Raw genomic sequence first — 72,089 nt, 5'->3', positions numbered from 1 at the left:
TTGGCGAAGCCGTACTCTTCCTCGGCTTCAAGGAGAAGCTTCTTGAAAAGGGGGTGGTTCAGGTACGACGCGCGCACAACAAATCTTGTGTAGTTGCTGCCCACGCACACCGCCACGTGTCCGGCAGGCACATCGGACGGTGCACGATTGGCAGACATGCGGGCCTTGTTGCGCCACCGCCGTAGCATCTGGCGCAGGCGAACAATGTGACGGATTTTGCTACATTTGGCTGACATTTTCTTTTGCTTGGTTCTGTTGCTGACGAACAAGTTGCTGCAACTAATGTGTGATAATTGAAAAGAGAGCGAAATAAAAATGGAGCTTGCGGGGATTCCAAGAATGCGAGGGGTTTAGGATTTATAGTGTTGAGCTTTGGAAAGTGCCCTTGGGGTTTGGGGATAATTACCAACTACTGTCTGCGGTTTTTGTAGCATATTCAAAGGTAGCATTTTGCTGACTATAAAAATAAGAAGATCCATGTTGGATAACCTTTGTGTGTCATTGCGTAATATATTTTAGGATTATTTCTTTTTTTAAGAAAATCAAATATATATATCATCCTTTCTTTTGCAGTTAAGAAATTAATTTTGTTGATACATGGTTGGAAGATAAAGTGGAATTTATCCAATATCGCATTACTAGTTTATGCAAGTAACTTTCGTTTACATTTCTCGTTAATTTTGTTTAGTGCAACCGTTCTTTTTTATTATTATAATTGAACTACTGTTGTTTTGTTTGGGCACACTCTTTAATTTTTTTACGTTAGAAATAGTAAGTCTTGGAAAACTTATTGATGATTGGATTCATAATGTACTATTGTTGTGCGATAGGAAAATGTGAAAAGGCTTATTAAATACACTCAAAATAAATATTAGTTATTGTATTTTTATATTATTTTTATATTCATTTTCTCTTTTCTTTTCTTTTTTTATTATCACATATCAGATCATCTCTCTCTCTCTCTCTCTCTCTCACACACACACACATATATATTTGTTATTTTTCTTATTTCTCTTTTCCTTTACAAGTGTCAAACCATTGATTTTCAGTAAATCTTATAGAAACAATGAATCGAAAGTGGTATTTAAAAACGGGGCAAATTAAAAGAGAATGTAATAGAATACTGTCAACTTTTATTCTTTAAAATAACATGTATTTAATTTTAATTAATATTACACTTTCTATTTTTCTTGAGAAATATGCGATAAATTTATTTCTCACTTCATAAAACTGCATGTTTAAATATGAAATGATAACTTTATTCTATTTTACTTAATTATATTTTAATCTACTTCATTTATTATTAAATATTTAAATTGTAGGTATAACCATAATATTGAAATGTTATTGCCTCCGAAAGATACATAATTGGTCTAAAAAAATAATGAAATCTTATTGTTTTGCGTTTATAACGAAGAAATGTATATAAAATATTCGTATTTCCTTTATTTTTAAGAAAAATAAAACCTTAACACTTCGGTAAATTTATGAATCGGATTGAGCCAGTGTAGAGAAAAAAAAATCAAATAGATTAAAATTACTTGGATTGCGTTATGTCAGAATTCTAAAAAAGAAAAGAAAAAAGTAATTAATTTAATCCAAACAAATCTAATGAAACTCAAGTTAGATCAAATCAAGTAATCGGGTTGATACGTATTAATGATTTAACTTTAAAATTTTATATGATACATCCACATGTATAGAAATATAGACATATATTATATATATATTATAAAAATATTAATAAAAAATAAAATAAGATAAAAAGGGTGTAAAAAGAGAGAGAAAAAAGTGAGTTCTTCGTGTTAGTTTATAATCATTGAATTCAATAACATTAAAATATATTTTTCTAATTTGAAAATGATTAGTTTTATAATCTTATATTTTTTTAAAATATTACATATTACTTTAATTTAAAAATAAAAAATTAACCTTTTCTTTCTTTCTTTATTTTTTACACAATTCTACTTTCAAATATATCCAATGAACCCTTCCAAATGCTACCATTATCTTGCATGTATGTAATAAGATGGGGTTGCTGGTCCAGGCGCTTCTTGCTCCTTATGCAATAAAAGAGTCAGGAGTCAAAGACTTGACGGCAAGGGAAAATAGACAGAAACGATATCTTATGGGTCATTTGCTTGATTACATTTCACATGACGCACGCATAACACGTAGGATATCCAGATTGAGAGTTATGTATTATTTGGTATTTTTAACATATTTAATCTTATCATTAATTAAAACGCATGTAAAATTTATTAAATCATGTAAATTTAACTTTTATTTAATGAAATTTATATAATTTTATTAACAATGAAAAAAACATGACGCTAACGTTTCTAATAATTGGGAAACATAAACTGACAGTGGTCAATATCGATCGAAGAACAGATCTTAAAGCCTAAATATTATTCAAAATTGCCCGAATAAGTTGCAGCAAGAACAGGGTAGATGAATACCTTGCATCAATTTGAGGGCATTAAAACCGTGTGCGCGTCTTAAAATCTTTGTGCCCTAGTTTGAGTTTGGCTGCCAATTCTTTTTCTATAGTCTATACATCTCTCTGAAGCGATATATTGTTGAAGAAAATGCATTTAGATTTGAAGAAACCAACTTTTTAAATAATTTTATAAAAATAGATTGTATTAACTTATTTGTCAACTTATATAACATTATTTTAATTATAATATGTATCATCTTTTTACATATTTTAAATATTATTTCATATATTAATAATGTGATAAAATATTAATTAAAGCCTGAGATAATTGTAAGCTTCTATGTTTTATTTAAGATAGATTTTTTTACGTGAGTATAAGTTTAAAAATTTTTATATTTAAGTTTTTTATTTAATTTATATTTAATAAATTATAATTTATTATTTTATTAACTATTATAAGTTAAATAAAAAGTTCAGATTAAATATAAAAAATTTTAGATTTATTAGTGTAAAATTTTTTATTTTTTTTTTTAAAATATAAACACAATACATTTTTTAGTTACAATGTGATTGAATAAAAGAGGATTAAATTTATTTAATTTAAAAAAAATTGAATTATCTTTAACTCATTGCAATTTAATCTCAACCTTTATTTATAAGTCTTCGTGGTTGCCTTCTTAATCCCTCCTCATAGTACGACTTATTGTCATATTAATTATAGTTATTATCGTGGTCACCATAAAATCGCCATTTATGTACGCAGTGATAGACCTAAAACTTTAAATTGTGAGGATAATATCCACAAGTCCTTATAAATTTATAAAGATGAAAAAAAATTACTCCAAGGACAATTGAGTTAAAATTTGTTTTTAAAATAAAATTCAAAATTATTACACTATTTAACGATAATTCACATCGCAATAATTTTAAAATTTAGGACATGTATGAAAGTGTTTTTAGGAAAAATATTTGTATAAATTTATTAACAAGATTTAGATTAAATAATATATGTTTATTTTTAAAAGAGAAACTAAAACTTAAACAAAAAGAAAGTATTTTCGAAAACTTCTATTATGCTGTAAAAAGTTATAATAATTTTTTAAAAATGAGTTAAACAAAGCATATACTTGATTGCAAATACATAATAAAATCATCGATGTTTGCTTTATTAATTTTATAATAAGAAAACATGTGATAAAATAAGTATTTTAATTTGGTCTTTCAATATTTTTTTATCATTTTAGTCTTTTATTTTTATTTTTTATTTTAGTTTAATTTCTTAATTTTTAAACATCAACAAAATAATTTTTAAATAATTATATTTAGTTTCATTAATTATTTTGTATATAATTTTAAAAATTATTGTCGTTATTATTATCATTACTATTTTTTTCTTCTTCGCTTATTTAATTTTTGAAGACAAATATAACTAATAAAAAGAAATTATTTAATAAACGTTTAAAAATGCAGATATATTTGATGTCCCTACGTAGTCCGTGCGGTAGGCTTTGGCGCACGAAGTGGACGTCTGAAAGTTCAAAGTAGATAGCAGAAACGAAGGCCCCGCAGGCATGAACAGTTGGGAAAGGGACCTTTGTAGCTGAGGAGTGCTATGTTCGGAAAGTAAACACCTACGGATTTATTCTGAAGTTTTTTCACTATATTTTTATAACAATCATTATCTTTCAAAACCATGTTTGGTAGCATCACAATTAAAGGAAAGAAAATGAATTTAAAGGCCAAATTATTTAAATAATCGCTTTCTTGTTGACATCATTTAATACAAGTTGTTTTTCCTTTATTTAATTTTATATAAATATAAACTAATTTAATGACTTCGGAAAAAACTAATTACCCTTTTCTTTGTTTTCCTTTTGTATATGATATCAAATAATAATGAAGTTCACAATACTACTCTACCGAACAATGCATTTCACTCTCTCTCTCCTTCCTAATCAACACAACCAATCAGTGGCTGAGGATAGGCTGGCTAACAATTAAAAATGTTTTTGTTTTTGTTCATCTCTCAAAAAGGGAACCTTAAAATATTGGAAAAAACAACATATGTAAATTTAATATACAGCTCTTCTTCTAAAAAGGCAGCACTTCGCAAACCTCCAAATCTGACCATACCCCATGTGCAGGGTTACCCCATCGCTCCATTTCTTTATATTTTTCGAATACACTGCCAAAAACACCCTTCTTATCCCCCATATATAGCATCTTAAATTATATTTCAACTTAATTCACTTCTTATTTTATGATTATTAATTTATTTTATACACATAATTTTCGACATTTGTCATTTGGCTGACTATATTAAGAGTATGTTTATAAAATTGAATTTAATTTATATTTTATTTTATTTTTAAATTAGTTTATAGTATAATTTTATATTATTTTTTTAACTTAATACGATCATAGAAGAAAAATCATTTTTAGTTAAATCTGATCAATATAATGATACAATAATTATAGCATCTTTATATATATTCAATATAATTTAAATATGTAAATATATTTTAAACATTCGCTAAGACTAATGATATTCAACACTTTCAAATAAAATCTCTTAGAAACTGCGACGATGTAGTCCCTTAATATCACAAAACCATTGTAACATTATGAAAATATAGTTAAAATTTTGGCCGATTTGGATTTATGGGTCCACTTTGCTAGTGTTGGGAATAATTTGTTAAGCATGGTGCATGCCCCTAACTGTTACATTTGTATAATTTGATTTGAGCATAGAACCCCACTTGCTAGAACCTAAGGGTCATGGCATTTATTTGCCTTGTTCAATGTTTTTCAACAAAACATATATATCCCAGCAAATCTGCAAATCTCATTAAGAAACTTGAATGGACAAAAAGAAGTGAATAATGTCATTTGTAGCATGCGAATTATGTTCCATCCGTGTAGTTTGGTGTTTTTGTTTCGGGCTTTCATGAAAATTTATTTCATTTTTTTGTTTTTGTTGACACAGAAACTGTGAGGAAGATAGCAAGAATATATGCTAGATTTTAAAAATGGAATTCCGAATATACAGCCAGTGGCATTTGCAAATATTTTCTCGTAGTTTTCTTGAGAAAAATCTAAATTCTTGACTCTTTAGAAGATGCATCTCACCTATTTTTTATATTTTTTTTTCTAATTGATTAACTCGTCTAAACGAAATATAATAAAAATTCATTTTAATGTAAAAAATTAATTCTCACATTTTAATAAAAATATAAAACTTTGATATATATTTATAATTTAAATAATATTATAAGACTTTAATTTATTTAACTTTAAAATAAATTAATAAACTATAATTAACACTTGAGGACTGGCCATGATTCTGTTCTCAAGTGAGAGGAGTGAGTATCCGACATCTGTCAAAGGCTGACACATGTTACTGTCACACCACTGGTCTCTTAAATTGGCTATAATATTTAATGGAATAATATTTTTAAATTTTTAAAAATTGTTTTGCCTTTACATAAAAACCATTTTTTTATAGTAAAATAGTTTAGTTTGAATTTTGTTTTGAGATACTATCTTTATTATCATATAAAATCATTGCTCTATTGTGAAGCAACTGAGTGGCTGAATTAGGTTTTTCAGGGTATGTGAATGAATAGTGATTGCCTAGTACTAGAAGTGATGCTGAGACATTTATAGATGAAATCGCACACAGGTGCAGAAAAAATGGTAAAATTGGGAAAATTAGTTATTATGAAATATGTGATCGTATTTTTTTAATTAATTAGAGTATTAAAATTCTGCCAAATATTATGAGATATTTAGTAAGAACCACCGATATGTAGTGGTTTTACATCATTCCATAGTTTTGGAGGCTGTGGTCTAAAGATCGTATCAACAGTTCTCAGTGCTGGTTCAGTGATGGAGCTGATTTGCAATCCTACTATTAGTGCAAAACATTTATATTTTTATTTTTAAAATAGTAATTATTTCCAAATACTGTATAATGTTTATTTTTAAAAATATTAGATATTTATATTTATTTATTTATTTATTTTAGTTTTAAATTTTTACTCAATTTTAATAAACATTTATTCAAAACAGAATTTTTAGTAATAATAATAACAACTTTTAATAATGAAAAACATATGTAGTGTTTTCCAATCGCCACGTGTATTTTACTAAACTATTCGATCTGTGAGATAATTATTTTTATACTATGGATTAAGGTAATTACTTTTTATCGTGAGATAATTCATTTAACATATTCTTTTTCTTCATCTCACAGAAATGACTGATCATTTGATGAAAATTTCATTTTATTAAATATTTAACACTCTTACTTTATACTTGATTGCCTAGCCCTTCTCTTCATTTATTATAAACAAAATACGGTTATGCACTTCTCATATTAAGTTAATTTACTTGATTATTTTCCTAATAAATTTTATACTTATCGTACACACACGCATCAAATTTAATTAATTAATCATGATTTTATAAGTGTAAGACAATTTTCAAACTTTATATATTAAATTAAATTAATAATTTTACATTATAAAAATTTTAATACAAATTTTCCTTTTAAAGAGTCACATATTTTTATCTTGTAAATTTAAACTATTTTTTATAATTGTATATTTATGTATAATTTTGTACGCGTTTTTCCTTTAATTATGTCTTCTAATTTTCAATGAATTTTGAATATTCGTATAATGTAAGAACTATTAATCAATTGTTTAAATCATTTTTTAAAATATATACATTTTGAAAATTAATATAAAATAGCTTATTTGATGAAAGTTTATATATTAAATTGCAATAACATTTAAGATTTTTAAATTATGAGCATGAAAATGAATTTTTATTTTTATTTATTATTAATATTTGAAATAATGGAACACTGTAAAATTAAAATGCTTACAAACCCATCAAATTTAATTATAAAAATAGTGTTGCTCGTGTAAGTATTTTATTTCTTGTACTTTCCATTTTGAAAGGACGTCTAGCCGTCTAGGTTCGGTTCCGCTGAGTTGTACTCAAACAGTGTCACGGACCTCACGGAACCATGGCTCCGCTTCTACCTTTTAGTACGGCTACGACCACTAGTGGCAATGCAACTACAAATTTAATACCGTAAACGATCATGTTGTCATGTTACAGTTAAGTGATAATATTAATTTTTAATAATTATTTGTCACTATCATTTTTTTAATATTCAAAATATTATTATAAACTGGTTCATTGAAATTTAAATATCATTAATTCTTTTAACAGATCAGTTATTTTATATCATTATTTTTGGCTTTAGTGTAATTTACTATAAGTAATTTGATGAAACAAGTTAATGTGACAAATTTTAAAATATTATTTATAACTAAAACTTTTAAAAGACCGATATAACAATATGTTTAACTGAAATAGCTTGAGTATATTTACTCAATTTTTCAATTTAAAAAAAAAAGAAAAAAAGTGAATACATATTATTATAATCTTATGTATATCGCCTCCCATTTCGGGATCACACATTAATTAAATATTAACAATTTGGCACTGCAATTGCAGTAGCAAATTGCCAGTATATATATTCGCTCACGTACTCCTTGTTAGTTTATCGCCTCTATTCCTATTCTTTTTCGACTTCATCAACTAATCCAATTAATTACGAGGCTGAACAAATTATTACCTGGCATTTTCTTATTTATGTGGCCAAAGCAGATAATTTATTTTTATATCTTCAAGTAAATTGCATATGAGATTCAGACTTTTTGCGGAGGATGCATTAATGCGTTATCCAAACGAAGTTATACCCTAGTTTGTGCTACTTATATTGCTCAAACCATTTAAAAAATCAAAAGAAACTAAAAAATGCATCATTTTTACAAATATTTAAACAAATAACCCTGACATCCATGATCTTCTATTCAAAGTTTCAACAATATTTTCACATTTGGATTTCGACAATATGATCTAATTGTGTGTATACATATTAAAATAGTATCGTTTTTATGATTAAGCAGATGTTTCTAACGAAGATTATATAAGCGTATACGAATACATAATACTTCATGTTATATATAGAATCTGCTATTCACTGTATATCTTGCGGGGACTTCTTGCACTGTCTACTTTTTGTAAGTCACAGCAAAAGAGAAGAAAAGTCCGTTTCGATGACTTTATTTATATAATATACATTATTCCTCGCATTTCTTTAAATTTTAAGAAATATTTTAAATATTATACAGTCGTAACAACGTGGCAAATTTTTAATTGAAACCTTGATAAAGGCCGAGCCATGAGGCGCTGCAGCTAAACAAAACTATAGTGCCTCGCCTAGTTTGACGTAGGTGGCACATGCTAAGCCGCTGGCATTACAGCGCCTGCTATTCCTAGTTGCCTAAAAGAAAGTGACCATTTGGTTTAAAATTAAATAAAATTAACCTTAAATTATTAAATATTATTGAAATATGTGTATAAATTTATCTAATTTATATATTTTTGTTAATATATATATATATTAAAAAGTGCAAGTTTTTCAACTAATTTTGAATCAAACACAAAATTTGCTCAGCCAGATTTTATGATTATTTATGCTTTGGATTTATAAATCACAAACTTTCGGTGCGTACAACTAGAGAAACACCTTGAGATACTGCCACGTTTTGCGTTCCAGTTTTTGAATGCTGTCGCTAATATAATCTTCAAAATATATAATTCATTCTGCCATGCCCATAATTAAGATAAACAAAAATGAATTTGATTACTTTCCACATGCGCTGGCGCTGGTACTTCCTGAAATGGAGTCTCGATCCATAAAGTGAATGAACGGTTCTTTCGGTTGATACATGTATTCACTGTGTATGTGCGCTATATCCATGAATTTAATAAAAACTTAAGGATAAGCTTTTACATTATGAGGCACTGCACATAATCTTCTGTCAGAAATCTCAGCAAAATCGTTGCCACACATCCATGCACATAACTAAAGCGCGCATATATATATATATATATATATAAAGTTCTCTTATTTATAATAAATATGTTTTATATTTATGTTAGATACGGCTACAAGATTTTTTTAGGTGTGCATAGCCATTTTTGTGTTAGAAACGTTTTTTTGTCATTTTTGTGAAATGCATATAAATAGGTAGAAAATTATTTTTTTACTTTTCACAGGTGAATGCAACTTTAGTTTTTTTGTTTTCTTAGTCAATTTTTTGAGATTAATAGTTTCTTCATTTTCAAATATTTTGAGTTTTGACATTTTTATTTTTTAGCTTGAATATCAGTAGTGTACATATCTGTTCTTACATGAATAGACTTTTTGCTTGATTAGACTATCTGTTTGAGTGGATAATCTACTTGAATGAATTGTATGCTTAATTATATTATTTTACAAAATCTGTAATATGTTTTGATATTCTATTTGTGCATCATTTTTACATAATACAATCTTTTTGATCTACTTAGATGATCTGTTACTTAAATTGCCTTACAAATGATACTCAAATAGTTGAATAGATTTGTACACTAAACAATTCATCTTTATATATACATAAATAAAGACCAAATAAAAAGTTGCATGTTATAAGATGATGCGCAGCTACCCGTGGGTTAGGATGGTAAGTAAGAATTGACATGGGCACTTGGGGGTATGATTAATATATTGACCTTTATATTATGTTAGGATCGATTTATTTGAATGCGCCAAAACGACAATCGGTCGCGTTGTTTGGTAGTAGTTTCATAGATAATATATGCAAGCAACCAGAATGCCAACTCTACGAATAATAAGACTTTATCACGAATATTATGGCACCATACGACGCACCTTAATTTTTAGTACTGACGCTACTGCTGCTGCCATTTCCTAATCTCAGCTCTGTATCTCCTTGATCTTCCCCTATTCATTATTTTTTCCTTCTTTCTCGCTCAAATTTTTTAACCTTCAAAAACGATAAATGCTTTAACATTTTTTTTTAATTTTAAACTGATTTTGAAATCATAAATAACTTATAAGATGGCTATTTATTTTTTAAAATATAAATCAGTCTATTAAAACACATTAAAAATATATCATGCTAACATTTCTCATGAATTATACTAGTGTGGATTAGTAATCCATACAGCAGCGCAAAAATGATCACTTTTGTATGTCAATTTCTTTAAAATCTAATTTTGTCGACCTTGAAGACTATATAATTGCGTTTTCTGAAAGTATAATGAAAGGACCAAGACTTATTTCTTAACATGTAACTTCTCTCACTCTTATTTTTTACTCTCTTATTTTATTTATCTCTATATATTTTTTATTATATCATATATTACATTTTTTATTCTTTTTTTTCCTTCTTCTTATCTTTATTTTTTTCCCTCCCATTCTACATCCTAAAATTAAATGTCAAGATATCAATTTTGGGAAAGAACTGTATTGTCTCTTTGTCAAACGTCACCTTTGGTTTTAATCTTTAATCTAATACAAACTTACCACATATAAAACAGAGTAACAGACCAAGAGTTGTCTTCGTACTTGACATTTACTCTTAATTTGACTTTTTGTTCCTAGGCAAGTATGATTATTTTCAAAAGGAAAGAAAATACAAGCTATCACTTATTATAAGTATACAAATCTGAGCTCAGAAAAGAAAAAGCATGCTGATTTATTTATGAACGATCTGAAAATTCCAAACCTTAGTCAAAGGTCATAACAGTTTTAAAAGTATACAAAACTAATTTTCCAGCATGTTTTTTTCCTTCTTATTATGTAGGCAGCAACCATATATATATTGGCTGTACTGGAGTATTTGATCCGCACCTCTCGCGCCTGTCATGATCGAAACAGCCCTTTTGGGCTAGCTACCAGAAAATTTGCAATTGGAAAAGGAATTAAAATATGTGAATTGGGCAGAACAGTATTAATATATTGTTAGTATTACTTTCAGAGATTGCAAATGCGTGTTCATACTTGCATTCTATGACTCTTCCATTATAGCCTTTTATTAAATTCATGAACTTGTATAAAATATTGTAGTTAATGATTAGCAGAGCACATATACACACAAACAGTGAGAGAGAAGCTAGCTTTGCTTCCGACTAGCTCATCTTATTGGTCGTTGACGCATTTTTTGCAGCTGCTTCGTTTTCGCAGAAATGAGTTGCAGTGAAAGAATATACCCAGTAGCATGTAAATTAATGAATAGAAAGCGAGGTTTAACAAATTTCGTAACCTTTCTTATCTTGTTTTTAGCTTTAAGGTTTTAAAAAAATTACTTAATAATTCTTTTTCCTATACAAGCATCCTTTAATTTATGTAACAAATTAATATCACAAAGTCTTACATAAACCACTCCATGTTTCTTATACACTTATTAATATATATTTATATTAATATAAACTTAAAACATAATTACTCTTCAATTTTACACTTTTTAAAGTAGTTATGAAACCTTTGTTAAGAAACAAAATTCTTTTCCTTGAGTTACGTGGGAATGAAGATTTAATTTGGACGAAAAAGGAGCAAACACAAATTTTCTATTTTCAATAAATATATTTAAAATTAATATTTTTTAAAAATAAAATATATAAATTAATATATTAATATATATTTATCATCATAAATTATATATAATTATCTTAATTTAAAATTAAAAAATATATCTCCTTCCCAAACATACTCTCAGACAAAATATCTCATCAAAATAAGATCACTATATTTGTAAATATTCAGTTCATTTATATCTTAAATTAAGTTATCTAATGATGTCATCACAAAAATAACGTAAATATATCATTTCGCATACCCGCATAATTTAAGGTCGCAAACAACGTTAATTAAAAATTTAATAAATAAAATATTTTTATTAAAAATTACATTAAAATGTATTAAAAGTATGATTAAAAAGTTATTAATAACATTTTCACAATTTTTTTTTATTTTTAATTCTTTAAGCATTACCGTAAGAGTTTAAGTAATGGAATACAATTTCTGTTATGAAAATGTAGAAGGTATTAACGCTTTTTGTGTTTATTATTAAAAACAAGTTGTAAATTTAGAAATTATTTAACTCAGAAATCCCCCAATTATTAAGTAGAGTATTATTTAAATGGGAAAGAATAAGCAATAATGCAGAACGTTAGCAGCACTTCGAGAAGCTTTTGAGTTGTAAATAAAAAAAAAAGAATTTACCTTCTTCAAAATAAATAAAAAAAATGGTATAAATTTTAAGAAAAATATGCTTGTTGTTGATATAAATATAAATATTTCATTCATTAAATTGTTTTAAATAAGAATAAATACATATTTATTTTCTTACTATATATATTTTTTAATTTAAAAGAGACAAATAAAAAATTGTCAACTTAGTCTGTTCATATTGAGGGCCTATAAATTAATAAACTTGATTATTCTGTGTGACTGTTAACCGTTGAGCATAAAATATTTTAAGCAGGACTTAAATAAGTTATTAGTTTTTTAAAATATTATAATTTTTTATAAAAATATTATTTGATTTTAGTTTTTATATTTAATAAACTACACATGATTTTAGTCTCTGTTAAGAACTAAAATTATAATTTTTTTTAAGGATTAAAATTAAATAAAATTTTTGTAATGATTAAAATAAAAAAAACATAATATTTTTAGAGATTAATAATTTATTTAAAATTTTTATATGTTTATATAATTTAGTTTATTTTGGTTTTAATAGTAGAAAAATAAATTTAAGAAAATTGATAAAAAATAATAATAAGTGTTTAATAGTTAACCTATGTTTATTTATGATTTAAAAACATTAACTTGACACGTACACAGTTAAATTGAGAATGAAGTGATTATGATATTGATAGGTATTGTGACTACGGAGAAGGCAAAAAGAGTAGTCCTTCAGTGTACGTTCTTCGTGGCATATACGGGTAGGAAAGGGGTTATAGAAAACAAAAAAGTTGAACAATTTATCACTGTAGAAAAAATACTTGGAAGGCTCCTGCGTCGCAATCTTCACTTACTCCTTCCTATCTATTCGGTGGTTTTCTTTTCGTCTCAAATTGTTTTAAGATTCATTTTTATGTTGTCTTTTTTGTTACATGTATTTAGGAGCCGAAATAAATTACTTCCCCACAACACCAATAGTTTTATGAAGGACATAGTACGGATCAATGCTTCAATTTATTTTGATGATTAAGAACTTTGTTGTCTTTTTCCCCCAACTCTGTCTAGCCAGCCCCTACTTTCTTTTTTATTTGGTTGGTGGTGTGGTGTAACTTTGTATTCTACATTTTACTAATTTGTTAACGAACTATTCATTAGCACTAAATTAAACTTATAGCTTAACGGGTGGGAAAGTTCAATCTGTAGTTTTGCGGTGAGGGAATAAAATATGTCCTAAAAGAAACGCTATTACTATGAGAATCTCGGATCCCAGCCTTCGGAATTTTGGGTGTATATGTTATATGCATGTCAACACCAATGCATTTTGCATAAAAAGAGTGAAGAGGCTTTTGACGCGAGCAATAATATATAAATGAAAATACAGCCAGAGTAATCTGTTAAAACTAGGGGCTTCTAAATGTTTCTTTTCATTTTTTTTCCTTTCTGCTCAAAAGAAGAAACATGTAACAGGTCCTAGCAACAAAGAATCCACCCTTTATGTAACATCTAGCGACAGATACTGAGTCATCATATTCTTAAGTAATGCTGTACTGTTAAATTTTTAACAAAAATTAATTGTCTAATATTTAAGTGTGATTGTTACGTAAGTTAAAGTGTCACCATACTGTATATTTATTTATTTAAAGTTAACAAAATTATAAAGCCTTTCATGCAAAAATATTAGGAAAAATTATAAATATATTATACTTTTCGGTGCATCATATTAAACATTTAATCTCTTATTTTACCTAGCATCAACTTGAGAAAATATTTTAAAAATAACAATATTTTTCTCATACCGCTAGTTTTTTATATTATTCTCACACATTTCCTTTTCTAGTAGAAAAAGAAAAATTATCTCAAATTTCTCTTTTTTTTCATTTAATCAAAGAGTGGGTATATGGATTATGTAAAGTTAGTGATATTGTAATGTAATCCATCTCACAAAATGCTTTTTCTCATGGTGGTGTCAATGCATGCCAGGCCTAACCCAATCAAAGCCTCCGCTGTAAATGAAGCTCTTTAATTTGATTTAAGTATTCCACCATGACTCCAAAACAAAAGCTTCCACGGTCTCTTGCATTGTCAGAGGCATAATTTGGACGGTGATCAAATCATTTTGATAGATTACATGTAAACTACGAAGGCCCGAGATTCTTCTTAACTTAGAGTGGTAGATAATATAGAAATATATACTCTAGGGAAGTTCACTAACCAATCTGATTGGCTGGCAATAGAGCTCATACACACAATATATTAATATGATTCTTGATTATTCATTTTTTTTAATCTAGCCACAACCTTTTGAGGTGACTACAGCACCCACCAAACAATCCAAAACGAAATTTCCGTACCCAAAAGGAGTGCCTTTTAGTTATCACTTACTTAACAATACTCATTACCTGATCCCCCCTTAACAATTCAAAATCCCATTTAAATTAAATGCCAGCCCAATTTTGTCCTCCACTCTCTCATCATCACACTCTGTTAGTCACTATCTTTAAGTTAGCTGCAGATATGGGTTGTATGCTAAATTTTATCACTCTAAACACGCCAACATTGTCATGAACATTAACCATCAACAATTTATGCATGCACTTGTTGGGTGTGGGAGTTAGATATATATACCTTTCATCTCACAATTCCAGTTCCAAATAATTTTGATGAAGAATACATATTTTCTTCTGCTTAGGCCCCATATAGTACTCACAACGTTGGAAGCAGAGTAGAGCAACGGGTCATATCACATTGTATATTTGACCTACATTCTAGTTGGGAACCATTTTTATGTAGTTCCCTTTTCATATGATATTTTCTATTTCCGTTGCTAGCTGTCCAATCACATCCACTTTTTAAAATGCTTTTGATTTATACGTAGACCCCTAATGTTGAATTATAAGTATAGAATGATCATTAAGGAATATTAATCGTTCTATTTTGACGTGAATAAGTTATGGTTGACCATGTTAACCAACATCATGATGCCAAGAGGAGACTTCACTAGGGCAACAGTTATGAATTATGATAGAGAGATTGATGTGCCGGACAAATTTTGGTGGGTGGGGGCATTGCCCCTAATTACTCAATTCCCTAATCATATCCATTAACTCTTTAATTTTTTTAGTACCTCAAATGATTGAAAATGATTGACATGCACTAACTACTACATCAATGAGCCATTCAATTTGAAATTGCCCACATTACGTACAGACACAGATTACCTCCTTCCTTCTTTTTTTCTTGTTTACTTAACACTTCTGCTAATAACTATCATAATAAATTCAAGCTTGTAAGCTACATCGTGCCTTAGAAAAGTTTAAAATTACATTTCTATTTAAAATTAAATATTCATACACGAACATAGGGAGTCTTTCTATGTATATAGATTATGGTCGCAAATGTTTGCGAAGGATATAGGGAGCCACCGAAGGCAAATAAACATTTCGACAATAACAATTTTTAAGAAAAAATCATGAATTCATATCTGACCATTTATAATTTGATTTTTCTTAAATAACCATGAGATCGCATATTAAGTATCAGAATCATTTTATATGTATGCTTAATAATAATTTAAGCTCAGAATTGGTTAGTCTAATGCCTACTCAATGCACTGAAAAACAAGCAATGATACATTTGTTTTGGTCATCTTTCACGATCTGATATTTTTGATAAACCTTTTTTTGCTATAAACATGTTGACTACTTGTTAGTAAACATTTTGTCACAGGGAAAAATATGAATAAGCAGAATATGATTTTTCAGAACAACGGATATATGATCATAATCCAAACTCTCATTATCACCTGCCCCAATTACTACTACTACTATTATTATTATTATTATTATTATTATTATTTTCTTCATATCTACGTGATAGGATCCGATCGTCTCCATTATTTTCATTTGTCAAATGCAAAATGATATCAACTTGACATGGTATTTGTCATAACACATGTCGAAAAGGTGAAAATAAATTAACCTAGAGAGTAGCAAAAAGAGTAGATGAAAGACAATGAGCGGAAATTAATGGTTAATACTAATGATGCTCTTTGTAGTACATACATAAGTATATATGTGTAGGGAGTACAAGTCATGTTCCAATGCCGGATTCTACGGAAGACTTTTGTCATTCTTGTGGTTCTGTTTATTAAACAAGAAGGCCTCACATGGGGGTTGGATATATGCAACTGAGAATAATTCAACAACCCCAAACACCCCATCTTCTTTCTAACTCTTATGAATAAATTAACACATATATAAATATAACAACTTATTTATGTTATGTAACTTAACTTAAAATATGAATACATTTTAGCTTTCTAAAAATGGGGGCACAATGTGTCATTGGCAAAATGCTTCATACTAGAAGATGACGATAAAAGGGATACACATGAATTGCACAAAGAAAAGATAACCGGAAGGGCAATCATAGGCATTGATGCTGATGAAATTTGCAGGATCCCAAATCTTTCCATAAAATGATTGACAAACAAATTGGATTTTATTCAAATCTGGACCCATTGGATGCTTTTATCGAAATCTTTCCACCGTGGCTGTCGCATACAAAATTGCAAATCCAACTTACAAGAGTCAGAGAAGCAAATGATTTTATCTTTTGTATAATGTATGTACATTTGGAGAAATGAATCCAGTCCAAAGATGGTCATGTCATGTAACTTTATCTTGAGTTTACTTCTTTTATGGGCTTATCCTTGCAAATTTAGATAAACTAAAAAGTGGCTGGGCTTTATTTTCAGTCAGATACATTGTAATATTATATTCCATGCATGATTTGTTTACTTTATTTCGAAAAATTATATATTTTTTTTAATTTTATGAAATTCTTTACGTGATTATTTATTTTATAAATTTATACCACATTATAATTCTCACATTTCGCTTCAATTTAATATTACAAATATTTGAAGTAATTTTAATTTGAAATTTCTTTTTTGGATGTATAAAAAGGAAAAAATCAATTTTAAAAAGTCCCTTTAATCCACGGAGAGAAAAGTAGAAATTGGCAAATTGTAAATATCAAATTAAAATGTTAAAAATTGAAAATTCAAAATAAAAAATTTTTTTATTAGATTAAATCAAATCTTGAATCCCAAGTGTAAAATTTAATCTAATCGAATTCGAATCCAAACTAACTTATATAAACTTTTTTACAACATTATCACACTACTAACTAAAATTACTTTACAAATGGTAGATTTTTCCATAAAATTTCAAGTTGGTTTAGGTACGAGCGGAGAGATTACCTAAAAAATTTTATAGGTGAGGATGATATGTAGCCAACCAACCATGCACACTTGTTATAAATAAGATTTGAAAGATGTTTAATTTTTAATTAATTGAATTGTATTTTTCAATTATAAAATTCATGCTTTTTATTTTATAATTTTTTATAAATAATAATTTTGTTTTACCATTTCTTTAAAAGAAATATATATATATATATATATATATTCAGATATTTTATTTAATTAAAGTGAATGTAATGGGTCCGTATATGAATCTTTAAGTATTAATTAGGTATGACATAGATACCAGAGTTATCTGCGTCAGTATGAATAGCAATTTTGATTTTTAACATGTGTACATATTCATTAGGTACGACATATATTTTTAAAATATTTAGAACTTTTATATATATTTCGATAGTGTTTTATATATTTAAAAAAAACAGTAATAAAAGTTCATTACTTTTAATGAATGAGAAAAATACATGCTTTATTTCACATCTTATTCTTAAATAAAGAGAAGTTAAATTTTACATTAGTAAAGTTTTTTTTAGAGACCAACTTTTCATTTATTTTCTTTCAATCTTACTTTTACAAATTATAATAAAATCAGCTTAAAACATATTTAATTAAATTTATATTTGTATCAATAATATTGAATCTTGTACATCAATTTAATTGTATTTTTAAAATATAGTGTCAAATATAAAATGGAATCAATTGCTATAATTATATACATAAAAGTACCTTTTACATATTCACATCTTCAATCTCGCCCCGTAAAAAACTGGAATGGATCGTAGCGGAAGGGAACGGTTTTACCTTCTTTAAAGGCCCGTAACTAAAAGAAGAGCTGAGAGGACCCCAAAAAAAATGTCTATTGTTTTAAGTGTTTTTGTCAAGAAAAATAAAAGGTCTTTAAAATCTTAAAAGGGACCAAAAAGGGAAAGGCCCATATAGAACAAGGGCCTCAGAAAAAATTAGAAATACTGTTTAATGTGGACTTTGTTCAACCATCATCGAGTTAGCCTGCTAAGAATCCGTTGACCAAAAAAAGCCCAGTAAGAATCCCTCCCTCCGTCTGGACTTCAAAATGAAAAAATAGGGTTGACAAAAAAAAAAAAAAAGAAGCAATGCATTTTAATGATGAATTTTAAGTATTGAGAGTCAATAAAAGCAATTAAGGGAAGAAAAAAAAACTAAATTGATCGAATAATTTAGTAATCGAAGAAAACATGTTGATCTAATTTGATATTACATGAGAGTGAATAGGAATAAATATGAAGACTGTTCGTTTTCAAAATTAAGGACTCAAGTTTATAACATATATAGGAGTATATTGTGGAAAATAATTAACAAAAGTAAGGGCATTTAGTTAAGGATAAGACTCTTTTAAAGTTAATTTGTCTTCACAATACACAACAGGTTAGGATAAAGTTCCTCTAAAGTGAGTTTATTTGTAAATGAGAAAGTAAAGAATTTTCTATCATCAATTTTATTTAAAGAACATAATGATACTACCTTACAAAAATTTCAGACCGAATAACTCCTTACTTTTTTACTTTACAAACTCATTTTAGAGAAAAATTTTCCCTACAAATTAATGTATTATATTCTTGACCTTTAATAGCTTAAAATTGCAATTTGCTTTAAGTAAAATAAAAAGATTTTTTTTATCATACTTTAAAGACAAACAAATGAAGTTTTTCATTAGGTTAAAGTATTTTCATTCCAATTTGAATTATAAGACTTTATAGTAAATGTTCATTTTAATTTATCCGATTATACTTTAGTCTTCAACAGTGTTGTTTGGAATTTTCTAAGTTATAAAGTCTCTTACTAGACTTTCGTGATAAGAAATAGACTACATTTTTTTAAGAAAAAATACACTTCAAAGTTAAGTGGCATAAACATAGCTTTTGACTAAAAAATCAAAGAAATCATAAGTCTTTTCACCATGACGAGTCAAAATGTTATAAAAATCTAAGTCCAAAATTTGTTAAAGAAACTACCTTTCAACTCATTTATGTGAAGACTAGTAGAAGAGCCTTATTCTTTGTTGAAGGCTGCATTTCGAGACGTTTTAGAGGATTATAAAAGTTTTATTCTTTGTGGAACAAAAGACTACATTCCAAGAAGATCTGGAGAATCACAAAGAGAGTCTCATCAATAATACCATATTTTGAGTAGTTTTGACAGGACATAAAGAGGCCCATTTTTTGTTGAAAAATAGGTGGTCTTTCAAGGAGTATACGAGGATTTTTAAGTTCCTAGATTAAAAATAACCAAAACTGGTAGAAAAATAAAGACTGACAGAAAAAATATTCTAAGTCCATAAAACTAAAACAAGCTTACAAATTTCTCTAAAACTGGTCAAAAAATAGGAATTAACAGGGAAATCATTCTAAATCCACGAGACTAAATGAACTTATAGAATCTTCCTCAAAATTGCTCAAAAAATATAATCAACAGAGAAATTATTCTAAGTTAACAAGACTGAATGAGATCTTATATTCCTCTCAAAATTTGTCAACAATAAAGGATGACAAGGAATTTATTCTAAGTCCACGAGAGTTCAACAAGTTTCTTCACAATTACAAGAAATTTATTCTAAGGTCAAGATGCAAGGGGAAGTCCAAGAAGAGAGAAAACATGACGAAAACCATAAGGTCTGAAGCCACTATCAAAGAAGCGGTTACCAGTTAACACCAATTGAAGGTCAGAGATCGTGGGTACAAAGAAACGATCATGGGCAACATGCAATCATGGAGAAAACACGATTATGAACGGTTATGGGCGACAACGGTTGAGAAGAAGCACATACAAAAGGTGGTTATCAAGAAATATCCACGAAAGAAGGAGAGCAGCTGAGATTTACCGCCTATAAATATTACAAAACTTCATATTTTAGCCGACAATTTTTTGCACATTACACTCGCGCTCAAATACTCTGCATACTGAAATTCTGGATTGAAACAAACACCAGTTACCAGAGAATTTACAGTCCTTGTTATTCTTTGCTTAGAGTCGTACGTTACTTTTTCTGCAATTTAATTCTAATTTGTTTGTTTTAGTTCATTTACGTTGTTGTAATTTAGTTCACGTACAATTTGTTTATGTAATCTTTTACATTCAGTTCTATACTCGTTTTACTATTCCACTACTTCACTATTATTCCTAGTTAATTTTATGCCTTACGACGTTGATTTCATCATTCTAATTATAACACACTTAAAAGAATACAAGAGAACCTAAATTCTAGTCTCCATATTATTCTTGGATTTATTTATTTACATTTTGTAAATTTTCATCGTAAACAAGTGTTAAACTTTCACTTTACTGCATACTTTGTATAATACTACAAAATATATATATCACTTACTTTGGCTTTTAATGCAAATGAAAAACAGTCAAAAAAGAAAACAGGACAAATGACATTTTCTTAAATTGTATAAAGTCGAAGATCAAACCAAAAAATTTATAAAAAAGTATAATATAAACAAATAACTTGTAATTATTGTAAGTTTACTGTATTAAAATTCAGAAGCATCATGCCTACTAACATTATTTACATACTACGTTAATAATTATTCTATGACGATGGAGTACTATGCTGTGTTGCGTACATGTTCAATTGCCTTTTTGACTCTTGTCACTAAAGCAATTTTTCGCAAATTCAATTTTCAACTCACCTTTCGGCTTTAGCAATTTCTTTTTGTTTTTCTTTCCACACCGAATAGAAAGGGAGCAAAAAGAGATGTCAAGGGTTTGAAACCAAAACCTTTGAATTTATATCGATAATAAGTAAAGGGTGTGATTGGTGGAGCCAATGAGATTGGTGATAAGTGAGTGGCTATGTGTTTGCATGCACGCTTATTTCCAACTTTGTTGCACTTTTTATAAAAGTTGGCGATTGAGTAGATTTTCAATTATCACTTCCATATATACAATAATCACACTAATTAATAGATAGGGCAATGACTTTGCTTCCCTGCTTAAAGCCGTAAACCCTTAACTACCGCATCAGCATTTGCTATTACCGTTTATCCATCATAATAGATCATTTTTAAAGGGACGTGATTGCTCTTTCTAATACTTTTTTTATTTAAGATTAAGAAAGAGTAAAACACATGATTTTTTAAAGTTTTAGCTAATGATAAGAAGTGTATTAAAAAAATATTTTGTTAAAAAAAATTATTTTTAAAACTTTTACTGTTAAGTGATTATTATAGTATTTCAGTTGTTTGCGTCAATTTTCACTTATTCGAAGAATTAAAGTAAATATTTTAAAAAAATGCAAAAGTTAAAAATACTTAAATGAAATCAAATTTTCACCAAATATGAATGATTTTAAATTTAAAAAATTAAAGATATTTTAGAAAAATACTAATAAAATAAATGACCCAATTTTATTCTCTCAAATTATAACAATTCATCAATTTAATCTTTTAAATTATTAAAAAATAGTCCACGAAATTATTAAAAATAATTTATTTTTTAAAATTATAAAACTATTCATTTTAATTTATAAAATTATATATATATATATATATAAGTTTATCATCTAAAATTATTAAAAAAAATTGAAGTATAAAAAACATTCATTTTAATTCATAAAACTACAGATATCATTCCATTTAATTATTAACATTTAAAATATGATTTAATTTAGTCATTGAAATGTAGAACATCTGTTTCCGTGACGAGACATTACAAAGAGAAACATGAATAATGATGATAAAAATTCGGATCCCATTTATTAGGTGTAACAACCACGATTGAAAAGTGGGCTAAAAGCGTTTGAATGTACACCTAAGATCTGAAAGCAGAACTTTCTCAAGTTTAAGTTTCTTGTGAGATTATATTCTACTTGTGTGTTTTGCGGCCGCGAGTGCAACAATAATAGATATTAGATGTTATTTCAATATTTTATATTTTTTGAAAGAAAATTATTTTATTAGTCAAACTAATTATTTTCTTAAAATATGACATGAAAGTGTTAAATAGGAACTAATATGAGATGGAAGAGGATTTGAATTGAAAGACTTTTTAATACCTTGAAATATAATTATATGAGAAAAGTAATGCATGGTTGACACAAGGGAGGGGGTATGGATGGGGGAGAAAAGGAAAATGAAGAAGGGGAAAGGTGACTTCATGTTGTGTTTGATATTCATAAACTTGAAAATGGCAATGAATGTGTTAGTGGGAGAAAGGAGAGAGAGAGAGATGGTATTGATTGGTTGGTCCTATTGAGGGTAAAAGAAAGAATATAATAAGAGAATAATGAATAATGAATAGAGATAATGTGTAAGGAATAGGGGGAGACTGGAAGACAAAATGAAGATAGGAGTAATGAAAAGGTAGAGAAGGCATTGTCCCCTTAAATCCCAACACTCCCCCATCACGCCCCCTTATGCTTCTGTTTCTGCTTCTGCCACTGCCTCTGCCTCTGCCTCTGCTTAGGTTCTATCACACTCACACTCACTTTTTGTTTGAACTGCGTGCACTCTGTAAAGAAGGATAAAACAGTGCCCCCCCCCCCTCTCTCTCGCCTATTTCACACCCCACACCGCACCATCTACTTGCATTTCCTATTCACCCTTCTTTCCATACCCTTTATTTTATCATTTTATCAATTAAGTCTTTTTATATTTTTATTTTGATGTTCTTCAAAATTAATCAAAATTTAAGTTCTGTTTATTTTCGCGTTATCGTCTCTGCTCAGCGTAAACAATTTTTCCTTTTTCCTTTTTTAAAACTTGTGTTATACATTTCCGTAGATTTTGGAACATCCAACTCAAACAGGCTCGTATTTTGTAAAAGAGAAAAATTATTGTATAAATGAGAAGAAATTCGAAAAGAAATTTTTTAATAATATAAAAATCCTCTAAAATACAATAAATTATTTTGTAGAATAAATTACACGTAAGAAGTAGTAGAAAATTGCAGAAGATGTATCTAGTGGATCTAGTGAAAAAGAAAATTCTACAGAAAATTGGATTAAACGAAATTAAAAAGTCTGCTATGGAAGTATCGGTGGTGAATTGTTGAGAATGCAAAATAATATCATCGCATAAGTCTGTGAATATTGCTTGGTAGGGAAAAGCAGCGATATTATGATTGATTACAACTGAGTTCTTCGCTATGAAGTTTTCGGTTTTTTTTTTTTTTTTTCCAGCCGATCATTGTGAAGTCAGACATCCCTTTTGCTGCTCTAACATTATTAGTCATGATCATGATTGGGACGCATGACATCTTCCCAATCATCACAAACTGAAACTAGAAATATATAAACACCCAATATATGTATATATGAAATAAGATGAAATCATATAGTATAAATTATATTTATTTTTTAAATAATTTAATTATAAACTTAAATATTATATTAAAAGTTTTAATCACATAAATTATGTTTATAAATCTTAAAATTAATAAAAAATTATTTGATCTTTCATCTGTGTATAATAAAATTACTATAATATGTTAAAAAATTTGACAAAAATAATTGAAATAGTGTATAAATATAATTTAATGGTTAGGTAAAAAAAAATCATAATTAATATAAAATTATTGATGGTATAAAAATTGATAAAATTTAGTAAATTTTCATAATTTCACCAATTTTATAATTTTACATAAAATATATATAATTTAATGAAATTTTATAAAATGAAAGATTAATCAATATAATTATTAAACTGTCTTACGATTATGTATCAAATTTTACATAACTTAAATATTTATATATAAATATTTGGAGCAACATTCTAATAATTACTCCAAATCAATATTATGATTTGACCCAAAAATAAAGTAACCATTGCATGCATTTATCTCATAGGAACATTGAAAAAACTGAGTTAATAAAATAAAATTACACAAGTTTCTTCACAAATAAGTAAAACACAATGCAAATATCTAAAGCATTGTAGACAAAACTGTATATTTCTAAAGAGTATAATGTAATCAAAATTATTCATCACAAAAGTGTATAAATAAGGACTTCCAAACCTAGGAGAGCTTACAGCCTTACGTAAAATAAGCAAATTGTATGTCTTAGCTACCAAAGAACAACGTCCAATATTCTCTCAAAATACCATGTTGTAGTTAAAGTTTAAAAAATATCAGCTTTTATATATGATAAAGAACATTCTTTTTTATACTTATGCAATAAATATAAATTTTTGTTTGTATTCACATTTTTAATTATAAATAAAATTACCATGTAACAGAGACATTAAACCTACAAACATTCTTCGATCAATAATATTCTTTATTTTCTTTATACATTTTAAGCTTATGAATCCCTCCCACTAAATCTTATCCAATAAATTATCTAAAATTTGATATCTACTTATATTTTAAAAAAATATATTATATGTTATTTAAAATTTAATATCTACTAATATTTTAAAAAATATGTTATATATAAAAATAAAATAATACGATGAAATATCTATTAGTTTAATTTTTATATAAAATTTTATAAAATAAATTTACTTGATAAAAACCTTCAAACCAACTTTTAGATTATTTAATTTTATATTTTATATTTTATATTTTATGAAAAGTTATTAAATTATGTAAACATTTAAGTTGTCAATGTAATATCAACAAATTTGACTTTTATATTATATATATATATATATATATAAATGATATTATATATTAAATTATTCATAATACAAGATAATTTTGTTAATCCCTTTTTAATTCATACGCATCAAATAAAAAATGTGAACATTTTTCTAAAAACAATTATACAAATCAAATTATATCATATGTGCGCAAATGAAATAATATACATAAATAATATAAATTTTAATAATTAAAAAAATTTTAAAAATAATTTCAGAGTTAAAAGTTCATTTTTTATAAATAATCATCAATTATTGATACTAATAAACGATTCAAAGAAATTTAATTTATGATAATTATAAGTTGAACGTTGATATTCTTTTGTCATTTTCATAAATCATTTACTGGACAATACATAACACAGTTATCACATAATATATACATTCTTTAACTTTTAATACTATGTAAAAAAAACACATAAACTTAATTTTCAAAAATATCATTATGTATTAATTTATTTCTAAATAGTTAACATTAAGAAAAGTAAAAAAAAAATTTGCCATTAAAAATATCATAACTTCTGTAACTATTAATAAATTTAATCCTTAATATTAATATGCATCATTTAATTAAGTTTTTTTTTTCTAATATGGGCATATTAATCAATTTGACTTTTGTCCGTGTCAAATATTTCCTGTCAAATATTAAATTAACTGATAGTCGTCGAAAGTGAAAAATTAAAATTAATTTTTTATAATATTATATAATCTAATTAACTACATCAGTAAAAAAAAGTTTGATTATATGTATTTTTTCTCTAGTTTTTACTAATTCAATTTTATATTTTTCAAAATAGTTACTTTTTAAAAAAAAATACGTAAATTTAATATTTTGTCATTTTTTTCGACTAAAACTCTTGAGTTCTAATTTTTTTAGTTAAACTTTAAAAAATAAAGTAATCAAATTGTTTTCTATTCAAAATTAATTAATTAAATACTAAAATTTAATAAAAAATCTAAAAAAATTATTAAGTCTTAATATTAAATTTTATAAAATATTTTTAGATTTTATAATTATTCATTAATCTTTTAATTTTTTACATAATATCAAGAATTAAATTTATTGATACAGTCAATTTCAAAAATATTAATATTTAGTCATGTATTAATTACCTTGTTGGGATTGCTTGATAAAGTGTTTTGATTTGACGTGTTGTATCTTTATTAGAGAAACAATATTCAATTGGATTATTGACTAACTTAATGTATTATCGTTGAAAAAAAAAAACATGACAGTGATATATTGTTATAATAAATTATAAAAAATATATTTAATGAATCTTATATAAATAATGATGACTTTTTATAGTTTATTATTATAAAAGTATAATAAATATTTGTTTCATATTAAAACTTTATTATTATTAATGATTTATTTTTAATCTTGAAAAGTTGAGATTAATTTTTTTATATACTATCTCAGGATATAATGTTATCATATTAATATTAATATATAAAATTATTCAAATCGTTGACTAAGAAATAAAGACCTCAACAAAGTTTTCATTGGCCATTACATACTCCTGGAAAATGTCACGGCTAATGCAAATTAATAAAATGTTTTCCCGTATAATATATTTTGAAATTGATAAAATTTAGAGTGAATTGCTTAAGTTGTTCTTCTAAATTTATACGCATCACCATTAATTTTTAAGAAATTTAAAATATTATCACATTAGTCTTTCCAGTAATTTATATCTAAAACTGTCTTTAAAAATATAATTCATCATCAAAATAATACTTAGCCCCTAAAATATTATTTTGTATTACTACTCTAGTCTTTTGTATAAACAAATATGATAGCATCTTAAATTTTAGAGCAACAAGTTTAGTGATAAAATTTTAAATAATTATATGAAATATGATAATATTTTAAATCTTTACATAATTATTTTAAATATTAAAATTTCTAAATGATTAATTATCATATGTAACTTAGTGAATGTTCATTTTAAAATTTAATCTATTGACTAATTATTATTCTATTAATAATACTTTTTCTTCTAAAATATATATATCTTTTAAAATAGCAATTCTTAAGAAAATTAGAAAATATTTATTCACTTCATGCCTAAATCCGTCTTTCTTTCTACTTTCTAATCTAACGTTGTATATTAAAAAAAAATCAGTTTAAATGTGTTAATTATCAATTTTTTTATACTTTGATTTATTTTAAATTCCATTAAAATTTTTTATCATTTTATGACAAGTGTATTATGCAGTATTGTTTATCGTCTTTCTCCTTGTATCTGTGACTTATCTCTTGCGTCTTTTCTTGTTTCTTTTCTTTTAATCTTTATCTTCTTGACACTAACACCAATCATTCACCACAAATCTCAAATTATAAATAAATTAACTTTTTAAATACCTATTTAAACTATATTTTTAGACTTTGCTTTAAGATTCTAAAACACGTTATTCTTCTCAGTGAAAGCTTCAAAAGTCATAGTACATGAAAAATCAATAAAATAAAAATTAGGAAATATGAATGTTTTCGATTCAGATATGTTGAAAATTGAAAATGAACATTTAAAAAGTTAGGTTGCTTATAGTTTAGGATTTGGGGTAGTTATTTGGTATTGGTGAGTTTTGAATATAAGAAGACAAAGATAATAAAAAAAAGAAGAAGAAATAAGATCATAAATCTGATCAAGAAGACAATGAACAGCATTACACAAAACACATGCACAAAACGAAAAAATAAAGTTAGGATTTTTAACAGAAAAGAACCTATTTAAAACTTTTGTAAAAGTTAGATGACTAAAGTAAAAGTTAGAGGATAAAATAAATTTTACCTTAAAGTTAAGGAGAAAAAAACTAATTTAGCCTAAAAACTTTTAATTAAAATTAGAGTTTTCTTTTATCAACCTATAAAATAAAAATTAATGTTAAAATTTTAATGCTAATTGTTATAATAAAAAGTAATTTAAGTGAAAAATTACATTAAAGAGTAAAAATATATTCAATATTTTTTAAAAATAATTTACAACTATTAAATACTTAAATACAAATCTAAAAATTGAGATTAACTACTTTTTAAAACTTAATTGAAACAAAACTACAAAAACACATGTATTACATCTAATTAATTCTGTCCAAATTAAAATACCTGATATCTCTTACTTTTTATTCGATTAACATTAATAATTGTGTACGGTGATCTTCAGAAAGAAAAATTATTTTTAGTACCCACCCACGAGAGTCTCACTGAATAACTTTTTATTTAAGTCAATAAATTTTAATGTAATAAATTCAAGTTTATTGAGGGAGAGACAAAAAGAGTGATGATTACATCCTTGCATTTTGTAGAGATACCAATTGCCCTCCTAATTAAACATGGATAATTTTTTTTATATTTATAAATTTTCTTAATTTTCATCAAAAATATCAAATACTTCTTATTTACTTAAAATAATAAATTAGCATTTTTTATTTGATAATTATTTTATAAAATAATAAAAGAATTACCTAAACAAATATATATTATAGTTAAAAAAAAACAATTAAACAACAATACTTAATATTGGTTAAAAAAATATTAAGTTACTTTTAAGTAATAATTTAATATGTTTTATTAAAAATATTTATTATATTGAGAATATAAAAATATAACACGGTATAAAAGAAAAATTAAAATTTAATTCTTCACAAATATTATAACAGGATTAAGTGTTAGAATTACTTAGAACAATAAAAATTGATAAGTCAATAAATGGTTTAGAGCAAAATTTTTCTAATTAATAACAAAATGAGTCAAACTTACCCACTATGACTCGGCTCAATAATAATAATTATAAAATTTTATTCACTAATAATTGTAAAGTTATTACAAATAAATCTAATAATAATAATTATTTATAATATAAGACTAAATAACATAATTCACTATTTTAATATCTAATTAAATTAAATTTATAATAAAAATTTATTTATATCAATTTATATATAAAATATTTAATACAGTAAATGTTTTTTAATAAAAAAAATCATTCTTTGATGTTGAACTATTTTGCCTAACTTAATACGTGTCACATAATGGTGGTAATGCAAGTCCAATTTAAAATTTTAAAATAATTTACATTTTTAAAATAATAGTATGCATTCAACCATTTGTAAGTGACCTACTTTGTAATATTTTTTAAAAAATATTTTAAAATATATTAAAGATAAAATATTATATTAAAAATTTAAAAAATATATATTAAAATTTAAAACATTCATTACCTATTCACAAGTTTAAGATAAAAATATCATTAAATTACTTCATTTGATAAAATTAACAAAAAAATTACTCCAAATATTTAAATTTTTTTTTTTTAAATTGTACCTTCCATTACAATTATCTCACTTTTTATTATAATCTAAAATCAAATATTAACTATATTAACAATTTTTAATATAAAATAATAATTTTAATTGCTTAAATAATATTTTTAATTTAAAATAAATATTACCTAAAAAAATACATTTCCTTTAAAAAAAAAATGTTTATTGTGGATGACCTATGGACCAGCTTATCTTGACCCCGCATAAGTTCAAACTTGAAGGACCAAACTAAAGTTGGAGATGTATTTAGACCTTCAATTGTAATGTTTAATTCCTGTTTTTGTTTTTTGCACGTATATTTGGGTAAACTCGTTGAATAAACTCATTTTATTGGTCCATTAAAAATTGAAATTAACAAGATTAATACTACATTGAATCTTATTTATAAAAAATAAATACATAATTTTAAAGATTCAAAAAATTATATATCATAAATTTATATAATTTTTCAAAAGTACTCATAATATTATTCAGTGTCTAATGTATTCATTTATGTATAAAAAATAAGTATCTTATTAAAAAGTTAGAAGATTAAAGTGAAAAAAATGAGAAGAAAAAATTAAATTTTATTTTAAAGTTAAGAGATGAAAAGATTAATTTTATTAAAAATTTTAGAATTAATATTCTTAAGATATTATTTAAGAGAATAATAATATATATATATAATATAATATAATATAATATTATATTATATTATAATGTATTCCAAAGTATAAAATATTAATTTTTTTAATACAAAAAATTACTTTTAACTCTTTAACAAATGTGTTAAGGATATTAAAAAATACTAAATATCTAAGATATTAATTGTACTCAAGTTATACAATATGTTCCATTATAATTAAAGGATATGTTCGAATATACCATTTAATTAAGCGTTTATTTAATATATCTTTTAATGATGACTTATGTTGTAATTTTAATTTTAAAAATTATTAAAATAACTTGACAATAAATTATTTTGATAATTTATACTAAATATTTTATTAAAAAAATTAAAAATATTATAAAATTCATAAACTCTTTAAAAGAGTTAAGAGACCCAAAAAATCTTCATAACCTATTAGATAAATGATTTATGGTCTGTTACATCTAATTATAAGTGAAAAATGCGGATTAAAAGTTGTAAAAACATGTTTTAAAAAATATTTTTAAAAGAAAAACACACGTATTAGAGTTGTCAAAATAATTATAATGTTTGAAAAAGTATTATAAGACAAAAAAGCATTAGTAAATGACGTAGAAGCTTTCAAAAAGAAAATTAAATATTTCATTGTAAAAAAAACTCAAAAGAAAAAGACGATGAAAAAAATTACCAATGCTATGTTTTCTTTTTTTCTTTTATGTTACAGACAAGAATGCTTTACTTTTGTCATAAAAGAATGTACAATCATGATTCAGATTTGGGTAATGGGTAATAATAATTTTTTAGAGGATAAATGCTCAAATTGGTTATCTAATGATGCAAGCGATATCATGTTGACCTCCAAAGATTTTTTTATCAAATGAGATCATTTTTAACGTAAACTATTCATTATTAACAAAAAGCACCGATTAACGTGCAAACATAAATTAGAGGTTTGAGATGAAATTCTCCTTTAAACACTTTAAAAGAACATATTTAGATAATTAACTTGATATTATATATATATATATATATATATATATATATATATATATAAACACTTTAAAGGAACATATTTAGATAATTAACTTGATATATATCTGAATTTCATGTTTAGAGAGAAAAGAATTTTGAAGTTAATTAAATATGAGTAAGAAAATTTTTTAAACCCTCTAAAACTTTATTAATATTATTTTTTTAATTATTCCATTTTGAGAGTTTTAATGACTAATATATTTTAATTTATTATTTTTAGTTTTATTTTTAAATTAAATATTTAATATGGTTTAGAGTTAGAATAGTAAAAAAAAATTTGTTTTTAAAAATATTAATTTTTTTAGAGAAAATTTTTTTATATTCTTTAAAAAAGACAAAAAAATATATGAATAAAAAATATAATAATGATATTTACATGTTAAAATCTTTCTTATTTTTTTCTGTTATTATTAAATATTTAAATAAGTGAAAAAATTTATTTTCTTTTTTCTTTTTTTCTGTTTTTTTTCTTCAAATCCTTTTTTTTCTTTTTTTCTAAACTTTTAAACAAAGCGTAGAGTATCAATTTGAATTATTATTCAAAATTTGAATCCTACCATTTTTTTTTAAATTAAGACTTTTTTGGGATTTTGTGTTGAAGAGAAAATATGAGTTAATGATTACTATTTGAAGTTAATTAAATACGGAACAAACAGTTAGAAGTTTTTTAAAATCCCTTAAACCCTCTTAACCTTGTATTTTTTAGTTCTTCACTTGGGGTATTATTTTTTTTTGAAAAATTATAAAAGTAAAAATAGAAATTTAGAAATATTTATTTTGAGAAAAAATATTTAATATTTAATTTTTTTGAAAAAATTAAAAAGACAAAAAAATGTATAAATAAAAAGAGTAATTATGTCATCTACATGTTAAATTCCTCACTCTTCTTTCTCAATATTAAACATCTAAATAAGAAAAAGGTTTAACTCTCTTTCTCTTTCTTTCTCCAATCTTCTTAAGCTTTTTAAATCATTTTTTTATATCCTCTGAACTTCCAAACAAAGTTTAACTAAAAACATGGATATAATAATTATATATTAGCAAAAGAAATTGCATGAAGATAAATCATTAACAGAACCAGTATAAGAAATGTGTCATTTAGCGTTTATTTATTAACGGCAGTTAGCAATAATTGCTAGTAAAATATATAAAAAATAACATTTAATGACAGTTTTAATAACTGCTACAAAAAATATGAGATTTAGTGATAGTTTTCTGCAACTACCGTAAAAATTGTGGGATGTAGTGGCGATTTTCTATAACCACTGCAAAAAATATAGGATTTAATGTCAATAACAAAATATAAGAAACACCACCCTACTCCACCCATTCTCTTTCATCTACTCAAAGCTACCCTTTCACCTTCACTTTGACCTCATTAAATTCTACTACCACCCTACTCTTTGCCACTGCCGCCATTGGTACTACCATCAAAGTGTCTTCTTCAACTATGACAACTCGTAATCTTCTATTATCTTTTTCACTTCTTTCAAAACTCTACACTATAAATTATATAACATATATATTATAATGTTAAAAAATAAATGAAATGTGAACTCAAAGAGTAAAAAAAAATAGAGAGTAGAAAATAAGGACAGGAGAAAAGTGTGAAACCAAACTTTAAAACAGAGCACTATTACTTGTTGTGTTGTTTAATTTTTGAATTTCAAATTTCAATGGCAGTTCAAAACCTCCACTAAATAACTACTGCAAATTTAAAAATATAACAACAGTTCAAAATTGTCACAAATTTAACTTTGTGTCGTCAATTTTAATGTCAGTTTCATAACCGCTGAAATAAAATTTAGAGGCGATTAAAATTGCTGTTAATCTTAAAATTTAACCGCTACAAATTAGTGATTTTTTTATAGTGAACAGTGATAAATTGATTTTAATTTAAATAAAAGGATAAGTAATAGAAAATATTAACATTAATATATACAGTTGAGATTTTTTTATTATTAAAATACATATTTATTAAAAATTTATAATTGAATATATTAAATGTGTTTTTTAATAAATTTTTCTATTTTTAAATATTTAAATTTAATAACAAAATCTTAAATAATATAATATATTTAATTTTGATGAAGTGTCAATATAAAAAGTTTTATATTTGTATTTAATGATACATGCACAATTTTATTTAAGGAGTTTGACATTTGATATATTTTTAAATTAGTTAAAGTCATTAAATAATATTACACGGTTGAATGTAGTGTAATCTTTTTTTTTTCCTCTGAATTTTGTGGTTGAGTCCCATTAAGGCACATATTAATTTTTTAAATATATCATATTAAATATTTTTATTATTTTAAAAAATTGAATAATTTTTACATTATAAATATTTTATTTGATCAAATATTTAATTTTTATTTTCATTTAACTTGTAATTTTTTAATACATGAAAATCATACTCATTATCCTTAATTGTAAAATACATATTTTGTTTAGGTAATTGTCCATGATAAAAAAAAAGTCACAAACATAATATTTCCAGAACCTCAAAAAAAAAAAAAAAAACAGTAACTAGACATTAAAGCGCTTGCTTATTTAATTTTGAAAAAGAAAAGAGTACCAAGACTTAATAATCTTGCAAAATACTTTGCCTAAGCCTTTTCATTCTTTTTTACTTTTTCTTTTCTTTGTTTGAAAGTAGAGTGATGAAAGGGGTATTTTAATTGCCCTTACTGAATGGACAATATCGGTAGCATGGGTTTGTGTAATAAGGATCAGATCAATTGAAAAAAAAAAGTTTTGTCTAACAGTTATTGAGCTTGTAAAGTTATCGAAAGTGTTAAATGAGAAATAGGGCTATTTGAGTTTCTAATGTATTAAAAATATATTTTTTATTTTCTTAAATAACATATTAAAAACATCTGTTGATAAAATATTAACACATTTTGAGGGTGAAATAACTTTGTATGTATTCTCACTCTTGCCGAGGAATAAATAGGAAAGGTATATATGGTGAGAGAAAATATGATTTGTAATTATTATCAATAGGGCGTGCGATATCCACTTGCAGAAAAAATGGAAGCCTCTTCCAGGTGTGTATTTTCTTTTAAACAAAAGCATAGTGGGAGCAAACAAGGTAGGGAATATTGCTAACATAATAGATATAGCTAGGTGATTCCCAATGGAAGAAGATAACTAAGCAGTGGCTTTGATGTAGGATACTTAAAAAAGTAAAGATAAACATTCATGCATTTAGACAAATTCTTCTATCACTCAAGAGTTTAATTTGGTATACAAGACCAAAAGCTGAGCTAGATACGTAGATTATTATTTGGGATAACTCCTAGTGGTCAAGATTGCCGTAAACGATTGGCATACTCTCAAATCTCAATTAAACAAGTTGAATTACAAGATAATCAACATAATTCTTCATGCACAAGTCACTCACAGCTTAAAATAGACTAGTAAGTATAAGGTCATTGTCAAGAAACCTACAAAAGTACATACTTATTTGCTTTGTATTTTCTCTTTCTCTACTAAATTTATGGCATTAATTTGAATTTGACTTCCAATCTGTCCATAAAAAAAGGAAGGACAATTTTGTTCTCTATATTTTTCTCAATAGAGACAGAAGAAAATAATGTCTTTGGTGTGTGTATTCACCCTAAAAAAATTGTCTCCTCATTAAAAAGAGTGAGACCCAAAGAAAAAATCTCATTTTTTTTTATTTTGATTTTTCACTCTTCATTTCATAAAAATGAAATTTATATTCTTGTTACTTTAATCTGAGTAAACTCAGGAAGTTAGATGCACGTGTTCTCGAGGGTTCTGGATTTTTTACTTTTGAGAAGGAGATTTACTTGAAGATGCCCTTTATATATAGTAAGAATCTTTTTATCTCTTAATCAAGTTGAGATCACATTATTTTGTAAGTTATCTTTTTAAGTGATAAAATATTAATAAATTAGATAACAACCATTGATTGATAGTGTAATCCGTTTTTTTTTAATTAAAGATAAATAACACATTCTTATTTTCTTAGTCATCCAAACATTGTCTAAGGGCGAGTATAGAAAAAAAAATTGAGCGTACGTCGGAATACTATGAAAATTAAGATAATCTTAAAAACAAAAACTACTTTTTAGAAAACGCTGTTGTCTTTATCTGATAAAAAAAAAGATATTATATATAATATTTGCGAAAAAAGAAAAAGAAGGTCAAAAAGTGTAGGAACGTGGAATATCAAATATGGAAAACGGCGTCGTGAGTAAATAGACAGCACAGTGACACGTGTCATTCATTTTTTCAATTTGTTTCACACTTTCATCTCATTGGTTTGTCGTGAACTGCACGCGTGACGAACGGTCAAACATCAGGTGCTAAACCACTGCTCAGAAGCCGGAGAAAAAGCCTTTTCTATTTTTCTTTTCTATATTCTTTCGAACAAATAATATTTTTTATTAATCAAGTTGAATACAAACTGCAGATTTTTTTTCTTTTTACAATATCACATAATTTCTATTTTAGGAAAAATACTTGATAGTTTCAAAATTGCCTGTTATTGACTGTAACATCATTGAATAATTCACCGCTTCCACATTTTTACCAATTTCTGATTGTGTATTATTATTACACTGTGGTTTTTGCAGTCACTGTCGCATGATTCAATTTTTTTAATGTATTTAAAAATAAAATGAACGTGAGAAATTTTGCATACATTTCAAAATAGTATCATGAATGAAAATGCCTTAAGAAGAAAATAAGATATCAGGGAAAAATTAATCATGAGGATGATGTAATGTTAATGGGACAGGTGAAAATGGTAGAAGCAGCAAGGCAAATTAGCAATGGCACACACCCCATGCAAGCGAAAAGCACCCCACCTTATTGGGGAGATATTGGCCATCCATGTGACAATTGGAGATACACTAATAATCATCTAAATTTTATTTTTATTTTCTCCTCGTACTTTTTCAAAAAGAAAATGAAAATGTTTTGTATATATTAAAAGTTATAGAACTTTTATTGTCTTATTTAACTTTTAAAAAAATGTTTTTAATATGTGCACATGTGTGTGATCAATATTTAATTTGAAGTTCTACATTAGAACTCCATCATGTGGAAAATTTATTTGGGCTAATAATAATTATAAAGTGGAAGTAAAAATAGTTTTGAGTTTTAGGATAAGTTCTAACCTAAAAAAGATATCTTCAGACAAAAAAATATATACAAAATAACCCTTATTGCATATTATGAAAGTACATATATCCCTCATAATTAATTGGTGGCAAAGTAAAATGGGATTAATGAAAAATGAGGTAGAATTTCACTTAATGAGACATTTAAAACTGAATAGATGCAAAAGCTAGTATGTGTAGCACTGCTGGTGATTATATTCGATAATGTATAGTGTACTGTTTTCGTGTTCTAATAGACTAGTGTAGCTCCACACTTTTCTGAATTTCATTTAATACAAGTATTTCTTTTGGTCTTAAATAATTTTATGATATATATAGCTTAAAGCTGCAAAGAGTAGGACTTGGTAGCATGCACACACTAGTTGCTGTTTGAAGCAAAGAGAAGGAAGAGAGAGAAGAGACAGAGGGGGTTTAGTTTTTGGCATTGGTGCTTGTGCTATATACAAGTGGAAAAGAAAGAAAGAAAGAAGCAGTATGAGGGTCAGTGTGATGAGTGGTTTCACTGAAAGGTTGGTTTCTTTTGAAGATGGAGAAAAAAAGAGAAGACAAGGACTCTAATACAAGCCACTCACTCATGCTTAGGTCCGCGTGCTTTGATGCTAACTTATGGCCTTTAATTTGATTGCTTTGTGGCCTTTGAAACAAAGATCTGCTACGTGCCCTTTTTCGCAGGTTTTGTTCTACTTTTCACTTTGGTTGGATTCCTTGTCAACCCATATGAGATTCTCATATTCTCAACATAACATGGACCCTTGTACTCATTTTGACAAAATGGGGTGGTGAAGGTGAATCAAAAGGAGGTTTTTTGGTTTGGTGGGATGCAACTTGTGAATTGAATTTGAAGACGTAGAAACACAGGTTCCTCTTAAGTTGAAGCGTAGAGAGTGGTGCAGCATAGGAATAGGATAGCATGGCTTCCGTAGAAGAAAAGATTAAAACTGTTGGAGTTGGAGGAGGACTTCTTGTTGGGGGTCAGACTCTAGTTGCTGAGATGAAACTGCTGAAAGAAATGCAGGAACATTCTGGTTTGTTTCAATCTTTTTATCTTTCTGAATATATAAATATTTGTAGTTATGAAACGCAAAAATCATTTTTTTTTTCTTTTTGGGTTGCATCTTAATGACAGGCTTGCTTGATTATGCTAATTTTTCAGGCGTCCGAAAGACTTTGAATTCAGAGTTATGGCATGCTTGTGCAGGCCCTCTTGTATCCTTGCCTCAGGTTGGAAGTCTTGTGTTTTACTTCCCTCAGGGACATAGTGAGCAGGTAAATGATTATGAATCTCTTGTTTTCAGAATTTCCAAGTTCTATAACTCCACCCCTGCTTTATTATCTCTTACTGAACAGAACAATTTGTTATTTGTATTGTAAGTTTCTTTTGTTTTGTATATTCAACTTGACAAGATAGATTCTGGGGTGAGCATTTGGTTCTTTTGATTGGCTGAAGCATGTGTGTATGTATTTGTGTGTGACCCTTTTCTCTAAATCTGAACAGGTGGCAGCTTCTACTAGAAGAACAGCAACCTCGCAGATTCCAAATTATCCCAATCTTCCATCTCAGTTGCTGTGTCAAGTACAAAATGTCACACTTCATGTGAGTGTGCTCAGCTGGTTCACCACTTGTGCTCATTTCAGCTTTAAATTATCTCAACTCTAAACAAAATTTTACCATTTTTTTATGTATGTTTTGATAGGCAGACAAGGAGACTGATGAAATCTATGCTCAAATGACTCTACAACCACTGAATTCTGTAAGCTTGGAAGTCTCAGTTTTGAAATTGTTGTTATTGAACATCTTGATGGCCAGATTAGCTGTGATGTATTGAACATTCTTCTCAGTTGTTAAGAATTTGTGTGTCAGGAAAAAGAAGTATTTCCTATATCTGATTTTGGGCTAAAGCATAGTAAACATCCCAGTGAGTTCTTCTGCAAAACATTGACGGCTAGTGACACAAGCACGCATGGTGGCTTTTCGGTTCCACGTAGGGCTGCAGAGAAGCTCTTTCCTCCATTGGTAAGGCTATAACACCAGCTGGTTGCAAATCATCTTTTGCCTGTGCTTGGGAAATGTTGTGCCTGATTTTGCATTTGATTAATATGTTTCCATTTCAGGATTACACAATTCAACCTCCAACACAAGAACTTGTTGTCCGAGATTTGCATGATAATACTTGGACATTTCGGCATATATACCGGGGTGAGGATGCTTTTGGCATTCAACTCATCAATTGATTTGGTAGAAGATAGGAACGAATGTTTTGTTGTTGATTCAATTTCATTTTAACCAACTGCATGCTTATTTTTGCTTCAAGTTATTGTTTGGCCTAAAAGCTTTCTGTTGAAAGCATTTTTTGCTTTTATCATTTAACCTTAAAGTGCTTTGCATTTTGTTATTCTAAAAGCTAAAAGGGATAGAGATTGGGTTAGAGTCCTTACATGCATTTTCTTTTACGTTTCTTATCAGGTCAACCAAAGCGACACCTTCTCACAACAGGATGGAGTTTGTTTGTAGGCTCAAAAAGGCTTAGAGCTGGTGATTCTGTTCTTTTTATCAGGTAATAATTGCTCAAGTATTTACTATGTTATCATATAGAGGACAGTATTTTCTAAACAAAGCAGCAAAACATTCTCTATTTGCATGTTATCTCTATGTAGGTAGCATGATTTTTGTGCAAAACGAAGGCTGCAAAATTCTTGTAACATTGTCTATTCTCCATGGTGACTTTGCAATAAAATGGATGCTACCAAAATGTATCTTTCAGTTATGACTAATGAGTGTCCTTGCATAACTTTCTTCATACTAAAAGTGACTTGTTTATTGCTACAAGGGATGAGAAATCACAATTACGAGTTGGTGTGAGGCGTGTTAATCGGCAACAGACAACACTTCCATCGTCAGTACTTTCTGCAGATAGCATGCACATTGGTGTTCTTGCTGCTGCAGCTCATGCTGCTGCTAATCGAAGTCCATTCACTATTTTCTACAATCCTAGGTATATTGAATATGTTCATATACATAACACATGTTTAAGATTTAATTTTGTTGCAAATATAGCTTGTGGTGTAATACCTATTTCTACTTGTAGGGCATGTCCTTCAGAATTTGTTATTCCGCTGGCTAAATACAGAAAAGCTGTATTTGGGACTCACGTCTCAGTTGGCATGAGATTTGGGATGATGTTTGAGACAGAAGAATCGGGTAAGCGCAGGTAATTTCCTGAATGCTTGGACTATGTTATAGCCACACATGCCAGCTGAACTATGTTTTTGTCTTGTCTGTAAAGACATGAACAAGCATGGAAATTGATGCATTCCTCATCTTTGTGCAGATATATGGGTACAATTGTTGGCATCAGTGATGTGGATCCTTTGAGGTGGCCAGGTTCTAAGTGGCGAAACATTCAGGTAGCTTAAGTTCTTGTCATCCGATCAAAAGCTTGCTTTTTTAACATTGGTTTGATATAAAGTTCTATCATTTATGATATATGGTCCAATCTAATGTTTCTAGCTCAGCACCAGAACAACTAAAAATTTCTATGGAAACAGGTGGAGTGGGATGAACCAGGGTGTGGTGATAAGCAGAATAGAGTTAGTGTATGGGAGATTGAGACTCCTGAAAGCCTTTTTATCTTTCCTTCTTTGACTTCAAGTCTAAAACGGCCATTACAATCTGGACTTTTGGGTAAGTTTGTTTGTTATATCTTTTTTTCCTACTTTGTAGATGAGTCTTCTATTTGATGACAAGTTGTGTTGGTTGGTAACTTGGTGCAGAAAATGAGTGGGGAACTTTGTTAAGAAGACCTTTTATAAGAGTTCCTGAAAATGGGACAATGGAGCTCTCAAACTCAATACCAAATCTCTACTCCGAACACCTGATGAAAATGCTTTTAAAACCTCAGCTTATTAACAATAATGGAGCATTTTTATCTGTCATGCAACAAGAATCTGCTGCTATGAGAGCTCCCTTGCAAGAGATGATGAAGACCACACTAGCAACACACACCCAAAAAGTTCATCTTGCATGCACAGAGAACACGTCACTGAAAAATCTACATTCTCAGTCTATTCCTGACCAACCTAATGCCTTAAACATGCAATCACTGTTGAAAAGTGATCAACCTGAAAAGTTGCAGCCTCTGCCTATAGGAACAGTTACTGATAAGTCAAAAATAGAATCTGAAGTGTTACCTGATCATATGATTGACTACCCTTCCGTGGAAGGCTGCAACATTGAAAAAGTGGCAGCAAATCCTGTTAACCAACAAGGCCTAGCAAGTCAATTGACATTCCATAATCAAAACCAGAATCCATTACTCACTCAATCTAATCCATGGCCTATGCAACCTCAGTTAGAGTCATCCATACCACATCCTCAACTGATTGATGTGGGCCAAGCTGATTCTGCTATTGTAAATGGCCTACTTCCTCAGCTAGAAATTGATGAATGGATGGTGTATGCTTCTTCCCAACCTTTTGCTGGGCAAAACAGATCAACTTTGCCTTTGTCAGACTTGCAAGAACATAGCTCACTTCAACCTCAAGCAGTGAATCCCTCTTTAACTTCAGTGAACCAAGAAGTGTGGGATCATTATGTCAAGAATTTGAAGTTTTTATCTCAATCAGATCAGCTAACATCAGTCTGTCAGCCGGGGTTGTATGGCCTCAATGGCATGTCTAGTTCAAACAATTTGAGGGATCTCTCAGCTGAGAGCAACAACCAAAGTGAGATTTGTGTCAATGTTGATGTTAGCAACAGTGTAAGTACTACCATGGTTGATCCTTCTACTTCAAGCACCATTTTGGATGAGTTGTGCACAATGAAAGACAGAGAATTTCAGAATCCACAAGATTGCATGGTGGGCAACTTGAGCTCAAGTCAGGATGTCCAGTCTCAGATAACCTCAGCAAGTCTAGCAGAGTCACATGCCTTTCCGCTGAGAGACATCGCTGACAACTCAGGTGGTACTTCTTCAAGCCATGTTGATTTTGATGAAAGCAGCTTTCTACAGAATAACTCATGGCAGCAAGTACCTGCACCAATTCGAACCTACACAAAGGTTTGTAGTAGAAAAAAATTCCACATTTGCACATAATTCATGTAATGTTTATTCTTGCAATATTATTTGGCTCAACATCTTTAATTATGTATATTATCATGGTTTTGATTGTTTTTTTGGGATGACAGGTGCAAAAGGCAGGTTCTGTAGGAAGATCAATTGATGTCACCACTTTCAAGAACTATGAGGAGTTGATCCGTGCAATTGAATGCATGTTTGGACTTGATGGTTTGCTGAATGACACTAAAGGTTCAGGATGGAAATTGGTATATGTAGATTATGAGAATGATGTTCTACTTGTCGGGGATGATCCTTGGGAGTAAGTTTCTTACTTACCTCCTCATGTAATGTGTGATGATATTTCATGCACCAGTTTAATAGCAGGCTTAGATATGCTTAGAATACTTTTTGAACCAAGATAATAGGCTTAATATTCTTTGTCCAAATGCTGTGTGTAGGGAATTTGTGGGCTGTGTTCGCTGCATCAGAATTCTATCACCTTCAGAAGTTCAGCAGATGAGTGAAGAGGGGATGAAGCTTCTAAACAGTGGAGCTTTGCAAGGGATCAATGTTTGAATGTCACTAAGTCATGCTTTACAACTGGTTTTATTGGCCATTCTATCTTTTTGAAAAACAAAGGCATTGGCTATGGGAGAAGTCATATATTGCCTTATCCTTGGTGTCAGTCATGTGATGTATGAACTAATGGGCACACTCGTTTGACAAGATTGGAGCCTTTGTAGGTAATGGAACAAACCCTGAAGATGGAAGTGTTTGTTTATTATGACAGATCAAAGGTTGTAAGATGTTCCAATGAGTCAAGGGTTACATACCTAATGTTGTAAGGCATTCTTGCTGGGAAGTGGAAATATTATGCTTTATTATCATTAATACGCATTAAAACCTTTCCAAATATTTAACCATCCAATGCTACCTTATTTCCATCCCAGTTTGGTTATAAGCCTGAATTAAGTAAATAAAACAGCAAAACAATAAAATTAAAATTAAAGGAAATGAACACTAAAAATGAATAACAATTCAACTCGGACACGGTCGTATAACGATATTTAAAAACTATAAAATAAGGCTAAATTCTAACATATAAAACTAGTGTAATTATTATGATACTATTATTCCATGTTGACATTAAAGATTAAAAATAAATGAATAAAAATTATTAAATATGCGTTTTAAAGTGTTCTTGCTTGTGGACCATTCATTTATTTTCCTATGTTTGCAAGCAAAATAACAAACAACAGACGAGGCAATCCAGTACGGCCGGTAGCATGTAAAGCCACTTCAGTCCCATAATGAATGGGCTAAAGAGAACGTATAATCAGTGATTGTGACAATGTTTTTGTCAATTTCGAGATTTATATGCTTTGTAAAGGTCAGATATTACCTGTTTTTAAACTTAATAGTTTAAGACTTTCACTCCTGTTTGGATCACAAGATCAACTTACGGAAAAATTATTATAAAAAAATAATATAAAAATAAATAAATTTTTCTATGAATTAAAAATAATTTATCTCTTTTTAAGGAAGTTAAATAAAACTAACATCTAAAAAATAGAAAAATAATTTTTTTATATTATCTTTATTTTCTTACAAAAATTTATTTACAAGCTCACCTAAATAGAGCCTGAGTTCAGTTTTGATAAATTTCTATAAAAAATTTGTAAAAGAAAAAGTTATTATAATTTTTTTCATGTTAAAAATAACTTGTCTCTTCAAATTTTAGAAAAGTTAAATGAATTTTTTAATAAAATAAAGAAATATAAATTATTTATATTACAAGAGAAATTTGTTAATTTTATACTAATTTTTTATGATTTTTTTTTTTTAGAAATTTACTCAAATTACAAATCCAAAAAAAATTACAGAGAAATTGAGCATTTCTGTTTTTACATGTTGCAGGTATAGTCGTATGCAGAAATAAAATACGAATTTTTAAATGTAAGTCGAAAAGCTAAAACTAGAACTTGCATATAATTTTTTCATTAAAAATTCCAAAATTCAAAGTATTTATCATATTAAATATAATAATTTTAAATAAAAACATATTATTTATGAATTTTTATTGTATATCAAGAACATATATTACAAAGCCAAATAAAATACAGGGAGCGAGCAAAGGTAATAAGGAACACTTAATTCCGGAAGCACAGACTGACATAATTAATCTCAACTGCCATGTTCACGAGAACACAAATAAACCAGTGATATATGATCAAGCATACCACAATAACGGTGCTCGTGACATTATTATATGAATTAAATGCAATGCTTCAACTACAAGATATCATAATTAGCTACAAAGCTTCAGCTTCAAGTCCTCACCGATACGTATATGGTTTAAGATAATGAAATTAATCAATGGCTTTATTATTAACCTGCAGAAGATGACCAAATACATACACCAAAAAAAGTTGTAATCAGAATTGAAAATCAAATCAGATTGGGCTGCCATATTTTTTTGTTTTTGAAGTAATTAAGCATCCAAATTCCATGGTCATTTTCGCTTCTTTGCGACAAATTGGGCTTGGTGGAGAATTAATTAGGTAACAATGAATGTGAAGTGGATGCTGCAAACAAAATTGTTTATTGACACACCTTATATCTATAATTACTCTTTTAAGGTGAATTTTGTTTAAAACACCCCTTTTCATTCTTATAACATATCAATAATAAGAGTATGTTATATAAAAAATAAATAAATTAGAGTGGCAATAAACATTCCCTTGAAGTTCCTATCTCATTTTCTTTTGTACCCCCCCATCCTCAACTCTTCCTTATAGGTTTGAAGCTGTTAAAATCTCGTATCGGCTATAAATATGGCCAAAATAAAATTTATGAAGACTATCATATCATCAAATTGGGCACTAGCTTTTAAGATTGAATTAAGCCAACTTCAAATTCAATAGAAGTCCAAAATGCAATCTCCACATTCAAGAAGAATTTAAAGAAAGTTTTGTCAAGTCAGTGTAAAAAATGAAATGATTGAATTCAGAACTATGAAATGAAGAGAGGCACACAGCGAAGACAATTTCATAGAATATCAAAATCCTTGAGCAACTATGCAAGTCATAATATTAAATAATCATTAGCCATATAGGCCTCAGCACTTGATATCTTCATGACTTCTGCACAACTTAATAAATGTATCTTCCATTACAAGACAGGTAACATTCTTGTGAGTAGACTTATTAGAATCTTTGGTTAGAGCAGTGAGTGGGATCAATAAGAAGGTGGATATAGAAGCAATATGAGGTATAGGAATTAAAAAGGGCATGCATATAGACGAAAGCAATTGCTCTAAGAATAAAGACTAAATTAGACTTCATAAGTTTCAAAAATGTAATTCATTTTTCATCTAATAATTCATCAATAATACAGAAATACAGAATGAGATATAAAACGTGAAATACAAAAATATATGTTACCTCAAAAAGTTGGTTTACAATTGGTAAGAAAACAATTATTGTACTTATTCCACATCCAATGGGACTTGATGATGATGCTGGCAGCAATTCATTCACACAAATTACGTGTGAAAGAGATTTAGGAGAATCAAGATTATTCTTTCTTGCTGTTTGTAGTATAATCTCCTAAACTCTAACAGGTTTCTGAAGGACAGCAGATAACACAACTTCAGGTTTGCCTGACCCAACACTATCGACCTTCTCTCCCACAGCCCATTTCAACTTTTTATATCCAAATCTTTCTATCAACCGAGTCAAAGCTTGTTTCTTCTCTTCATTGCCACAGAAGAAGTTATCAAGCCAAAACAAACCACCAGCCCGCAAAACTCGATCGATGTCAAACATCAAAAACTCCAACTTCTCTAGCTTACCTCCAACATCCAAGCCGCTAGAAGCATGAATCAAATCAAATACATTGTCATAGAATGGGAACTTATGATCTAAGCTTAAGTAAAGAGGCAAAAGCCCTCTTGCAGCAATGAACTCACTGAATGGAGCATCAACATTGAGAGTGCTAGTAATCACTGTAACATTCCTATCAGCCATTCTAGCAGCAAAGGATCCAGACCCACCACCAATGTCAAACCCTATCCTAATTCCTCCACCTCCCAAGTCCAAAACATCATCAACTAGAAAATCATTCTTACTTTTAGCCTTGATAAACCTCTGATTCTCATTGCCATTAACCAAATCAAAGCAACCAATGCACTCTCTACTCAACTTCTTAGCATTCAAACATTCAAAATTCTTACAATTAAGACCACTCCAATTAACTGTCTTATTACCAACAGGTTTCCAAAGAGAATCTGGAAAGGGATAAAGGCCTACCTTAGAAACAGTCTTTGCAAAACACCTCCTTCTAGGCAAAGGTTCACATCCTTTCAAGATCAGTTTCTGTGCCACACTCCAATCATCAGGGCAAGGTCCAAAAACCTTGTAACTCATGAACTGAGACAACAAGTCTGCAGATTTCTCACATGAATGGCCAACAGATGGCACCATTTCAGTGATCCCAGTTCTTGAATCTTTGCCCAGAGGGAGCTGGTGGCGCTGGAGGAATAGTTTGAGTTCACTAGCAATGTTGGGTCTTGAAAGATCAATGCTTTCATATCCTAGAAGCTCTTTCTCCATCTGGGCCAGTTTCTTCTGAGACAAATCGATCTCTCTCAGTATGAGTGAGACCTGTTCCGAGATGACAGTGATGTTCTTGTGACCATGGTGAAGAAGGTGTTGTTGATGGTGTTTTGGGGAAGCAGTGAAGGCATAGAGAGCAAAAAGATTGGTTGTGATGACAGAGAATATCATGAGAATGTTAACAGCTGAAGAACACAGAGTTGCTCTTTGGAATCTGGCTGTTCCATCGCCTATTTTCAGAGAAACAGAACCCATTTTGGTTCTTTCCTCGTGCAGAGAGAGAGTGAAAGATGAGAATCACTGAATCAGAGTGTGAGATGTGCAGTGTAGCTAAGTGCAAGTTAATTAGATTTCGGAGTAAGTAAGAAAGCTTTGTTTAAAAGATAACCAAATCCAACAAATGAAACCCTGTCGGTTAATGTATGGTTTTCATGTTACTTTACTGAGGGTAATGTCTCAGTTGATACCTTGCTAAAATTAAATCTATGGCAATTTAGTTTTTTTATGTCATGATTTATTAAACTACTTTTCCGCACAAAGATTAAGAGATCTAACTATCGTCGTGCAATTTTTTATGGTAAAAAAATAACACCTATCGTTTAATACAACGTTTTGGGTTAATTCTAATTAAGCCACATATATTTTTATTATAATTTTTTTGGAAAACAACTTTGTATATATTAGAAGGAATTGGTTTTACGAACGATTTTACTATAGTTTTCTTTTTTACAAAAGTGATGTTGGTTTTTATTAACCATCGATTAATAATTTTGACATACTTTTTATATCGAACATAAAATGAAATAACGTATTATATTTGCACCTTAGTTTTTTATTAATTTAATGAACGAATTTTAATATATATTTTAAGATATATAATAAAAAAATTATATTAAAAATTATTATATATTTTTATTATGTATCATAAATTGCTTTGGGCAGTGTTTTGCGATAGTGCACCAGAACGGCACGTTAAAAAATAAATGCATATAATGGAACCGAAAGGTCAAAGCTGAATGTCAAATACACCAATAATTGACGCCTCGGTAATGAGAATCACTTATTTATATATAAATTAAAATTAGAAAGTATTTAATATATTTTTTAATTATTCATTTGAATAAAATTAAAAAAATCATTTAAGACTTACTTTTTAAATACTTTCTACATTTTTTATTGGTTAATTAACTTTTAAATATAAGCTTTATTTTTCGTATTAAAATTACATTGATTTCTTGTAAATAATTAAATTGAAAAAATAAATTATTCATTAATATTGTCAAAACGTGAAGTAAAAAGAAATAAATGAAGTAATGAAAATGCCATTATCTAAAATAAAAATTACTGAAAGCTATGGACAAATTAAAAAATAATTTTTATTCAAAAGTTTAAAATTTAATGTTATTGATGTATTTATTAATATCATACTTTTTAATATTTAAATTTTTCAATTTCTTAATCACATTCTACAACATTCATACTTTTTCTTTATTATAAATGGGGCTAAATAGCTCGAAGTATAACAAGAAGCTACAACATCAAAACTAATAATTTTGAAAACTTCGTAAGGAATCACTTGTCAAAATCAGGTCTGTAACTTCATCTGCTTCTCGAACATGGAATAAAATCATTATTCTCCCTAAGTAGGCTTCTAATTCCTGCTAATCAGAATGAGACACCGTTGAGATGGACAATTAACGAGAAAGTTGCTATAGAATCCATTTCCACAATTAGGCGCTCAATCTTCCATTCAACAATAAGATTTAAACCATGAAAAACACCCCATATTTCTGCTTTGGTAATTGATGCAAAACCCATATTACAGGAGAAGTAAGACATCTATCAGAAGAATTTCTAATAAGACCCCCCCGCAGACGACTTGAAAAGAAGGAATCTTAATTGATCCATCAACATTTAATTTAAAAAATTTCTCAAGAAGAGTAGACCGATTAACTGAAATGTTCTTTATAGGAAGAGAATTATCCAAATTAATCGTATTTGAAAAAATCTCCCAGTAGCAGCAATTGCATTTAGTCTAGCAAGAATATTATAAGGAAAGTCAAACTTGCAGGAAAAGACCAAAGCATTTCTATCTTTCTAAATATACCAAACCTAGTTGGGAATAACTACTTTCAAGAAATCTGCTTATATTAGCTCCTCAATCAAAAGTTAAATTTTTTTAAGAAGTCATCAAGAAAGCCCAACTGAACAAAAATTCAACACAATACTCCTTAATAATTGAAGACCATAAATGAATAACTATCTTATAATCATGATTTGCTTTGAATCACTGTTTCAACCATCATAGAATATCTTGGAGTAAGTTCAGAATCAACCACTCCTTCCTTTCCTTTCAGAATAGCTAGGAAGCTTGTCATGAGCTGCTTTCCAAAGGAAGGTTTGGATTCTAGAGGACCCTTCCAAGACCAGATTTTGTTTAACATAAGATCAGATTTGCACATGATGGTGATCCAAATTTGCAAGAGCCTCATGCTGTCTTAAGAAAAAAATCTAGCATCAGCTTTATACTTCCAAGCTATAAAATCATCCTGATCTAGAGAAGGGGGAAGGATACCAGTCATTTCGTTACAGGTCTCACTAGGAAGAACTGGTCTGATGAGATTTTAATCCAAATAATTCCTTGCCACAAAAAAAAGCTAAAGTAAATTCTTTTTGCCAATCTTCAAGTTGAAATTTAAAATAATTTTGAAGAGTATTCAAGTTGGAAATAAAATTGTCTATCCAATATTTAATTTTATTTCCATTACTAAGAATCTAAGTAATACTATTTTTCACAAAACTCCAAGCGGCTAAGATACCTTTCGAGTTACCCAAATTTCGTCCAGGGCAAAGATCATAAATTAAAGATAAATAAACTTTATATTCCAAACAAAGAGCTTGAACCTAGAGAGAATTTCGATTTTTTCCAACTCATACTTTAAAATGTCATTTTTTTGTCAATTTAAAATATTAAAACAATTAAATAGGCATTCTTTTCAATTTTACTCTTAAGCATTATCGAGTGATTTTTTATGCTGTAATTTTTTTAGTAGCTATCATTTTATCTCCCGACACGGATAATTTAAGAACATTGCGTTACTTATTAAAGCTATGACACTGATGCTTCAATACAATTAATTAAAATCTACATCTTTAACAGGTTAAAGATTTGCAAATTATCTTTCAAAGGAAACAGACAGCATTTGATTTGGAGTTGCAAAGGTCAAGGTATGATTGAGAGAGGAACTGCTTACATTGGGGCAAGAAATCAGGTTTTGATTTGGAATAAAACTGGTGCTGATTAGCATGTAAACTGAATCTGAAACCTATACCATCTGAAAGCTGTGTGTTAGCTTTTCAACAAAACAAACGGTGCTCAAATCCGACCCGTACAATAGTTTTGCACCAAACTGTGACTGCACTGCTTTCAACAAAAGAAGCCTCTGTATAATCCTTAAAATCGCTCTAAAAGCCTGTTATATGTGTGTGTGCGAGAGAGAGTAGACGAAATAAGATATGCAGATGAAGCAACCGACATGTCAACCTTTAAAATTTGAAACTGACCACGTTGCTGAATAATTTCATATGCAAAATAAATCCAGGCCAATCATGCTGGAAGGTAGAAAATTACCCTCCACAAGTAATAAGTTCCAAATCTATTTTTTTCCTTTTTAATTACCCTCCCTCTTTTTTCTTTTTCTTTGAAGAATTGTAAAGTGAGCGACAACTGTTAACAACATAAATGCAGTTCAACTATAAAGTAAGTTCCAACAGCATATCCCAGCAGCAAGCATCAGAATCAGATCTTTACCTTAACATTCGTTCACCAATATTTTTTAATGCACAAGGGGGAAAGAGGCATGACAATCTCTTTTTTATATGCACAGTACTTGCAGGGCATCAAAATGAAAGTTATCTATTCTTGCTTCCATTATCTCCTCTCCCAATTCTTCCCTCTCTTCTTTTCGTGCTCTCTATCTTTCTCTTCCACTTTTTGCCCTCTATGTTCAGCTAAATAACACATACACTTCCTCTTGAAACTTGTTAATGTAATTCCCTCCACTATTATATCAACCTTTACAAAAGAAAAGGCTCCAAGAGAAACCATGCTTTATACTTACCATCCCAGTATGTATATATTGATCCAGCCAACTGGCAGGTAAATAATTAAGGACTCTTCAATTTGGTTCTTTCTAGTCATTTGTGTCGAAAAGGCAAAAGATATTGCTCCTACTTTTGTTTTTACCCTTCTCCTGAATATACCAAAAAGACAAAATTCAAAGGATAAATATTCTTCCTATTTCATAATGACATTCTTGACATGACATACATTGTGTTTGCTCACACAACCATATATATGATTTTCAGGGAATGAAACTCCACAGTCTGCTCCAAATAATGCAATTACATTCATTTTTTCTACTACTCATCCATCAACAGGACAAATGAAGTCTTAACTCAAGCCTTAAAATCAATTACACCTCAAGCATACACTAAAATTAACAGTAGACATTGCAACGAGAAAGGGGAGGGGAATCTAAACCAATACACACACCATGACCAAAAAAGCACTTGAAACTTGAAAGTATCATAAAAAGTAAAAGAAATCTTTACCTTCAATTTGACTATTGCTTAAATGGTTCACCCCACATGACTGGCGGCAAAGAATCAATCTCAACCACAAAGCTGGCCCCTCCTCATATTGGGACCTGGATTCTCTGCATTCAAAATTCCTGCTAGTTGGTTTTGCAGGTTCTAGAAGCAATGACAAGGAGGGTAAGTGACAGGCCAAGTGATGCACCTCATCATGATCAACCATCTGGTTTCTATCCTCACACACAAAATATCTGATCACAATGTTTGCAGTTTCACAAATTCCACAGCACAGATATTGGCCAGTGAACCTTGACTATGAAGCATTATAATGTTTCCAAGTATTAACAGTACAAACCTAAGTCAATGAAGAGCTTTGCAGAACCCTTCAAATTATTAACAGTCCTAACTCCTGAACTTGCGTCATATTTGGAGAGACAGAAAGTTATTGAATGTACTACATAAATCAAACTTCTGCCTAAACTTGAATGGCAATTCCTGAAGCTAGAGATAATGATATTATGCCAAACTCCCATACTATGATATCAAAACTTGTGTACCAATCCCACTCCCCTGCCAGAGGGAAAAGCTCCTGACAATTAAAAAAAAATTAAAAGAACTTAAAGGTAAGTCAAAGAAGAAAATTATAGTACTCTCTATAATCCTTTTTATAAGGCACATTCTAGAAGTTTTTAGTGGTCCTTTAATAAGTCCCTTTATAATTTCTATGAAACATTTATTATGTTCTTTCTATTTGTCCTTAATTAATGAAGTTAGTGGAAATCTAAATTAAAATTAAGAACAGTAAATGTTGATAGTGGGATTAGGTTCAATGGTATTAAATGAAGATAAAATTGTCATTATAATATTTTTTAAGAAATCAAAAAACTCAACAAACTTTAACTACTTTTATTGGTATGTATAATTTAGTGGAAGGTGCCTTATAAAAAGAACTAGAGTATTAAAAGGAACTCTCTATATCATACAATACAAATGAAAATGTCTAAATTTCCATTTGAATCAATATATAAGAAAATTTACATTTAAAACTGATTGCAGCATAAAACATTATCCAAGACATTGCATTAAGAGGAAATAGATGAATTACACATCATGCACGGCGTTTACTCAAACGCCATGAATTTGGTTCGTGGTATCTATCATAAAGTGGTTCTATACGCTCTTGACGCTTTCGTTTGCTCATCTTTGTAGGATCTGCCACTTTGAAGAATCTTGGAGCCAATTCAACAAGCCATTTGGGATCTATGACAGTGACCTCACGCATATATTCCTTAGTTGTCATCACAAGCTCATGGTAGATGACCCAGTCCGGCTGTCTCTGGAACAAAGCTGAACTTGGATGGATGTAAACAGGCTGGTTCTCAACTAGGGTTCTGTAACCTTCCTGAGGGTCCTTCCTAGCAGCATGGAAAAAGAATCCTGCGGTGATAGCCTTCCTGATTTTGGTGAAGTTTTTTCCAGCACTAACGACATCCAATTTGTACCTGAATATCCATACAAGTGTGTTAGAATGCAATTTAATATAATAAACAATAATGCAAGGGATTACAGTCAACATAATAACAAAAAATCATGGCAAAATGTTGGTTACAATCACAACAGGAAGCCCAAAGTCAAAAACTTACGGCTTCCCCTACATAAAGAGAAGAATCTCCACATTTCAGTATATTCACTATACATCGAATATTATGTTAACAACAATAACATTTGTAAAATCATTGGGCACCTCAATAATTTGATGCAAACTAAATCTGTCCAACCAAAAAAACAAACGTAGAACACAGCAAATAAAACCTTAAATAAAGCAAGTAAAATATTTAAAAGAATAGATAGATATCATACTTATCCATGATGGTGAGAAGCTGTTTCCTGACATCCTGTGCTCTTCTCAATGATCGGGACTGAACAAAGTTCTCGAAACACCAGGGCCCAGAAAAATTCTTAGCTTTCCAAGCCTCATAAACAGCAAGAAGTGTAAGATGGTCACCCTCTGGCTGGAAAAACTTTGCCCTCTTCTGATCTGCTTGGGCTTGTTTTTCCCTAGGCCGGTAAAAAATATTGCCTGTCTGGATCATGGCAATTATGGTCAAAATCTCATCACTGCATCCAAGGTCCACACTGGCAAGCAGCATCTTGGACAATGGTGGATCCAAAGGAAATTCTGCCATTTTCCTCCCCAGTTTGGTTAAAAGGCCTTCTTCATCCAATGCTCCAAGACTGTATAGCTGCTCCATGGCAGAAATAAGTGCTTGAGGTGATGGTGGATCCATAAAGTCAAAGGACAGTAGATCATTTATCCCCATAGCTTTCATATTAAGAGTAGTCGTCCCCAGATTTATCCTTTGAATTTCTGGAATTGTAGTAGGAGACATCTCATTCCTATATGCACTCTCAGTATACAGGCGATAACACTTCCCAGGTCCAGTACGCCCTGCACGTCCAGCTCTTTGCTTGGCTGATGCTTGTGAAATTGGAGTTATCACCAAAGAATCTAGACCTTGCTTTGGGTTATAAACATTTTGCTTAGCAAATCCAGGATCAATTACATAAAATATCCCATCAATAGTCAAAGAAGCCTCAGCAATGTTAGTAGCCACAACCACTTTCCTTTTCCCAGGAGGAGCAGGTTCAAATATCCTAGACTGCATTTCACTAGGAAGGGCACTATACACCGGTAAAATGATCAGCTCCGGAACATTCTTACCCAATCCCTTCATTCTCTCATAGAGAGATTGGCAGGCAAAATCAATCTCTTCTTGACCAGTCAAGAAGAGGAGAATGTCTCCTTCAGGTTCCGTCAAGTGGATCTGTAGGACAGTGATTAAAGCTGCATCTAAGTAATCACTTTCGGGTTGTTTAGTATAGAGTATCTCCACAGGAAATGTTCTACCAGGAATTGTAAAGATGTTACAGTTAAAGAAATAGCCTGAAAATTTCTCAGCATCCAGGGTAGCAGATGTGACAATCAATCGCAATTCAGGCCTACGCTTCACTAGTTGCTTCAGCAGTCCAAAAAGCACATCAGTATGAATAGTTCTTTCGTGGGCTTCGTCAAGCATTATAACAGAATACTGTGACAGATTCTCATCAACCAATATTTCCCTAAGAAGCATACCATCTGTCATGTACTTGATTACAGTATCTGGTCCAGTGCAATCCTCAAACCGAATGGCATAACCAACTTCCTCTCCCAATCGACAACCAAACTCTTCTGCAACTCTCTTTGCCACTGACATTGCAGCCACCCTACGAGGTTGAGTACATCCAATTTTACCTTTTGTGGTGTAACCCGCTTCAGCAAGATACTGTGTGACCTGAGTAGTCTTGCCAGAACCGGTTTCACCAATAACCACCAACACCTGATTATCATGCACAGCCTGAATCAATTCTTTCTTTAACTTATAAATTGGCAAACTCTGCCTCTGCTCCTGAATAGAAAGCTTTGATCGTTGCCCAAAAGTAATGGTCTTCCCATAGGCATCCTTCTTCCATTCCGGCATATCATAGGCTGATAAGCCAACACCTCTAAGCTCCTGGGCAAGATGCCTTTCACCTGTCTCAGGCATAGGATCTTCCCAAGGACGATTAAGATCCTTTGGAATTGAATCAAGCATTGTACGTTGTTGTTGTTCTCTTACTTCCCTACGCTCCTTTATGAGTGCAGACTGGAGAGCAGCAGCACGACCTAGAGAACCTTCTGGATTCTTAAAAATCTTAACAGGAGACATATCCATGGAGTATCTGCTCTGCCCTTGCAAGAAGGCAGGTTCATCCTCATTCATCTCAATCTCAAGCTCTTCCTCACCACCTTCCTCTTGGTATAGCAATCCATCTCCCTCCTCATCATAAGTTGGATACTCCGAAACACCCAAAACACCCGAAGCAATCAATTGTTTTGCTTCCCATTTCTCCGGTGAGCTCATTCTCTTCAGAGGTCTCCGCGAAGAACCAATATCATCCTCCTCCACAATCCTAATACCCGAAAGACCTGTCCTGGCAACCGGCCCATCCTTCGGTGGGTTCATCCTCAAAGCTTCATCCTCGGTGTTCTTCTTCAACGGAAGAAGATCCTTTCCAGTATGCTGATCAACATCCCTCATTGAAAGACTCAACTTCTGACCAGAAACTGAAATCACCTTCACATAAACCTCCTGATCCCGCTTGACAACATCCTTAGCATTACTAATCCTTCGCGTGGCAATCTGTGAAACATGCACCAAACCCTCCTTCCCTCTAAAATCATCCAACTGAACAAAGCATCCAGTATCCATAACCCTCGACACTCTCCCTTTATAAACCATATATAACTCAGGTTCGCTAGACCCATGCAGCGTATCCCTTCGACCCTTCCTATTACCATCACCATTCTCCCTCCCACGTTCATTCTCTCCATACCCATCCCTTCTACGCCTCTCATATCTATCCCTATCCCTATCCCTATCCCTATCATATCTATCTCTATCTCTATCCCTATCCCTATCCCTTCCTCTTCTGCTATAATCCCTTCTATCATCGTCATCATCATCTCTATCTCTTTCATACCTGTCTCTGCGCTTATCTCTTCTATCTCTGTCTCTGTACCCATCTTCTTCATCTGTTGGTTGTTTCTGCTTCTCTCTGATCTCGGATTCAATTTCCTTCTGAAGCTCCTTCACACGGTCCCTATCGTCTGCGATAGCAAGAGCCTTGAACTTGGTCTTGGAATTGGTGTTGGCGCTCTCTTTCTCCTTCTTCGAATCCTTGGGCTTCGGAGGAAGAATGGCGTGTATTATTTTGAGAAGCGTTCGAACGAAGTAATCAGGCATCTCTCCACCATTCTCCTTCAGTTTGGCGTCGAATTCTTCGACGTTCTCGGAGGTTCGACCTAACTCAGTAATGAACTCGGCGAGAACCTTGTCGCCGGTGCCAGTGTGGGACTCCAACTCGGTGCAAACCTTCGACACCAGCGACAAGTATTCAAGCTTCTTCAATCCATCCTCTGGATTATCCACGTCCATGTTCGCAAATTGAGAAAACTCAAAACCCTAGCTCTCCGATCTCAACCCTCCTTTGTAATTTCATTTTTTTGTTTATGAAGTTTTTGGTCAACTCTATTGCTTCGGATTCAGACGCGCCATTCAACGACGGCATCTGGTCTTATGTAACAGGCCCTTTTATTTTATGTTTTCTTTTGTAAAAAACCGAGAAGCCCAAAGGGAATGCAAGACACTGGCCCAATACCAAACCTCAAGCTTGTATAATCGAGAAAACTCTAGAACCGGGAAAGAACTAACGAATAGTTTTTTTCGTTTCATTTGCTTGTGGACTACGCTAGTGGGCCCTACCCTTTAAACTCTGACCATATTGTTGAAAAGCTTTTTTATCTTATCATTCTAGATTTTGTAAGTGTTCTTTCTCTTTCTTTTATCGATGAAGCATGATAAAAATATTATTATTATTTTAGTTTTTAGTATTCATTATCCACATCTATATATTAACTAAAATAATTTGTATTAAGAAATGTTTTTTTTCTTATTTGATTAACCATGATTTATTTCAATTTAATTTACCATTTTTTAAAATTTAAAACATGTTTAACTTATGTTTAATCAAATGTATCATTGCATGTATTTCTCTTATATGTTTTAATCGTCATGGTTTATTATTTCCTTGTTATTGAATCAATTTTCTTTCTTCTTTATTTTACAACACGTGTTTTGTGTGAAAAAAATTGTTGAATCAAATCCATATTTTGGATCTTTATTTAATTATTCAATTGAAAGAGATTCTTATTATTCTTAATTTTCTAATTGTCAGTCAATTTACTTCAATTAAATTTGAAAAGGTGTGATATTTACAAAACACCATCAGATTAATATTTAATATATAAAATCATTTTTTTAAATAAGAGGTTTTAAAAGTTTATTTATGATTTAATTTAATTTTATCATTAATAAAAAATTGTCTATTAATAGGCCAAATTTTAGTTAACTAACTTTTAAATTTAAAACCAATTTATGTAAATAGTATTTGTTTATTCACTTAATCAATTCCTCATTTATCTACTCAATTAAATATAAATTGTATTAATGAAATTATATGTATATCAGTTGCATATTATTAAATGTTTTTTAAATCTAATTTTATATATATAAATCAGAAAAAAATTATGATGTTTCCAAAATTGATGGTTTTAGATACCTTTAATAGGTATTAATGAGAATTAAGATGTGTAATTCATATTCTACATTACTTCATGACATTATTTTTCTTTTTCTAATGTTATTTCAACAATTTAAAAATATATAATAACTCTTAAGACTAATTTTATAAATTTATAAATTGAAATTTAAGTCTTTTTTAGAAAATATTATGTAGTCTTATTTTAAAATTTTAATTATGTTAAAAGTTTAAAGCAATGTTTAGTAAACATATATTTAAACTTAATTATTTGGTAAAAAAAATAAAGGAACTTGAAATTTTTAAAAGATACCTTTTTAAAAGTTATCTAAAGAAATATTTAACTTTTAAAAAATAGTTATTAATTTTTTTATTATCATCTTGTTTTTTATTTATTTAAAAAAGACAACTTATCCTTTATATGACTAAAATCTATGTTAATCTCGTTATCTTTTTATTCTTCTCATTTTTACGACAATGAAGGTCTGTTATATGTAAATATATTTTATATTAAAAATTATTTTTTATATTAATATTTAGTATAAAATTGTTAATTTTTTACATAATTAAATTTGTATTCTTCAAGTAATAAATTTTTAAAGAATAAATATTCACTATATTCTAATTATTGCTAAATGATATTTAATTTTAATATTATATTAATATAATATTACTTATCTTTTTAAGTCATTATATACAAATCAATTAGTTGTATAATTAGTTTGTCACATAACTTTAATTAAATAAATTACTTATCTAGTTATAAATATATATATTTCAACTAATTTTATAAATAAAAGCTATAAATTCACAACTTTTAACTTGTTTTATCAAGAACAACTTAAATAAAAAATTAATGTTTTGAAATAAATTGAAGTAACAAATTATATATATTACTTATTTATTTACATAATAATTTTTATTAAAGTAGAACTCTTTATCAATTAATATCTTATGTAAACAATTTTAATAATTAAAATTTATTATAAATATGAATAAAAAATTAAAATCAAGAGTAGAGTTTACACAATACATTTTTACATAAAATATCATTAGGGGGGGAAGGGTGGTTAAGCAAGAAATGCAAATTCCAACGTGAAAAAAAAAAGATTAATTTACTCTCTTTGTCCTTTATCAAAATAGCTTTGAAGTCAAAATACAAATATTCAACTCATTACAAGCAGGCAATGCCTAAGAAAAATCGGGAGATGCCTCAGACAAACAAAACATTTTTAACAAACACAAAGTGACATCACAAACACAAGTAGTCTGTAACTTAAGAATCATACCACACTATGTGTGACTCAAGAATAACAGTGAAAGTACAATAATGTACATAAGAGCCTCACTCAATTGACAATTTCTAGGCTTATAAGTTCCCCCGCAAACCCAACTGTCACAGCCAAACTTCATCATCAAATTTTGGGGGGCAGAGAGGGAAAGCAAAGGACGTAAATGGAATTAGAATTACAAACTGCCAATGTGCCACCGCAGGACTCATCATTAACTATTGTTGAACAATGTTGAATACACTAAATCTGTCAAGTGTCAATTCACCTCAGCCATTTTCTCTCTGAAAGAAACAGAAATAAGGTGATAAGTTATACAACTTATAAAGCACGACTACAACTTTGTTACTATTTACCAAGCCTAGCTTTTCTTTTAGAAAGAGTGAAAGTGTGCATGAATGAATGTAAACCTGAGGGATACGTACTATGGTACAAGAGACAAAAACAAGTGCAACAATTGAATAAAGCAAAGTTATAAAATATTGAGTAATGACATGACAAAATATTCGGCATAAAATAATCATCCAGATCCAATTTATCTGACATAACAAGGGAATTATCATATGCTTAACACAAACCCAACCCCACATCCCTTACCGCTTGAGCTATAATTTAATAGTGTTCCAACACTTTATTTTACCTTATAAAGTGAATCGAAAACAAACCCTTCAAAAGGCAGAAAATAGCATTTTCAATAGCAATCATAACAGGGTGGGTCATCCAGCATTAGTCAAAGGAAATATTTTCCCAAGAACTGTGAATCATTCTTTTCTTTGGTTAAAAGAGTAAATGTACACTCAGATCACCTAAATATATGTGAGACATCACATTGGTACTCTAGTGATAAAAACACCTACTTGATCCTCAAAAATATTGTGATATAAAATTGGTCTTTCAATAACACATTTTTTGCCTTAAAAAAACTTGTATATAAAATGACAAAAACTTAGTCCTTGAAGGAAGAAATGTGACAGTAATTATTACTGAAGGACCAATTGAGTGACATATAATAAATGCGGGACCAATGTGATGTCACATATCTTTAGAAGACCAAAATTAGTATCTATTAAAAATAATAAATTTAAAAACCACACCTAAGAGTCATCATTATGGGACCCAAAAAAGGCAAGTAATATTTAGAAAAGAATGTATTCCTTATACTATAAAAATTACCATGAAGAGCATTTACACCATTTCCCTTTGCGCCCTGCTGGGCATGAGATGTTGATCGTTGGATGCGTGGAGAATCCTGCCTTCCAGTTGCACCAGGTAAGGAATGTCTCTTCTTAACAGGAATGTCTTGGTCATGTACATCTGGACTTGATCTTGGAGAGTTATTTGCATTTATCTTGGCCCTAGCAGATTCAGTAGCTTGCATGAAATGGGGAAGAGAACTATTGTTACTACTATTATCTCCAAGCTCTTGATCAGCATGATCAGGTTTTACCAAGCCAAAGGATTTTCGTCTCTTGCCATTCAGTTGATCTTTTGGCAATTGTTCTCTACTACCTCTTGAGCCTGAATCATAATTTGCATTTGCAGGAGACTTGTTAGCAGCAGACAGTGTTCTCCGTCTATTGCTGGATCCACTCTTGTTGACTTTGCTCTCTTTAGTTTTCACAGATACCTGACTTGAAGGTGTTCCTTGGGATTCAGGGATGGTCATATGGCTTCTTGGTGAAGCTTCTGGAGACAACTTGGAATCATGCAGACCGGTGTCTGTCTTCTCTCCCAACAGTTCAGATGCATTCTTCTTGGGCTCAGCAGCAGGCTCTTTAGAATCCCCAAGCATCACTGAGTGAACCTCATTGTCATCGACCTCATCAACAATTTCTAATGGATTCAAATCAGAGTTAGGTAAATTAGAAGTTGGAGTGGCACACAGAGCTTTTCCCTCAACACCATGATCAATCTTATTTTCAGGATTATTTATGGCTTCTGCTAAATTTTTTGCATCATGCTCATTTTCCATAGTCCCAACGTCTGATATGTCAGGTGAATCCAGAGTTGAAGAAATGGAGAGTTCAGTACCACATTCAGAGCCACCAATTCTGGAAGGATAGGGAGCAGAATTCTCAGAAAATAACTCTTTTGATTTATATGCAGTATCTGTGATAACCGAAGAGGTATCTGCTTGAGATTCAACAGATGCGTCTTGATTGAACAAACTGCTTGACCTACCTGAATTTGCCGTTAAACTCAGCTCTTCAAATTTTGAATGTGCAGCAACAAAAGCAGGATTACTGAACTTCCTTGACCCATGTACAGATTTCTTTCCCTCAGTCTCCAGTTGGTCTGAAGCAAATGTTTTCATAGATTGTCTGTGCTGTTCGCCATCAACTTCAGGCTTCTGAGAAAGAGAACTAGGTTCTTGTAGTACACTGGCATGTGATTCCATTTTTTCATTTTGGAAAGAATCAATTTCAGTTGTGTTTACTTTAGCATCATCTGCAATCACCGATTCAGTAGGAGCCTGTTCCAAGTTATCTTTTACAGGAGAGGAAGTTGAGGGACTTGCTTGAAAATTGAAGTCGTTAACATCATACGTGGTCAGCTTCTTTTCCTCCTCTAATTCCATGTTTTCAATTTGGTAAGAATCAACTTCAGTTGAGGTAACTTTAGCATCCTCAGTAATTGTCTTTTCAGTAGGAGCCTGTTCCAAGTTCTCTCGCACAAGAGAAGATGTAGATGGGCTAGTTTCGAAGTTGAAGTTGTTAGTATCATGAGCTGTTGTCTTCTCTTCATCCTCAGATGGCAGAGGTGAATCAGTAACAGTGGGCTTAGAGTCTTCTACCTGAAGTAGAACTTCAGATGGAACACCTGTTTCCAATTGAGTCACAGAAGTGCTATCTTTGGTTTTGTCTGGTTGTTCTGACATACAAGTTGTTCTCTTGTACTCGGCAGAATCTTTTGAAGAAACAGACATCCATCTCTCCAACCAATTCCAAGCAGAATCAGCTTTAGAAGGGTCGCATTTGATACCAATAGGTTTGTTCTTAGGTGTGGATTCCAATAGCTTGAATGAGCAAAAAAAGAGAAGAAATACTTAGTAGGAATAAACAAATACATGATGTTAAACGGTAACATAAATAATGCAAGTCCACTGTACCTGATAAGCAAACCTATTGTTGAGCAGCTTCTCTACAGAAGTGTGCGTCACATTTGATTTGGTTACATCACTCACATGATGTTCATTACCCTAAACCATGGTACAAATAAACAAGGTACGTTTAGAGCAGGGCTCAGCACATTCTATTTGACAGAAACTCAAAATATGATAATTGATAATAGATTTCTAAATGAAAAGGATTATTATAATATCAGGCTAGAGTCAGAACCACAATTATTAAATAAAGAAGTAAAACTGCAGAGAAGAGTTCCAAGAAATAGAAGCATTGGAACATTTCTTGTGACCACGAATTCCAGCTTAAATATTTTTTAGATTAATGAGAAGTGCACATAGCTTATGCTTCAGGGATTGGAAAGTTTTGTTTGCTTTACGGTTCTACCTTACACATGATAAACAACCTCAATTACTAATCATTGCCACTCATGAGTCATGATAATATAATAGGATTGTGTGCATGGGTCATCTTGTATTGTATGAAACAATTTTTCATTATTCTGAATTCATATTACATTGCTCACTCGCAGGAGGCCCAGTACTAATGAGGAAGACACTAAAGTTTCTTGAGTGCATTCTGAGCTGCATGCTCTGCTCAAGTGGAAGGGGTGAGTACGGAGTTGATTAGAGATCCTATGTTAAATCAAAGCTTCAACTAGTAATTTTCACATCCAAAGGAAACAATGATCAGTTTTGTTGAACAAATATGTTGAGATTCTTATCTACTGAGGTACTATTATGATTAAACAAAACAAGTATTGCAAACTTCAATAGTGAATAGAATCATGAAATTAGTAACTACTAAGCATGCACCATTAAATTGATCACACTGGGGAGCAAGGCATTTGCTAATCAATAATTTTCAATAACAATACTAAAGCTTTTAAGCAATCATTTTTTCCTTCCTTGTGATTTAAATGATTTTCTGAACGTGCCTGCTTAGCATGTCGAGCTCGCACAAGGAGCTGCATTTTAACAATAGCTTGCACACAACGCAGTGTTCCCACAGCATGCTTCCTGACCAAGTGCCCTCGAACAGCAGCTTGCAACTTCACTGCATTCTTACTCTTTAGCAATGCTCTTTGAGCCTGAAAGCAACAAGAATATGCTATTTATAAGAGGGTAATTTTTTTTTTTCTTCACACTAGATTCTGGATTAACAAACCTCAAAAGGAGAACATACCAAGAACCCCCTAATGGCAGCCTGGACAATGACAACAACAGACTCAGGTAGATGGACATCCACTTTTGCCTCAGTTTCAGTGATAATTGTTTCTGACATTTCTGAGCTTGCCAAGTTAGATAACTGGGGCTTCTCATCAGAGAAATTTGTTGTACAAACCTTCTCAACAACAGCAGGTTCAGTCATTGATTGAAAATTAATACTTGTACATTCAGAACTCCCCTTATTTGCAGTAGATGGGGTCTCTGTTATCACAGTATTGCTAAGCACACGATGCCTTGCAGATCTCTTCCGGAAACTCCAACCACGTTTATCATTAGAATTGATCTGGAACACCATTTAAGAAAAATCAATTGTGAACACGAACTTGATCCCATATATGTGTGTAATGGAAAGGGTATTAAACCTCAGACTCTTCTAACAGCTACCAAGAAAGTATATGATAGATAAATATGTTTGAAGCAAAAGCATGACCTAAGAACCTAGTCATCATTTAGAGTGTGTTTCACATGCTGGGAACTTGACTTCATTCTTAGTTATAATTTCTCAAATATAAATGAAATGAATATTCCTATTTCAATTTTGTATAACAAATACGCCACCTTGTGCAATCAAAAGTATTAATTTTTTTATTAAAAGGTGCAATATTTAATGTTATTAATGCATTCTCACCTTGATTTAAATAAAAATTCATTTATCTATTCCTTAACAAGGCAACATTTAACAAAACTGTTACTGTTGCTGTTGTTGAGCTTTTAATTAATTTTACCACAGAATTGAAAATAAAAAAAATTACAGATTTACATTCCACTTGAAGTAGAACTATTATTTATATCAAATTAATTCACCTCTGTCATTTTCTTTATGAAAGAAGCAGAAAGTGATAAATCAATCATACACATCATAATGTATGACTATTATTTCCTATCTATCCTTCATCATTGAGTCTAGCTTTTCCTCCATAAAGTGTGAATGTGAATGCATGTATGTACACTGGTGGGGAAATAACAGGAGACCCAAACATGCGTAACTACACAATAACTTAATATTGGATCTCCAACGATGCACAAACAAATGAAATAAATATTTTCCCTAAATGAATTCTGTTTCAATGATCAAACGAATAATGCTTCTAATACTCGTGACATTTCAAAGTGTCAAAGGCACCACAATCAATCTTTCACTTATCTAATGCAGTTGAATCTGGTAGCATAGATCTCATAATCTCAAAAACAATTAACTTTATGTCAACTAGGCATAGATCTCATAATTTCGCCAATAACTAAGTATATATAAACAAAGCATGAAGAGGAAAATACTATATCACGATCTAAAGTGTGGAATCGACATCAAGAGTCATATTTCATGTGCCTAATTTTATTTTTTCTCAATTCATGCTGAATCGCAATGTCAAAAGAATAATTCATGTGGATCAGAATAAAAAATGGTGTCATTTTCCAGCACCGGCAATTAACAAGTTCCGCGACGACGTGCACCGTGATTTCCCAAACAAACAAATGTCACATTTTATTATACACGAAAACAACAGCAAAATCGAGCACGATCAAGAACAGTAGAAAGCATCAACGGCTCCACAAAATCCATCATAGCTGGTTACGAAATCAAGGATCACAAAAACAGAAGGATTATAAAGATTATATATATATATATATATATATATATATATTAACAATAGGAAAATTGCATTACTTTTATTTTCTAAAATTGGCGCTCACAATGCACATCTCATAAAGCTAAATTAATAAAATGAAGGCCATGAATCCAAAAAATGAAAAGAAAAAAAAAAGAACGAACCAAACAAACCATGAAGCTAAATTCACCAATGCAGGAAACATAAGAGAACCAAGTCCTTACATCTAGATGGCAAACATCCTCGGATCACACAGAAACACAAACATATTGAAGGTTGTAAAATAGAGTGTCGCATGAAACTCACCTCCGATACTACTTGGTGATGATCATCTTTCTCCGACGGATCACCGCCACATGTGATTAATCTGAAGCAGGAACTCGATTTCCCCATGGCTCTCTCAGTTTCACACTTCACACATACACACTCACAATCTCGATTAAAACAAAGAGCAACCTACTCAGTTACCGTATGTTGGAAAATGTAACAAAGTAAACTTAAAAACCACGGACCTCAACACACTCCTTAAATCTAGCTTATGGTGTTGCTTTGAAGTCCGTGTTGCGTGTCTTCCTTCCCTCGTATCGTAAATCATGCTCGTTTCCGTCATTTAAAATAAGGAAAAGAAAAATTGACTTCTCTACTCTGACGTGAACAGTATATCCTAGAATATGAAGTATAATCATTCTTGTTAATTTAAAATTTAAATTGTTATAAAATATTTTAAAAAATTGACTCATTGTTGATAAAAAATTATAATTTTACTTTATTAGAATGTATGATAAACATAAAATTTAAATTAATTACTATAAAAGTAAACAATTTTAACATTATAAATAATATTATTATTAGTATATTTTAATTAAATTCTATAAATAATACATATGATAATAATCTTTTACTAAAAAATTGTAGTTTTATTTTATATTTTAAAAAATTTATCTTTAAATAAAAAAAATAGATAAAATGAATTACACATAATTAAATTTAGTCAAAAATATATTTTAAAATATATTATTTATCTCAATATTTTATAAAATTATTTTAAATTTCTTTTTAACTTTTTTTCTTTCTCTTCGTCTTCCTCTATTTTTCTTATAATGTCAATATTTTTTTGCAAGTATCTAAATTATTTTAATCAATTATTATATTATTATTATTCAATAAATGATCTTTCAAATTTGTTCATAAGCAGTCAATCTTTATCATATATTTTTTATGCAATAAAATACTATTCATCTTAACATTTTTATTATTTTAATCAATTATGTTATTATTATTTTTCAATAAGCGATATTCCAAATTTGTTCGTAAACAGTGAACTTTTTATCAGGTATTTTCATGCAATCAAATGCTATTCATCTTAGTATTTTTATTATTCTTTAGAAAACTTAAATTAAAAAAATATAGTATATTGTTTTCTTTTTCGGTTATTAAGTAGGAGCATTAATAATGTCATTTTTATACTTTGCTGGACTCAAAATAGAAATTACTCATTGTTCTTTAATTGTTGACAGTGAGCATGACATCAGACTCGCCACTCGGGAGAAAATTACAATGCTGAGAATTCTCTTTGGTTTTTCTTCCGATTCTCGGTTGAGTGCATAGCATTATTGCCTCGCCTTTTCGTTCGGGCTTTGGACCCATTCCAATTCTTTCATCTCTCAATAATTTCATGTTTTTACACTTCAAAAATATTTTAATTTTAAGATACGTATTCGTTTGGTTTTATTTTACTTTACAACTTTATGGCACTACTCTACTACCATTAACAACAAACAAAATTGATTTGGCAGTAAAGTATTATTCTACGTAAGTTTACTGTTAAAACATTCACACAACTAAACGGGATTGGTTCAAACTAAACAATCATTTGCTAATCAATAGTATTTAAAAAATAAACTAATCATTTTCCTGAAAAAATGCTTTTGTCACGTTATGATTTTTTCACACAAATATTAATTACATGTAAAATACTAATCGTTGATTAACATGAATTTTATTTATTTTTTATTTGTCTTTCATCTCATCATTTAACTCACTGTTTTCCCTTTTCGTCTTATTATCATCATTCAGTTATCCTTGTTTAAACAAAGTTCAAAATCCTTGTTTAACAAAGATTTGTACTATCCATTTAGTTAATCTATCCTTCTCGGAATACCTTGTATAGGTTCATTGGCTGTAACGTTTTTTATTGTCTCAAAAAGATTTTTAATATTTTAATAAGATTAACAATATAGGTTTAATCCTTCAAGTTAACCTACTAAACCCACCAAATTTAGTGAGATAATTTACAATTTCAAACTTATCAACCTCTTAACCTATGTTTACTTAAGTAGCATTTTAAAATAAGTCAAAATGAGAGCATGATGGGTTGAACCTTCGATTATTTTTAAAATAAGAAAAGTTTAAGATATAATTGTTTTATATTTTTTTATTTTTTAGATATACAAATACAATAAATATTAAACTTTAACTTGTAATATTAATAAAATTAATTGTTTATATAACTTAAACTTCTATTATATTTATATATTTTATTTTGTAATATATTTTTTAAAATTTGTACAATATTTTCTTAATATTAAAGCATTATAAAATACGGTGTTTTAATATTTTTAATCTGCTAAAAAGTAGAATGAATTGAACCTAACTCATTTTATTTTACAAGTTCAAAAGCTGGATGAAGCAAACTAAATAAATTAACCCATTTATCATCTCTAAATTTTAGTATTTATTTAACTATTTTTCATTTTTTATTTTATTTTCTTTAAATAACATTTTATTAAATTATTATTTTAAGAAAATAATCTTTTTACACTAGTATAAATTTAAAAAAATTTATATTTAATTTAAACTTTTTATTTGACTTACATTTAAATTAGATCAGTAAAATAATAAATTACAACTTATTAGATATAAGTTAAATAAAAATTTTAGGTTAAATATAAAAAATTTTAAACTGAATAGTATAAAAATAGCGTACCTCATTATCTCATAGTTTTTAGTTTCGTCTCTTACTTTTTTCCTTTTCTTTCCTATGTGCCAAAACAAAATGCTATAGTATGAGAATATTTCCACAACAATTATAGATAACTATGAATTTTGCATATTATAGGTAACAGTAATATAGAAAAATGATAAACTCTTAATCATCGGTTCAAATTTTCATTGTTAGTTATAGAAGTACATATTCAAACTCTAACTTAATTTATAAGACAAAAATTAAGTTAAAACAAATGTATTGTTATATTGGAAATATCTTACAATCTTATATAGAAGTCAATAAGCTAATCAAACAAATTTTCCATAATTTTTAGAAATATAAGTACAACAAAAGGAGAGTGTGTAATAAGAACTTGACATGCGGCAAACAATTGGACAATTTTATCGTACACTGAAACTGTGAAAATGGTCATAAAAGGAAAGAACAGACAATTAAATAATGTATTCGTGAGTTGAAAAGGAAATTTTAGATTGGAGACTCGTTAAATGTTTATAAGTTGAGTATATAATTATTTTCTTTCATTTTCTTTGACAATAGAACATATTACTATTTTTCACTAACTATAATGTAATAGTTTTAGTACTAACCATGCAAATAAAAAGTTGAATGGTCAAACCATAATAGTACAAATTAGGTTCTTTTAAGTCGTCAAATCTAAATTACTAAACGAGAAAATATATTATTTATTACGATAAAATATTGAATTAATCACTGTCATTAAATTATAAAAATTAAATTATGAATGTAAATGTTTTAAATTTATACTAATAATATGATATATTATAGTAAAAAAATTTACTAATACAAAATATTAATGCATATAAATGTTTGTGTATTATATTATTTATTAATATAAACTTTCAAAACCTTCATTAAGAATAAATTTGTTAATAAACAAAAATTATAATAACAAAAACTATCTTAATATTTAATAATTTATTTCTTTATTATTTAATGATAATTCTTTTATGGTGGTATAAGTAATAACATGACATCTTACGCTAAATAACTAAAGCTAAATCTTTGAATTGTCAATTTCATATCATGTTCTTAGTAAAAAACAAAATATGAAATATGCGTTGTTCAAATAATAAAAAATAAAAAATTATATTTTTGAAAGAGTCAAAAATAGTAAAAAAGAAATTATACAATAAGATTTTATTAATAATTAAAATAAAAATTAATAAAATGAAAATTTATATTTTTAAATACAATAATTTTTTATATTTTATAAAATTTTAATTTTAATATATCATTGATATAAAAAGTTTATATTGTTAATCTATGAAAACATATTATAAATATATTTTTAATTGAATACCACAAAAATTAATTATATTAACTAAGAAAACAATAAAATATTAATTACTTAATATATTTAAATTAAATTATTATATAAAATACTGATTAATATAAAAATAATAATAATAACCACTGTAGCTCACTGGCCCCTCTCTCTACCTTCACGGTAGCATTTTTGGGCAGCAATATGATTTTGTTTTTGGTAAATTTGTACAAGTTATTGAAATCGTTTTCAACCAATGATCAATTAAACAATAAGACTCTAACTAAAACTAAAAAAACTCTTAAAAGCATAAAATAGCAACAAAAGATGTTTTATGAATATTAGCATATATTGCATAAACTATTCATCTTACTTTTTATATATAAATATCACGGATATATAACATTTTATGAAATACATAAATTAAGTAATGTGAAACTGAAAGAGGAATAGTTACTTACCATTATTCAACATATTCAATTTTGTTTTATTTTTTCAAATAATTCTTTACGATTCTTCAATAGGTTAAAAAAATATATATATAAATTAGATGTTAATACAGTCTAAACAACTCATGTGCTAAAATGCTGGTTTCTTGCGAAATGAGGTGAGTTATCGATTGATTTTTTATTTATATTTTTTGGTTATTTTAAAAAGTTGACAAATATTAACCAAAATACATATTTAATTACCTTATATTTTTATTGGCCTAAATGAGCCATTACAACGATACCTGAAATTAACCATATATTTATATCTGCGAAAATGAATTATAATTCGTGAATCTATCGGCGAAATCCGAGTGAATTAGATTAAGAAAGAAATTAACTTACAAGCATTTTATTTTATTTTTTTAATTCAACACACTTGATCTGTAAATTAGGTTAAGTCAACTAACGCTGGTAAGTGTGTGTTACTTTTCTATCTAAATTTTGTTTAATATCATTATTAATGCATCCTAAATAGTTAATATATATATATATATATATATATATATTACAGATTTAATATAAATTCTTAAAATGAGATAAAAATAATTTTAAAAAGTAAAATATATATACTCAACTGAATAATCAAATTAAAATGAAAAAAAATCAGGACCAAAAAAAAAAAGACTGGTTTTTCCTCGTGAAAAATATAAATAAAAATGGTAAAAAAAAAGAAAACTAAAACAAACAAGAAGATGAAGAAGGAGAACGTTTAGTAAACTATTGCCGCCGGCCTACAGTATTCATAAATGATGAAATGTTACGTTACGTAAATAATTGCAAAGCAAATAATTGGAATCTATGAGTACAAAAACGGACAATTGATTAAAAAAAAAAGTAGTGGTATTCAAACTTTGTATAAAAAGTTAACAAAATATTGAAAAAATTATATTGTATTCAAAATTTTGAGAGTGGAAAAAGGAAAATCCTTTCTAATCTAAGTAAGCAAATGGTGGGTGTGGCGTCCCAACTCCCAACGGTTAAATAAATGGGATTTGAAGTGCTGGAAATAGAATGATGAACTGTAGCTTAGACTTTCGACTAATATATATGAAGCAATTGGGACCCTCCGTTACACTAATAATGTTGCACTATGACTCATTTTTAAGATAATATTTTTATAGAGAAATATAAATTTTTTAATTAATATTTCGTTTAAATTTTGCATGTTCCTTAGCTTCTGCTATCCTCTGGCTTCCATGGATCCAACAAGCAAGCAATTAGTTTTTTTGTTGACAGCTAATTTGTCCTATCCCTCAACGTGGCGGGCACATGGGCTCTCTTCCTCTGCAGCATAAGAGCATGTCTGCGATTAACGCTGCACTATTAACTGTCTAGGGTTCATGTGCGGGTCACAAAAATAAGGTCAATAAATTCACAATTTTCCATTATTTTATTATTTTAGTACATAATTTATAAATTTCATATATCAGATTGTGTCAAATTTTTCATATATAATCTAATTAATTTTTTTAATAAACTATAAAATTTATAAACATCATGATATAGTTTGTCGGAACCAAATTATCTTTTACTATGTAAGCGTGCTTAATTTTTCTCCCCATTCCTTTATTTCGAAATTAAGCTGTGCAGTGTTTGATTGAATGAGGCTTGTGAACAGAATACCTAGTGCTGTGCTTGGTGAGTACAAAAGGAATCTTATTTATGTAGCGTATAAAGGAGTCCACCACTGCGTACTATGCTACATAGAGCAACTAATAATGACAACGTGTGTCTTAGGTGGTATTACTGTAGCTGTTCTTGGGAAGGAGAAAATGAATTTTTCGCTTATCATATATGAATTTCTCTAGACCTAATAAAGTGTGTCTTTTTTAAGCACGCAAGGTTTTCAAAATAGAAAATGTATATCTTTAATGTATCCATATGTGTTGATTGATTCTGATAGAACGTAGTAAAATTTAAGTTTTGTGTCTCTATTTTTTTAAACAACAAGCTTTTATATCTTTAAAAGCTAAGTAATTTAAAGTATCTTACTCTAATTTTTGTTTTAAATTGACGCATTAGTTAATAAGATATGAATAAATGTTACAACTTACGAAATGTTTCACTTTTATTGGGTGCTAAAAAGAAATTAGTGATAGTTCAAAGTGTTATTTTTTTTAACAATCCAGTAATTAAATTTCAAATAAATTAGTCCATCTAATTATGAAAAAATTATTTTAAGCCCTAAAATTTTAAAATCGGAACTAAAATAGCCAACATTTTTTAATTTTATAAACTAAAATAACATTTTTAGAACTTAAAAAACGAACTTAATCCATGTTCATAACTTAAATAACTAAGTTATTCAATATTTTCCTGCATTAATAGTCATACATAATTATATAGTAGTTACATGTGAGTTTTAAGTGTACAACTAAGTACTTGTCTCCTTATAATTCAATGATTTACTTGTATCTTTTGTGTGTGTGTTATTTTTGGTGCAAACAAGTCTATGAACAAGGTAGGTTGTTCATTTCAAACTCGAGCATATAAAAGGGTCACCATAAACTCATGATAACTCAGACGTCACAATGTATTTAAGTTTTACCATAAGTCAATCCAGATTGGTCATGTCGTAGTACAATGATGCAAAATTTTATGCTAAAGTCTTTTGTCCGTTCACTCTTAGAAGCACATCTTATAAATATTAAAACATGTCTTGTTTTTTTTGTCAATATAATATTAAAATATGTCAGATCGTAGAGTTTACGTAGTAGCTTGGACTTGGAGCAATAATCGTTGATATATTCATTTGTTGATGCTCTGTCTGCCCCAACCCAAAGTCTCATTGAACGTAGATGGGAAAGTAAGATATGCTTGGATTGCGAATATGCGGTTCCTTCAGCTTCTTGTTGAGGAAGGTTAGCATTCACATCCAACGCCTTTTAAGCTTTTAAGGCTTTTTTCTATATAAACATATTAATAATCAAGTTCTCTTGAGTATGCCCTTTGCGAGTAGACATCATTTGAATAGAAAGTACAACAATTGTCGTACTATGTTAAAATAAAAATAGAGTAGTCCT

General features: G+C 29.0%; 5 protein-coding genes across 13 annotated transcripts in view; 1 reads left to right on the top strand and 4 right to left on the bottom strand.

The window, feature by feature from the left end:
- The window catches only part of LOC113874167 (auxin-induced protein 6B-like), a 444-nt gene extending 208 nt beyond the window's left edge, over window positions 1–236 (bottom strand). The window contains exon 1 of the mRNA XM_027512388.1: window positions 1–236. This exon is cut by the window's left edge and continues 208 nt beyond it. Within this exon, the coding sequence (XP_027368189.1) occupies window positions 1–236 (236 nt within the window).
- Window positions 237–37,244: 37,008 nt separating this feature from the next.
- On the top strand, window positions 37,245–42,557 carry LOC113846862 (auxin response factor 5-like). 2 transcript variants are annotated; one of them, XM_027475568.1, is made up of 14 exons: window positions 37,245–37,615; window positions 37,744–37,856; window positions 38,086–38,184; window positions 38,285–38,341; window positions 38,452–38,604; window positions 38,703–38,787; window positions 39,055–39,145; window positions 39,419–39,583; window positions 39,677–39,799; window positions 39,920–39,995; window positions 40,137–40,272; window positions 40,362–41,647; window positions 41,776–41,966; window positions 42,106–42,557. In XM_027475568.1, exons 1-14 carry the CDS (start codon window positions 37,501–37,503, stop codon window positions 42,221–42,223), a joined length of 2,808 nt encoding a protein of 935 aa, XP_027331369.1. In that variant the 5' UTR covers window positions 37,245–37,500; the 3' UTR covers window positions 42,224–42,557. The 2 variants fall into 2 exon arrangements, with proteins under 2 accessions (XP_027331369.1, XP_027331370.1); XM_027475569.1 differs by lacking the exons at window positions 37,245–37,615; window positions 37,744–37,856 and having other exon boundaries at window positions 38,080–38,184; window positions 38,289–38,341; window positions 42,106–42,230.
- A 2,597-nt stretch (window positions 42,558–45,154) lies between these two features.
- On the bottom strand, window positions 45,155–46,574 carry LOC113847769. 2 transcript variants are annotated; one of them, XM_027477039.1, is made up of 2 exons: window positions 45,860–46,574; window positions 45,155–45,739 (listed from the first exon to the last, which is right to left on the bottom strand). In XM_027477039.1, the coding sequence occupies exons 1-2, from the start codon at window positions 46,516–46,518 to the stop codon at window positions 45,256–45,258; spliced, it is 1,143 nt and encodes a 380-aa protein (XP_027332840.1). In that variant the 5' UTR covers window positions 46,519–46,574; the 3' UTR covers window positions 45,155–45,255. The 2 variants fall into 2 exon arrangements, with proteins under 2 accessions (XP_027332840.1, XP_027332839.1); XM_027477038.1 differs by having other exon boundaries at window positions 45,155–46,574.
- Window positions 46,575–47,733: 1,159 nt separating this feature from the next.
- Window positions 47,734–56,005, bottom strand: LOC113874968 (probable pre-mRNA-splicing factor ATP-dependent RNA helicase DEAH5). 6 transcript variants are annotated; one of them, XM_027513317.1, is made up of 7 exons: window positions 52,720–55,922; window positions 51,965–52,361; window positions 50,878–51,448; window positions 50,075–50,516; window positions 49,518–49,684; window positions 48,839–48,903; window positions 48,411–48,760 (listed from the first exon to the last, which is right to left on the bottom strand). In XM_027513317.1, exons 1-2 carry the CDS (start codon window positions 55,872–55,874, stop codon window positions 51,968–51,970), a joined length of 3,549 nt encoding a protein of 1,182 aa, XP_027369118.1. In that variant the 5' UTR covers window positions 55,875–55,922; the 3' UTR covers window positions 48,411–48,760; window positions 48,839–48,903; window positions 49,518–49,684; window positions 50,075–50,516; window positions 50,878–51,448; window positions 51,965–51,967. The 6 variants fall into 6 exon arrangements, with proteins under 6 accessions (XP_027369120.1, XP_027369118.1, XP_027369116.1 ...); XM_027513315.1 differs by having other exon boundaries at window positions 48,411–48,756; window positions 49,518–49,736; window positions 50,075–51,089; window positions 51,215–51,448; XM_027513319.1 differs by lacking the exons at window positions 48,411–48,760; window positions 48,839–48,903; window positions 49,518–49,684; window positions 50,075–50,516 and adding an exon at window positions 47,734–47,921.
- A 2,123-nt stretch (window positions 56,006–58,128) lies between these two features.
- On the bottom strand, window positions 58,129–64,864 carry LOC113847201 (protein IQ-DOMAIN 32-like). Of its 2 annotated transcripts, none has more exons than XM_027476153.1 (6): window positions 64,590–64,864; window positions 62,633–62,959; window positions 62,385–62,537; window positions 61,435–61,524; window positions 59,499–61,341; window positions 58,129–58,609 (listed from the first exon to the last, which is right to left on the bottom strand). In XM_027476153.1, exons 1-6 carry the CDS (start codon window positions 64,674–64,676, stop codon window positions 58,590–58,592), a joined length of 2,520 nt encoding a protein of 839 aa, XP_027331954.1. In that variant the 5' UTR covers window positions 64,677–64,864; the 3' UTR covers window positions 58,129–58,589. The 2 variants fall into 2 exon arrangements, with proteins under 2 accessions (XP_027331954.1, XP_027331953.1); XM_027476152.1 differs by having other exon boundaries at window positions 58,161–58,609; window positions 59,517–61,341; window positions 62,343–62,537; window positions 64,590–64,812.
- Between the last annotated feature and the right edge of the window lie 7,225 nt (window positions 64,865–72,089).

The sequence above is a fragment of the Abrus precatorius genome, unplaced genomic scaffold (genome assembly GCF_003935025.1).
Source record: "Abrus precatorius isolate BTA unplaced genomic scaffold, Abrus_2018 Scaffold8, whole genome shotgun sequence".
In the NCBI taxonomy this organism is placed as follows: Eukaryota; Viridiplantae; Streptophyta; class Magnoliopsida; order Fabales; family Fabaceae; genus Abrus; species Abrus precatorius.
The sequence above is the reverse complement of the archived record's forward strand: the minus strand, read 5'-3'. Positions and strand labels throughout refer to the sequence as shown.

What these genes read in the sequence shown, in the direction of transcription:
- LOC113846862 (XM_027475568.1), top strand. Translation starts at nt 37,501, where the DNA reads ATGGCTTCCGTAGAAGAAAAGATTAAAACTGTTGGAGTTGGAGGAGGA. An exon ending in GAAGAATCGGGTAAGCGCAG is followed by an intron (nt 39,800 to 39,919) that starts GTAATTTCCTGA and finishes ATCTTTGTGCAG; the next exon opens with ATATATGGGTACAATTGTTG. An exon ending in GTCGGGGATGATCCTTGGGA is followed by an intron (nt 41,967 to 42,105) that starts GTAAGTTTCTTA and finishes TGCTGTGTGTAG; the next exon opens with GGAATTTGTGGGCTGTGTTC.
- LOC113847769 (XM_027477038.1), bottom strand. Translation starts at nt 46,518, where the DNA reads ATGGGTTCTGTTTCTCTGAAAATAGGCGATGGAACAGCCAGATTCCAA.
- LOC113874968 (XM_027513314.1), bottom strand. Translation starts at nt 55,874, where the DNA reads ATGGACGTGGATAATCCAGAGGATGGATTGAAGAAGCTTGAATACTTG. An exon ending in CTTCTCACCATCATGGATAA is followed by an intron (nt 52,362 to 52,719) that starts GTATGATATCTA and finishes ATGGATATTCAG; the next exon opens with GTACAAATTGGATGTCGTTA.
- LOC113847201 (XM_027476152.1), bottom strand. Translation starts at nt 64,676, where the DNA reads ATGGGGAAATCGAGTTCCTGCTTCAGATTAATCACATGTGGCGGTGAT. An exon ending in CTGCCATTAGGGGGTTCTTG is followed by an intron (nt 62,538 to 62,632) that starts GTATGTTCTCCT and finishes TGTTGCTTTCAG; the next exon opens with GCTCAAAGAGCATTGCTAAA. An exon ending in GCAGGGCGCAAAGGGAAATG is followed by an intron (nt 58,610 to 59,516) that starts GTGTAAATGCTC and finishes TGTTTCTTTCAG; the next exon opens with AGAGAAAATGGCTGAGGTGA.